We start from the raw sequence: 72,089 nt of genomic DNA, 5'->3' as shown, positions 1-72,089 counted from the left end.
ACAGCTGACAATACTCATGTTCAGCATGCAGCTTGGTTCATTGACTTTATGAATGACTGTGTGATATTGGGCAAATCCCAGTCAAGGACGATTTAGTTGCTTTTACTGGAAGTTAATAATCTGTAGAGACTGAGGTTTTTTGTCTGAATAAACTCATCTCACTCTGTAATCAAACATCCTATACCCCAATGAAGCGAGCACATGAGTCTCATCTCTGCCTTGCAATAGATGCATCAGTTTTATAAAGCAAATACTTTCAGCTCAAGATAGTAATTCTAAAACACAAACAAAAAAATGATAGTAGCAGCAGTAGTAATAGTAATTATAATAAAAATAATCTAAAATACTGTATTACTTTAAGCAAACAACACAAGCAATATTTTAAACCGAGACATTTTCATTGAACAAATGATTAGGAAGCCAGATCATAAGGGTCCATATTTCCTCCTGAGGTATAATGTTATTTATTTATTTATTGAGCCTAAAATTTTGAGATCTCAAAGTTTCGGTATGAAATCATAGTACAATGAAAGGGCATGCCTCGTGATATGACCCCTTTAAACTATCCAGTACTTGAGTGGAAATGGTATGAGAAGCTATAAAATGATGACCTTTTGAATGAAAGTAACTGGAATCAAATCAGTTCAGGTCTGGCTGAACCTGCTTTGACATAGACAAACCTTAGGCTTACAGAAGATAAACATTTCTCATGTATTTGTATCTGATCCTTTTTGGATAAATATGATTTCTGTACTGTGAACACAACTTTAATCAATAATGTTTAACAGGTTTTACCCTAATTAAATGACAATATCAACCTTCATTAATTAAGGTTGAATTAAATGAATAAAGTTAATTTAGTAAATTAATAAATAAGTAAATTTAATTCAATTATATTTAAAATAATTATAATATTATACATATTATTTTTATATATATATGTGTGTGTGTGTGTGTGATGATATAATAAAATTATACAAATGACATAATTTTACTTAAATTACATTAAATAATTTCATTAAATTAAATTACTTTTTATTTTTATTTTAAATGTTTCTTTTTTCTTTTCTTTTTTTATACGGTGAAGTCCAACCACTAGTGAAAATGCTTCTTTTTTTTTTTTTTTGGTTTGTTTTTTTTTTTCATAATGAATTGTATTATTAGCATCAACCGTTTAAGTAAAAAGTTGAATTGAAAAATCAACATTGTATTTGGCATGCCTCCCTTTTCCTTTAATGACAGCATGTACTCGAGCTGGCATGGAAATTTGTGCAAAACCTGATAATTCATGTTATCCAGCTTGTGCTTCAATGGAAGCAATGAATACGAACAAGCCTTGCATTGATTGACAACATACAATATTCATGATCTGCAAAGTCGAGACAGTTATGATTTTAACATGTCATTGTAGTAATCTGAGTAGGGAAACGTGTGGTTAAGCATGTAGAACGTGAAAATCAGATGATGGCACGATGCCTGGCACTTCTAGCTAGCAGAAGTACAAGAACGAGTATTTCATAATGCCATGTTAGTGTCAATGATCCGCTGTATTGTTTGAGTTGAAACCTTATCTCTTCTCTTTCTTTGAGAGTTATCTCTGTTCAGTTAAAATGTCACCAATCTATTCTGCTACAACATGGACTGCCAACGTCAGCCTTTATGCAGTCCAACTATACTGCCAATAACCACAAAACCCACAGAATAAAGAGCAGTTCAATGAGTCATTGTCAATGTTTATGAAGCCTTGCCAGTTTCAGTGGGAATAGGAGGTAGGAAATGTGACGTCTAACCGCTGAATGATGATAGAGAGCAGGGACGGACTGGCCAACAGGAGAACCGGGACTTTTCCCGAAGGGACGGCCGCGAAATAGGATGAATGGGTCGCGATAAGCTGAAATGTGCCGCCGCGTTATGCAAAAGGGGGCAGCGATATGCTGATAAGGGCATGCGCGCCATTAGCTGGGTTTCCATTTAAATGTTTCGCTTTTATTAGCCCCTTTTTCTCCCCAATTTGGAGTGCCCAATTCCCACTACTTAGTAGGTCATCGTGGTGGCACGGTTACTCACCTCAATCCGGGTGGCGGAGGACAAGTCTCAGTTTCCTCTGCTTCTAAGAGAGTCAATCCACGCATCTTATCACGTGGCTCACTGTGCATGACACCGCAGAGACTCACAGCATGTGGAGGCTCATGCTACTCTCCGCGATCCACGCTCAACTTACCATGTGCCCCATTGAGAGCGAGAACCACTAATCACGACCACAAGGAGGTTACCCCATGTGACTCTACCCTCCCTAGCAACCGGGCCAATTTGATTGCTTAGGAGACCTGGCTGGAGTCACTCAGCACACTCTGGATTTGAACTTGCGACTCCAGGGGTGGAGTTTCCAATTTTTTAAGTGCATTTCTTAAAATTAGACTAAAGAAAATACAAATCGTTGCGCATTTCCATCCACTACGTCATGCGCATCATCTTGAGGGAGCCTTGTCTTGATGGAGCAGCTGAATGACCTCCTTTGTTCGGGGAGAGTTTTATTTGCAGGATTGGAGCAATTGTACCTCGTTTTATTAAATGCTGCCAGGAGATGCCACAGAATAAGTGTAATATCTGATATAACGAGGGCTGAAATGGATGCGATGCACATATGCCGCCAGCCTCAGCATACATGGGAGCGCCCACGCTCAAAACTGTTCTGCTGGATTTTGAGGACTCTGATTTCTTTGGATTCTGGTTTAAAGACCAGCTGTGGGTTAAACACTACTGAATGCCAAGGGCTATGCACAAAGAATTGTGTGCCAACATTGGACCTTTTTTTGGACCAGTCGCATCAAGATATTGCACACTCATAACATGTGTACAAATGGTCAAAACAGGTTATCGTTTTGCGAATAAATGTTTCCATCACCTTAATGTGTATTTTAACTAATGCAAAACTCTTGAAAATTAACCAACTCCTAGCACGTTAAATTTTACGTGAATTTTGAGAGATTATTCATATTTCAAGCATTTCCATTTAGGATTTCTTATGTACAATTTGAAAATTAGCTTAAAAATTGTTTAATGGAAACCCAGCTATTGTTTATGTGAACACAATTACTTTCTGGTTTCCGTTAGACCAGAACCCATGTCTTTGAGGTTGTGCCACAGGAAAAGGTTAACAAATCTGAATTGAAGCAAATATGTCCCATGGGGGATGACGCTTGTCAGTAATTTGGCAGAAGGAAGTTGATTTCAGGATACATGAACTTCTGTGTGATCATGTTGTATGCTAACCAAGCAAACCCATACCCCATGATTACAATATTTTTGATTGAGCTGAAGTAATTGAGCTTGTCCAATTTCCTAAATGACAAATAAGGATGTCTGAGATGCAGTGCCGTTAACATTAACTAAGATTAATAAATGCTGTGAAGAATATATTGTTCATTGTTTGTTCATGATACCTAATGCATTAACTAATGTTAACAAATGGAACCTTATTGTAAAGTGTTACCAAGTTTATTCTATTTTATTATTATTATACTATATATATGGTTTCTGCTATTCAAGAAAAATATGTGCAACTACAACCACATTAGAATAATTAACCTGTATGGATGAGGATGCAGTTTGATTTAAACTTTAAAGAGCAGGGGAAATTATAATTTGACGTAATCATGGACAGCTAACACCCAGTTCTTTCTAAGCAGATACAGTAAATGTTTGCATGTTGTTCTTAAAGATAACACATGAAGGCCATTTGATTTGATTTTCAAAGGGTCGTCAGAGGTGGTGTTGACTTCCTGTCATTTAATCTACCCAACAGATCTCTTGATGTACAGCATTATGCAAACATATTTACAAACATATCTGTCTGTGCCTCTCTGCCCAACCTACCATAAGCCAACAGGATGTTATACTCCCTGGGGGAATGCAATGGTGAAAGAGGACACTTTTGCAAGCCGTTCTTTTGGCTTTGAATTGTCAAAGTGAAATGGAAATTTGTAGGTGTAAAAATCTGTCTAACGGATGGTAAACTTTTCCTCAGAGTACTAAATTTGAATGAAAACATGGGCACGCTGGTATTTAAAGACACACAGTGTAAACGCGGGAGCCAGGCTGCCCATGCGGGAATATTGTGGAGACATGTTCAGAACCTTGGACAGCGCACAGTAGTTTGACTGCTGAAAGATACACTAGAGCTGTCTGTCAAAAGTTTGACTGTTTCCATGGGAATAATAGAATGGGCAACATGCCAAAATATTTTACACTAGCAGATCAGGCTAGTTTGATCCTTGGAAAGACCCAATAGTGTCAGTGTTTATGGTATTTAAACATCTTGATGAAAACTTTACAATATTTTACATATTACAATATTCAAATACAGCACAATGGATCGGAGATATCATGTCATGTTACAAATTTAACTATAGTCTGTATTTTATTAATTTGTACTTTTATTGGATTAAGCTCTAAGATACATTTTGTACTGTTCATACACTACCACTCAAAAGTTTGGACACATTTAACTGAATTGATGTTTTTCATGATCTTTAAAACCTTTTGATTTAAAGGCTTAAAATTTGCTTGAAATTTGTTTTGAAACTGTGCATACAAATACATTTTAAAGTGTGCAGAGATGTAATCTAGACAAAGGGTGAAGACTTTGAAGAAGCTCAAATATAAGAGAGTTTTGATTTGTTTAAAGAAATAGTTCACTCAAAAGTGGCAATTCTATCATAGTTTGCTCTGTTTTATATAATTTTGAAACCCATAGAAATGTATTTTTCTGTGGGAAAAGAGTATTTATAATAATAATAATAATAATAATAATGTTTGACTTTCTTCTGCTGATCACAAACAAAGATTTGTTTATTTTAAGTCTGTAGTTCCTCCCAGTGCAAGTAAATGGGTACCAGAATTGTGAAACTCAAAAAGCACATAAAGGCAGTATAAAAGTATTCCAAATGACTTGAATGGTTAAATCCATATCTTCAAAAGTGATATGATAAGTGTGGGTGAGAAACAGATCAATATTATAGTCCTTTTTTACAGCCAGTCTCTAATTTCACTTTCACATTCTTCTTTTGTTTTTCAAGATTTGCATTCTTCATGCATATCGCCACCTACTGGGCAGGGAGGAGAATATACAGGAAAAAAGGATGTAAATATTGATTTGTTTCTCATCCACACCTATCATATCACTTCTGAAGACATAGATTAAACCACTAGAGTCTTATGTTTTACTTTTATGCTGCATTTATTTGCTTTTGGAGCTTCAAATTTCTGGCCATCATTCACTTCCTATGGACCAACAAAGAGATATTATTCTAAAAATCTTCATTTATGGCCAGAAGAAGAAAGAAAGCCATACACTTTCGTAAATGATGAGAGAATTTTCATTTTTGGTTGTAAAAACATTTAACATTTAATTTGATCCTACAATAATTGATATATATATATATATATATATATATATATATATATATATATATATATATATATATATATATATATATATTTGTTTTTTTGTTTTTTTTTTTTCCTCCCCTTTTCTCCCCAATTTGGAACGCCCAATTCCCAATGCTCTCTAAGTCCTTGTGGTGGTGTAGTGTCTCAACTCAATCCGGGCAGCGGAGGATGAATCTCATTTGCCTCCGTGTCTGAGACCGTCAGTATGTACATCTTATCATGTAGCTTGTTGAGCGTGTTACCGCGGAGACATAGCGCGTGTGGAGGCCTCATGCTATTCTCCGCGGCATACACGCACAACTCGCCATGTGCCCCATCGAGAGCAAGAACCACATTATAGTGACCACGAGGAGGTTAACCCAACATGACTCTACCCACCCTAGCAACCGGGCCAATTGGTTGCTTAGGAAGCCCGACTGGAGTCACTCAGCACACCCTGGATTCGAACTTGCAACTCCAGGTGTGGTAGTCAGCATCTTTACTTGCTGAGCTACCCAGGCCCCTAATTTATATTATTTGATAGTTTTAACGCCTTTTCTATTTTTCTACAATGTGGAAAACAGTAATTATGAACAATGAAAAGCTGGATCCAAATTTTTGAATGGCAGTGTATACCAAAAAAAGTTTTTGTATCTGGAGAATACAAACATTTGAGAGGCTGGGGCAAGGAGCAATGAGTGAGTGGGTCAAATTTCTATGAAAATCATTGAAAAGGGGGTTCCTGAGGTCATGTGATCATTAAAAAAAAAAAAAAAATTGTATAATCAACTCAACAGTCTTTATCTTAAAGATGCATTCAGTTATTTTTTCACTCCTAAAGAAATTAATAGTAATTTTAGAACATATATATAAAATCATGAGCACTCACATGAAATGAAAACTTTATAAAAGCTGGTTTATTGTACATGGAGAGGGTCCCCTCATGGGGGACCATGTTATGATCACATTGATATTTGACACTTTCACTCATGGATTAATCATAGCACACTATGAACTGTATTTCTACAATGGAATCAATAACTAAAAACTAATGCATTTGATGCCACATTCATGTCCCTAGGTATCAGTGTAAGTCAAAGATGACGTATTAAAAACATTACAGAGTGCACCTTTAAGGTTACATGGTAGGTAGCATTTTGTGAAAAGTCCACTGACCTCGAGGCAAATGTTCCTATCTTTTACATGTTATTTTCATGAAAGATACAAGCTGTAAATTTGAAAATAAAATCATTTTTATTTTATTCTTTACATGAAAATGTATTATTTGGCCTCTAGTGTGTTGGAAAATAGCAATGAAATAGTTTTTCGAGGTATCTTTATATTCTTGCTCTTTTAGGGGTTAAAGTAGGACAGGGCTAAAAGATTTTGGAGTTTAGGATAGTGGGTAATGAAGAAAAATGATGTTACTTAAGTGTACTTGACTGTTTGAAAGTAAGTGAAAGCAGGGAACGGAAACAAACAGTAAAGTGTGAGGGAACACAGAACAGAGGCGTGCTGACATTTGACTTACATCCTCCTCTGCCGGGCCATCACATTATTCCTTAAACTTTCATGTTCCATCCACATTGACAGACAGGTCAAGGTGAAACAGGACTGGTGTTTGATAAAACAGTCACACTGAACTCTAATCCAACATTTGCTTATAATGATATCACATTTTAATGTTCAGCCAAACTTTGACGTTTTTCATTCTGACTTATTAGGTGAATTTGTAAGCTTTATTATAATATAAATATAAATATAATTATTTATTATAAAATATATAATACAGTTTTAAGCATGGTGCATGTTGTTTTAATACATACCATTTTAATTGCATCAGATTTCAGTACCTTGTGATTTGTTGAACTTTTCATACTACACAACTTTCCAAAAAGCGCCCACTCTGAACTTTGGCACACTAACATTTAGGCTGGACTAAATTAAACCAGCTCAAAAGGAAATGAAAGTGCTTGCTAATGTTTTAAGAGGGGGAGATTTCTGTTGCACAACTTGGAGAAAGAACCAGTCTGTGGACCTTATTTTTATTTAATTTGACTTTGACTTAATTTCTAATACTCAGGGCTAGGGATTTGAACTAAACTTTGGCACATGCAGGCATAAAAGTTACCTCAAATCAAGTGAGCTTGTTTGATTTGACTTGGCAAGTAAGCCAACATGATCACACAGGAAATTGACACTTTCTTCTGAAAGTTCATTTATCCTAAAATCAACCGCATTCAGCTGAATTACTGACAAACAGCATCGGCCATCAGACATTTTTGCATCAATTGAAGCATGAACACATTTCCCTCCAATGCAAATTTTGCTACTGACTTCCAAGATTTGGGTTCTGATCTCGTAGGAACAAGGAAGTAATCGCATTCACGTAAAAAATGGTGAACGTGATTCAGAGGTTGCATTTTATCTTTAAAATTACAGTTTTACTCAACTGACGGTTAGGTTTAGGGGTGGGGTTTGGGTTAGGAGGTAGGATTAGTAAAAATATGCATTCTTGTTGACTGTATTACATAATTTACAATTAAAAATACTACTCACTTTTGGCCCACCCTAGAGCTAGAGCTCTAATGTGCCCATATGTTCAACAACATTTCCAGTTTTGGCCACTGGGGGCAGTGATTCGAATTTCAGTAAGCACAGACCGATTTCAACAGCAGAATTTTCGAACAACTGTCGCCAAATTTACAGTGATCAGTAGGCAAAACCCAAACACCAGAGTTTTCTGATCAGATTTGTACATTAGAAAATGTAAAAATCTAGTTAACATTTAAAATCAGATTTTTTTTCATCCATGAAATTAAATAAATACCATCCATTTTCAAATAAATACATTTGTAAATAAACCTAAACCTACTTTCATGTTGTCTACTAAATTTCACTCAAAGCAAAACTCTTAGATTGAACTTGATTCAATCATGGACAGTGGTTCCACATGTTTGAAATTTGTTTTCTTATATTAAAATGACCATGTAATTTCAATTTAAATACTTAAAGTAGAGGAAACCTAACTGAATCAAGTAAACCCCCAAAAATATAACATGTCAAAGTAACTTAAATTAAACTCTTTTAATGATATGCTAGCTAGTTACAGGAAATGTTTGCACGCTAAACACATGCTGCTGGGAAGCACTACTGAGTGCAGCTTGGTCACTATGTTGGTTAGCAAAAAAAAAACTACAATAAAAAAACATTAAATGCTAACAAGTCTGCCCATTTATATTCATCTTGCTCAAAGACACATAAAATAACCCTTAATTTTAACATTTACTCTCCCTGTCGAGTCTCATGCAAAAAATGCTAGGAACTAGAAATCCGCTGCCCAGTTTCAGTTAACCGAACAAAAATATGAATGTTGTCCCAATGTAAGTGGATTAAGTTAAGCTGACAAGACACTTTTTTATTAAGTAAACTCGGTTAATTCGAGTTTACTTGGTTATGTGATTTCTTTTAGTAATATAAACATGAGAGCATTGAATAAAATTGATAATAGTGAAAGTTTGTTTTTTGAGTATGTTGATTGTAGATCTCTTTCTATAAAAATATTTGCTGTAATCTCATTCTAATTAGTAATTTCTGAGACCAGCTCATCTGAGAATTTGAATAGGAGTGACAATTTGAATATTCAACCCCAGCATTGAAATGTTGTCCCTTTATTAGTGGTATTTGCTAAGGTAAGTATCACTACTACTATTGAGAAAACTTGGGGTCTGGGATTTGGACAAACCCTTAACCCTAAGTATCAAACTATTGAACTTGTCACCAGGTTTGTGCTACAGAATCATACCTCAAATAATGCCGCTTGTTGAGGAGGTGTGCTATTATTTTTCTAAGTCAGTAGACATGGTTTTTGGGTGATAAAATGGGTGTAAACATTTCATAGACTTACACTGAAGGAGGGACCAGAATATCATAAATACTTGAGGGTGGGCTCTTTTGACTTGGGTCAGAAAGCAACCACCCAGCAACCACTCAGAACACCTAAGCAGCCAACTAGCAATGCCATGGTAACTACCCACAACACCCTAAAGTCTTAGTGGAGAGTTTAGCACCAGCAAGCATGACACATTTTCTTCATAAAATGTAGCAATCTAGTATCATTAATTATCTCGATTTTATTCCACTCACCAACAAAGGACAAAACTAAATAAATACAGGTATGTGGCATTACTTCAAGATGTACCTTCATTATATCATATATTTAATGCCTCCCTAGTATGAAACTCAAATTTGAACAGTAGTTCCTCATGTTTTAGATGACTGCATGACACAGGCACCTAATGAAACCTCACAGGTGGCACTTCTCCAGATATAAATAAAACTGCACCTTGTACCGGTTGGGCGAGCACAATTTACTAATTTCATTCAACTCGGTTCATAGTGGAGGGCACTTTGTATCTCTTTGTGTGTGCATGGTGAGTAGAGAACAGCTTTGGATTCATTACAGCCGAACATCTGCACTCAATAATATGTTGACTGCTGAATGAATTATGACAGTGTTGCAGAACTGAATGACATGTCAGCGTTCAAGTTTATTAGCTCAGAAGACCATGATGATATGCCACATGTCAACACGGCTTCTATAACATCAGAGCCACACTGTGGATCAAAACACAAGGGTCTCTGTAACAGCGATCCCAATGGGATCCTCTTTCTGGATCCACAATCTTAAGTGCCTTTGACTCTCTGATAATTACAAAATAAATGAACTTATCACAAACTATTAACAGTCTTTCGGGAAATGCTTTCAAGACACCTTCTGTTGGCGTTCTTTTTCTTTTTTCTTTTTCTTTTTCTTTTTTTCTTATTTTCCAGTAAAATATCACTAAATTGCAAATAAATGCACTAAATTCAAGCTACATTCACTGAAAACATCCTATTATCTAACACAATTTTGCTTCTCAAGTACATTTATTTTGTTTTTAGGATTTTTCCATATTTTACAGGGAAAATAGACAAAAACACAGTGCACAGCTAAATCTAACAAATCTAACAGCATAAATCTTTTGTGAGGTTTATGCTTAAAATAATTAAGACAAATACACTAACTTCAAGACATATTGACTGAAAATTTCTTTTAATTTACTAATTAATTTACAGTAAATGTAACTTTTTTCATAATTTTTCAGTATTTTACTGTGAAAACAGACAAAAATGCTAGCAAATAGTACTTTTTTTCTTGTTTTAAGCATAAATCTAACAAATCTAACAGCATAAATCTTTTGTGAGGTTAATGCTTAAAACAATTAAGAAAAAGACACAAAATTCAAGATATATGCACTGAAAACATATTGTTATTTTACAGTAAATGTATCTTATTTTAAGGGTGTTTCTATACTTTACAAGGAAAACAAGACAAAAAGGCTGCCAGTAATTTTTTTAAGCATAAATCTAACAATTTAGTTAGGTTTATGCTTAAAACAATTAAGAGAAATACATAAAATTCAGTATATATTCACTGAAAACGTATATTATTTTTACAGTAAATTTATCTTGTTTTAAGGATTCTTTTATATTTTACTAGGAAAACAAGAAAACATGCTGGCAATACATTTTTAAGCATAAATCTAAGAGAATTCAGTGTGGTTTATGCTTAAAACACTTAAGTAAAATACACAAAATTCAAGATATATTCACTGAAAATGTCTTATTATTTTACACAATTTAGCTTCTAAAGTAATTTTTTTTAATTTTTTTTATTTACTGTAGTTATTATTTATGTTAAGTGAAGCATAGTGCAAAATTCTTGCATTTCTCACACCTGGAAATATTGACCAACAGTGTATGCTTACACATGTCTTAACTTGTAGAGCCAAATAATGTGTACTTGACCAACAAAGCAGGCCCTAAAACTGTATTTGAATTCTTTAGTGCAGCCAAACATGTCCGTTTACCCTGCCTAGAAAGAGCCACAATGCAGTCTGTCACGTTTACAACAGAAAAATGTGAGAACAATGGGGAGCGTTCCAGAAGGATGCTGGGAAGTGACCCTAATGCCTAGCCAAGACGTTCAAACAAAGTGAAAAAGAGAGAACTTTACCCATTTCACTCCTGATAAGCTTGGTTTAGGCCCCTGTGATCTGGTGTTTACACTGTGGCAAACACTCTAACCATTTCCGTCCAATTTCCCCTTTCTCTGCCCTCTGGAGGGAGAGAGAAAACATTCTATCATGTTTCCAACTCCAGCTGTGGTAGGATAACATACCCGGGAAGAGTGATGTAATTTCATGTAAAACAAAAATGAGGTTACTTATGTGTAAAAGCATTTAATGATGTCACCTGGCAAAGGTACATGGTTCGTAGGGTCATATAACCTTCAAAGAGGACACAAATTGAAGTGTACCTCGTAAATCACCAGAAAAAAACACTTGAATAATAGGAAAACTATTTATAATGGCATGCAACTCAAAAACAACATCATATGATGAGTTTTAATGGAATCCCTGTGTGACTACATGAAAACTCAATTTCCTCTGAACAACCACATGAACAAAGAGATTTATTACCATTCATAAACTATGGTTTGTATTCCTCAACTAAAACATCAAAGGCTTGGCTTATACTAAAAACAGTATTTTTATTTTTCATTCAATTAACTCCTGGATAGCTTCCTGATCATGTCCAAAATTGGACTGATGACTAGAGACACAAGACTTAAATGAATAGTTAATGCAAAAATGAATGTTGCTCCAAACCTGTAGAACTTTCTTTAATGGAACACAAAACGAGTGAGTAAATGATGATAGAATTTTCATTTTTGGGTGAACTATCCCTTTAATGCTTTTTTGTTTAAATCTGCACCACCATGATGTATAAATACTTATAATGTGATGATAACATTAAATAATAATATATAATGTTTTTCACATTACAGTAATGAGAATGAGATTTTTTACATAATGGTAATGAGAACTGGGGGAGAAATATTTAATTCCGCTGTGCGAAAACCGTTAAGTCCAGTCAGTTAGAAAAGTCATAGCACACTATTACAGTCTGAAGGCCTGTACCAGGTTTGGTGGATGTCGCTTGAAAGCTGTAAGAGGAGTTAAGGCCCTGACATTAAAATGTGTTATCAATTACTTTAGGCATCATTCTATGAGTAGTATTCACATGAGGTCAGTAAAAGAAGTTGTTTTAACCTGTCGATAATGATTTAAAAGTAAAATATGCAGAAGAAAATATTAAATTTGTCTTGTTTACATTGTGAATTCCTGACGCTACTGCGTTAATGTGCTATACGTGGCCATAATATGCGCCGATTACACTCTGTTATTGTAATTTATGATGACACTGTTACTACTGCAAAGATGGGTGTATAAAAGTGTGTTAATGTTCATAATACAGACAAAAGAATGGTGAGAGGCAGATCTTACTTTGGGCAGATGTGTGAATGCTTTTGCTGCAGATGGCACATGAGCTGTTGGGCACTTGAGAGTATTTGAATAGATTTGATTCCCTTTGTAGACTAATTAAACAAAAACAAAATTGCATGACATGGTCTTGGAAAATGTCTCTATGTGAACAATCGTACAGATGTTGGTAAATTTGCACTAGCTCGCTAATAACTCTGAACGCTGGTGTGCTGTTGAATACTGACTGAAAAACATAAACAAAGAATTAGGTGGAGTCACACCTACCGATGAAGTGGACCAATGGCATCAAGAAGGTATTTAGCAGCCAGTTAGAAGTTTTCCTAAAAGTTCGCCTAGGCGAGCTGTTACGAACCACCGAAACGAATGCAAAAACACCTTCTTTTTGGGCAGATTTTGTTCTAAATGACATCATACACATTCGTTCTTTGATTTCGTATTATATCAGGGCCTTTAGTGTTACAGATTTTCGTCTCGGTGTTGGGATTTTGAAAAAACCCTAAACCAAGTTTGTAGAATAACAGTATGTTGGCTTGATGAATAAAAATGTCATGTGAAAACCTCCCACCATCTCCTAAGAAAGGGGAAAGATCCTAAGCCCAGTCTAAGAGAAAGAAGCCCAGGACTAAAGACAGGATTACTAGTCTTTGCTCTGTTCTCATGTTTTGTGTTTTTCTGCATTTTTCCCTTTCCTCCTGCCTTTGTCTCCTTTTAGCCGCCTGCCTTGTGTGTCAGACAATGAAACAAGAGAGAAAAAAGCAGTCAAAGGTCACTTATTTAAGAAACTCAAGTCTTCAAAGCATGCCTTCCCATTTAAAGGGGAAAATAAGAGATTTGGAGAGCCCACCATCGATTTTGTCCTCTCTGATGCAGACTGCCTGATGTCATAGGTCACATTCCAGCGGAGAACTAGGCCAGCCCCCTGTTTGATAGCAGGTTGCTGACTCATCATTGAAACCAGGGTTGGTAGGGGGAGGGGAGAGGGTTTAAATGCAGAATAGAGCCACTTTATATCATTACTTCATTATTTTCACCATGCAGTTCTTGTTTCTTTTATTGGGCCAAAAGAATGTTCAATCGATCCTTTTTTTTTTTTTTTAATCTCTACTCTTGATTTGGAGTGGCACAGAGCTGTCTTTGTTGGGTGAAATATCCGAGCCCTGGCATGCTTGCCAAGAGGTAAAACTGGCAAGGTTGTGCAATAACAATCCAAATGAATTGCGACTTCTTAACAGGGGTAATGGGGCTTCGGTTGTCGGCACAGGGGTTAGAAGGTTTACTGACAAGATCAGGCTGCATGTAACATCGCTGGAATAATAGAGCGGAGAGACAAAATTCCAATGTCACTTTAGGGGAACTTTATCGAAAAATATTTTTAAAAAACATAATGAGTCAGTAGTTCACCCAAAAATGAAAATTCAGATTTTCTCACCTTCAAGCCATACCAAATCAGTAAGACTGTATTTCTTCTGTGGAACACAAAAAGTTTAGTGGAATGTTCCTCTGTGCCATACAATGGAAGTGAATGGTTACGGACGCTTTTAAGCAAATGGTTGGTCAACACATTACAAACATGTGATCCTGCTGTACATATTTGACATGAATTCTTGCATTAGACGGTGTATCTCAATGCTAAGAACGCATTCTTGTTCTTGTGGAAATCAGTCTTGTCTAACTACCATGAAAGAGGGAACTCTGAAGACTTGAGGATGTAAAACGCATCTATTTGAGTTTTGAGATGTTCTGTAATATGTAGATTCAACAAGCTCTTAACTATTTTCTTTTTTTGGAAGTGGGTGATGATGTCAAAACAAGTCCACAAGAATATAAGAGCACAAAAAGTATGGACGCTGAGAAACTAATTTGGAACAGGGGGCAGAAGTTCTGCTGTTTCTGTACTTATCAAAATTTGAACCACTGCCTCCAGTGACCAAAGCTGGAAGTGTTTTCGAGGTGAAATGTCCATAGGGTGGTGCCAAAAGTGAATTGTATTTTTAGGTGTAGATGATGAAATAAAGTCAACAGGACTGCATATTTTATTAACCCCCAAACCCTAACCCTAAACCATATGTTCAGTGGAATAAAAATGAAATGTTATATTAAAAATAAAAACCTCTGAACCATGTTTACGATTATGTATGTGTATAAAATTCTGTTTCAGAGATTGCTCGCACATGAATTGATTCAAAAGCATCTAATGGTGGGTGGCGCTTGTCAGTAATTAGTCAAAATGTGGTCGATATCAGGGTAAATGAATATTTGGAAGCTACTTTGGCAGTAACAAACCTTTATACTCAAGGGGGCGACTGAGTTACCTTATCGTCTGTAACATTAAAATCAATGTCTTATTATTCAGGTACAGTAGAGATAGAAATTAAAATACAAGGAATAAAAATTATGAAACAAGCAAGCCTAGTTAAAATCATTTATATACTAAATTGTTGTCACATGACCTCACTATGTTGCATCATTAATTTGGCAAGTGCATCCAGATATCCTAGAAAATGTTAAAGCAACCTCCAGATTTAAAGATTTTTATCAAATTTTGGTATGAAGGTTAGTTGTAATCCAGCATTTGCTGCATAATATTAATTACCACAAAAATAAATTTAGACCCATCCCTCCTTTTCATTAAAATAAGCAAAACTGGAGGTTACAGTGAGGCACTTACAATGGAACTGAATGGGGCCAATTTTCAGAAGGTTTAAAGGCAGAAATGTGAAGCTTAGAATTTTATAAAAGCACTTACATTAATTCTTCTGTTAAAACTCATGTATTATTTGAGCTGAAAAGTTGTTTAAATTGTCTTTTTTTTTTAAAGTCATTTTAGGGTTTGTTGACTAAGTCGTCATGGCAACAAAGTTGTAAAATTGGCTATAACTTTACACAGAAAAGTTTGGCAAGCGATTTTATCACACTAAAATCATGTTAACACGCATATTGTTTGTCTTGTGGCTATACTTTTGAAAAAGTGAGTATTTTAACATTCAAAAATTGCCCCCCATTCACGTCTGTTATAAGTGCCTCACTGTAACCCAGATTTTTGCCTTTTTTTAAAAGGGCAAATCAAAATAAAATAAAAATGTGGTCATTAATATTATACCATAAATGCTGTCGATTGATCTTAACTTGTATTGAATGCGGAATATTCCTTTAAATTAAGTGAGAGCTCAGAGAGCTCAGGGGACGTGGTGGTGCACATGTAGGCAATGCCAGGCAATGCCAACAGAGGTAGAGAGCGTCTGCTGCAACAAATGGAATGCTGCCATGCCATCGCTGGAAAGACCGCATGACCTCAGCCCTCTCATGAATGCACATACTGCTGCTTACCAGACGTGATGATTTATAGTTAAAAAGTACTTAAATATTTATCTTTTTTACACCAAAAGCAGTTTCACTTTATAAGACATTCATTTAACCACTGAAGTCGTATGGATGATGTTAATGCTGATTGTCTGTGCTTGTTGGAGCATCAAAAATCGTGTTACCATCCACTTGCATTATAAGGACCTACTGAGCTGAGATATTTTTCTATTTTTCTTCAAATGTGTCCTGCTGATGAAAGTCACGTACATCTGAGATGGCATGAGGGTGAGTAAATGATGAGAGAATTTTCATTTTTGGGTGAACTATAAGACCATTGCATAAAAGATCACCACTTAAGTCTCACAAATCAAGCAATACAAGATACCTTTTGAGAAAAGCAACTACTAATAAAGAAAAGCTAAACCATGTCTAAGAAAGAAAGTATGCATTTGGCCTGCATGGTGCCATAGACCTTTAGGCCATCTGAAATAGCTTTCCCCATTTAAACGGCATGTATGACTAGCAACTAAGCAACTCTTGTTTAAAAGGAAACTGAAGAAACCTCAAATACTTACTTTAAGCTTTTGATAACATGCAAACATTTATTCTAAAGAGTGCTATATGAGTGATTATAGAATGTGCCTAATGAATAGTATAAAATCCTAAAACTGACATTAAAGGCCGTGTTTGTGCCAGTTAGAGATATACTACAGCGGTCTAGATTTCATCTACTCCACCCATGGCCTTAACATGTTTTGTCTTGGCACCTGTTGTACCCAAAACCTTTGCCATTTATGAACAACACACTATTAATAAAATGAGACAACAGAATTCTCCACATATTTTCTTCAATTCTCCATGCTCCAGTTGCTTTCCCCTCATGTTGTTCTTTAATTGTCGGAATCTGCAAGGGATCATGGATGATGTTTCCGAATTCCAGATTTCGAAATGGTGCCTAAAGCTGGCATTGTTGAAACTTCTGGCCACTCAGGAATGTGGAGCTGAATGTTTCGAGAAAGCGATGTGCAAAAGCAAGTCACCCTTATCCATGAGCTCTTGGAAAGGAAAACTCTGAAAACTGATAGCACTCTTGAGAATGTGAGTATATTTGCTGAGTAATATGTTTTTCTCCTTGGCTACCACTGATTGTTTTCACAGAAGGGCCAACATTTTTTCAACATAGCTGATGGTTTTTATTATATTGGCTAAATTTCAAATTAAATGTTATTATAGAAATATTTGCAAATTATAGAAAGCTTCCTCTTGTTTTTAACATAATAGTGTGTGTGTGGGGGGGGGAGTTGGGTTAAACTTTCTCAAGGCACATTTAATTCTTCATTCTTTTTTCCCTGGAACTGGAATCCACAATTGCTAACTTCTTGAATTTTTTAAAGAAGACAACTTTTGAATAAAACAAATAGAAATTACATTAATTCTTTACATAGAAACCCAGAGAATTGCCTTTTCTTTTGCAGTAGTCTCATAACCTTGTGCTAATGGTTTTTAAAGGTCCACTTTATAATGACTAAAACAGCACCACATGCACACCATGGTTTGGATTCAAGTTGTGAATACTGACAGGGCCACCATAGAAATATTTGGAAGTAATGCTACTTTTGAGGTTATACGTCATTGTAAAACCAGTAACGACCTGTCAAGTTAAGTATTTATGGAATACCCTTTTAAAAACATATGGCCTCATTTACACATACTAGTTAAATGTTAACTGTATGTGTAGATGGGGTGTGATATATAAATATGTAAATACTGAATCCAGATGTAAATTTGTGCAATGTGACCAGATGTTATTGGATCAAGCTGATAAGGCTCTGAGCTGCTAAATAAAAGATTGGGGGTTCAATCCAAAAGTGCTTTTAATCGAGCAAGTGTGCTACCACTGTGCCATGGCACCAACCACTATTTGTTTGTTTAACCTTTATTCTACTGATCTTCTGCTTTTACTATTATAAGCTCTTATTGTTATACCGTCAAACCATTTTACATCATAAATTAAAGTAGATCTTTCATAGCATTTAGGATGGAATAAGTAAAATATGATATCCATATTTGATCAATAGAGATGAAATATCACAGATTGAACTTAAAATGTTTTAAAAATTGAGCAATACCACAGCACAAAACCACATGCTTCGCAAAAAAAAAAAAAAAAAAAAAATGTAGGAAATGAACACTATGATTCATAGTCTTTCTGTCCTTTGTCTCTTTGTGTGAAACTGACAACAGACTGATGTATAAGATTTAACAGCTTTTGACTGTCTGGGTTTCATTCACATCTATTACCATCTATGACAGTACTAGCTGACCCACTCCAACATAAATAACACAGCGTAGGTTTGGTGGAGACGAGTAAACGTTCACTTAAGGCCCAAAATTATATGCCACATGAACTGCACAAATGCACAGTCTGTCTGCTACGCAGGAAATAATGCATGTTTACCTGCCCTGAAAAGCCAGTCACATCTTAGATTGATTCGCTTACCAAAATAATAACTGCCTTTGGGTACTGAAAGCTCAATGATCTCTCTAAATCTCTCTTTATACAATCAATGGGGGAAAAGTAGTTTTTGTGACATTTTAGAGCAGGGGTACTCAATTAAAGTTCCAAGAGGTCTGGTCTCTACATTTACTTCCCAGCAAAGGTACGGATAATAATGTGTAGCTTACATAGTGTTATATGTCTATGAAATTATATAATACATATTTTTGAATAGTTTTTATAACTTGCTACATTGGCAGCAATGAGCGTTAACTAATTGTAAGCTTGACTAATGTGACCAGCCTGAACGAATGCTATGCTTGATTTCAGTCAGGACAACTTCTGTCAATTGAATAAACTTGAATGAATGCTTTATTGACAATTGAAACATCTGTTGGTGTTGGAGGTATGGTTATGTTCTGGGCACAACCCCCACCCATCCACGCAGCCATGCATGGATTAAGCAGGGAGAGCAGCAATAACATGAAGTCATTTGAGAGTCTGGTGTTGGCCCACCTGTAGGAGACCACTGGACCCTTTCTGGACCCCCTTCAATTTGCTCATCGAACAAACAGGTCTGTGGATGATGCAGTCAACATGGGATTGCATCATATCCTGCAACATCTGGACAGACCAGGGACATATGCAAGGATCCTTTTTGTGGACTTCAGTTCGGCTTTCAACACCATTATATCTGCTATTCTCCAGACTAAATTAAACCAACTCTCTGTTCCCACCTCTATCTGTCAGTGGATCACCAGCCTTCTGACAGACAGGCAGTAGCTAGTGAGAATGGGGAAATTCACTTCCAGCACCTGTACGATCAGCACTGGTGCCCCCCAGGGATGTGTGCTCTTCCCACTACTCTTCTCCCTGTACACCAATGACTGCACTGCCAAGGACCCCCAAGCTCCTGAAGTCAAGCTCCTCATCCAAGATGCCCCCCCCCCCACCATTTTAAACAGCACTGTGGCAGCAGTGGATTCATTCAGGTTCCTGGGCTCCACCATCTCACAGGACCTGAAGTGGGAGACCCACATTGACTCCATTGTGAGAAAGGCCCAGCAGAGGCTCAAGTTCAACCTTCCACAGGCGCTGCACTTCAATAACTGTCTAGTTTGGTTCAGCTACCAAATCGGACATCAGAAGACTACAAAGGAGAGTTCGGACTGCTGATCAGATTATTGGTTCTCCCCTTCCCACCCTCCATGAACTGTACACATCCAGAGTGAGGAGAAGAGCTGGAAAAATCACCTTGGACCCCACTCACCCAGCCCACTACCTCTTTCAACTGTTGCCTTCTGGCCAGCGCTACAGAGCACTGAGCACCAAAACAGCCAGGCACAAGAAAAGCTTTTTCCCTCAGGCCATCCATATAATGAACAATTAAAACTGCCCCACTGAGCAATAATTATGTGCAATAGCAAGCTTGGTCAGTTATATTTAACATATCCTACCTCTTGTGCACATTACATTCTCTTGCCCAATCTGTATATAACAGATTGTATTTGTATATATGTATACTTTTGTGTCTTGTGTATTTTTATATAAACTATGTTCTATTCACTTTATTATTTATTCTATTTTTTATTATCTGTCTTGCTATATTGTTTGTGCACGAGAGTGCGATAAGGAGCCTATTGCCTAATTTGTTGATGCAGTGTACGCACAGACATTAGATGCCAAAAATGCTGTAGATGGATGAAAATAAGCATCTAAAGAACTGAATGCCTGAACTTGACTTATGGAGACTGTATTATATGAGGTGACAAGGCTTAATACATACATATAAAATTAGGATCTACTATAGCAATTAAAATTACAAAGCAAAACAGCAAAGAAGTGGAGCCAAATAAGTCTTACACTTAACAGCAATTTAGCTAAAGTCACTGACTCGAGAAAGACAAAAAACATTTTTTTTTTCGAGAATTTGCCTTTGGAAAAGATTATGATGCATCAACTATTAATGAAATAACTGAATAGCTCTTATTTATAATATGAACAGCACTTCAAATTGCACTATACTGAAATGTAGCTGGAGTCTGTAACCACATAAATGCTGGCTATTCTAGAATAGATTTATTTTACAGATATTCTAGCAGAGCCATCTATAGAAAATTAGAGGGAAGATATTGCCAAATAGTTGAGAATCGTTCAACTCAAATGAGGTAGCAGTATTGGTAAGACAAATTAGCAATAAGACAAAATTTCACATAAAAGTTATTTAAAATGAGACTGCATCTCGTCTCCGCAATAACCTTCCTGGTTTCATCCTCCTCTTAGCTGGAAGTTGGAAGAATGGCTTATAGAGAGGGACTATGTGAAAAACCACGGTGAGCAGCACAAGCACGGTGAACAGAAAAACTGATGGATGTATGCCAGATCAATGCAATGCCAATTCTATAAATATATGAACATACATAGCAGCCTTGGCAGAAACACTTGTGACACTAATGAAGCATAGTGCCGTAGGCAATGCCAGGTCTGATCAATTCGGCTATTCGGCACACAAATAACATCCCTGTACACGCCAAGCAATTAGCAGTATATGTAATGTTGCAGAGAGCAAGGACATGGATCCAAGTGCAGATTTATTAAACAAAAGGAAAAATACAATGCAAAAGCAAAGGACAAGAACCGACAAAGACAGAGAGCACATGAAGGCAATATATACACAGGGACTAACAAGGCTAACCAGACACACCTGGGATAAATCAAGGGGAGCACAGATAACAGAGACAAGCACCAGGAACTAAAACAATTTCCAAATAAGAGTTCCTAAACAGAAAAGACTGCATATACATTACAGTATAGAGCACAATGGTATTCTTAACCAAACTGACATTACCTGAGGCTCTTAGCATATATATATATATATATATATATATATATTTTATCTGAAGTGCCGGAACACCATTCTGGACCATTCCACCCAAATTTACCCACTGGTTATAGAGTGATGACATAGTTTCCAACGAGTGTGACACACAAATTGTGTGACAGAAAATAGTTTATTTTTTATTTTTATATGCAGGATAGAATAGAATCTTTTTACAAATGTCTTAATCACAAAATAGGTATATCTGAAGTGAAATTCCAATCTATTTTCACATTTCCTTTTTTGTGTATTGTGTGATGTATTGTATATATAAACATATTTAATGTATTTATACATTTATTAAATGCATGGTAGCAAAATATGAACGATCATTATTCTGTTTAATATTTCAATACAAATGTAAACATACAATGACACACTTTAATGCAGTCCTTGAGGCAGACCATTATATCTACTGTGATTGGTTGACTCCTCTCTCTCTCTTTGTTAAAAGCCTTTCTTGTGGTTGGCTGCTGATTGCCCCATTCTAATAATGCCAATCTCTCTGGAACACACACACACCGGCTGCCACTCATCATTAGTCACAGTGTCTTGTGTGTGGCTCACAAACAGAAAAGTTGTTGTCATCTGTGATGTGCAAGTGCACTGGCCAGCCCTGCACAGAAGTATTTCTGAATGATGTCCCAACTGCATTAGTGGAGCATTTAAATATAATGGACAGTTTTTAGAGAAATAGATAGTGCAAGAAAAACCAATAGACCCATAGTGCCCAGTCAGCTTGACCAGGTTTCCATCCAAATATTTATATGTAAATGGGGTACCACATAAAAAAATATACTGTATGGAAACACCAAGATGCAAATACATTTCCAAAATATACACAAATATTTACACGCTTGCCTGAGTTGGACACATTTTTTATTCGGAAAGAAGACGTGCATAAACTACAATGGAAACACATTTACCACATTTCTAGATACACAACAAAATGCATGTGACTTAATAATTCGCTCATCCTGAATAACCAGAGGACCAATGTCGTTGCATAGCATCTGAAATAATGGCGCCTAAAAGTGCTGATCGACAGCAAACATGAAGTTCGACAGACCGTTTTGTCTGCACTCTAAACCGCAAGTCACTTATCACATTTAATAAAAGAGGCACAGTGGCTTCCCCAGTGACTACAATTTCCAGTTCTGTTTTGCACCAATTTACCCAGAAGTGACAAATTTGTTCTCTGGAACTCATGGGATGAAAACGCTGCTTTAATTTGATTTTTCACATAAATTAAATTTGCCACTTTGATGAAAACCTGACTATTGGCACCATAGTATTACAAATACTCTTGACCACAAATAGCATTGTTTTTGTCTGCTTGTGGGTGTGTGTAACAGTAAGAAAGCCATTTTCAAGTGCGTATGAAGTGGTTGCATCCACTTATTTGCATCAAATTATTTTCTGTAGTGTCTGTTTGTTTTTTACTTTTGTTTTTTGCATCTACAATGATCTGCAAGCAACATGGCTATATACTCTATACTATATAGAATTACACTGAATTATACTACTTAATTCAAAAACTCATAATCCATATGGATTTTATATTCCATACTGAAATTCCATAAATCTTGAAATGGTTATTAAAATAGGTTTGAATGTCAAGAGAGACATACAAAGAGATGAAAAGAGAACCACAGACATGGCTATGTAAAAAATATATACTATGCATGTGAAGTCTAGGTCTTGGTATATATTTATGTATATTATTAATAACTTGCCCATATGACCATGTAAAAAGGGCTAAAATCTTAAAACGCAATTGTATAACTCTTTTGTTTAAGGAATATCCTGGGTTTAATACAGTTAAAGGTGCACTCAGGGATTCCTGAGAAACACTGTTGATATTCGAACTTAACTGCCAAAACAAACACACCCCTCCCTTCAGTGCTCCTTTGGAAGCTCCGCCCCCCAAATTCATTCACGCAAATTCATTCCTTTTACCTCTTGGAGGTCTCTCCACCACTGAAAAGCCTCGCCAATGTTGATGCGGCTCCTAGTCCTCGACTTATCATAATCCTTCTTTTTTAGTTTATATTCATCTGACCTTTTTCTCTTGGTTTGTTTCTCAGCCATTTGTCCTCCTTGGAGTTTAGAAAGTTCGCATCAGCCAGATTTGCCATTGCTCTTCTAATGAATTTCCCTCTCGCTCTGCCCCCACCCCCCATCCTGTGCATGCACAAGAACCACCCACTGTTGCTGATTGGCTGGAGTAGTATTGTGCGGATCAGTCTGATCCACTTTGTTTTTGTCCCATTTACAGAGCCAGGGCTGTGTACAAATACTAGATTTTGTTTCAGCCCACCCACAGAACGGACAGCTAGCAGACTGTAAGGAGATATTTGCAGAAAGTATATTGGATTAGAATTACTGAGTGCACCTTTAAGCTCAATTAACAGCATTTATGGAATAATGTTGATAACCCCAAAAATAAATTTCAAGATGTCCATCCTTTTCTTAAAAAAAATAAATAAAAAAAAAAGCAAAAATCTAGGTTACAGTGAGGCACTTACAATGGAAGTGAATGGGGCCAATTTCTGGAAGGTATAAAGGCAGAAATGTGAAGCTTATTATTTGATTAAAGCATTCTGTAAAGTTGTTTAAATCATCATTTTTTACATTTATTTAGTATCTGTATTTTAATTGAAGTTGGAATTTGGAACTGAAGGATGAACAATTGCATTTAAAATTTGGATTCTCTGAGGTCCTGTACAGTAATAATAGTTTAACTACCTTATCAGTGTTATTTTGTCTACTCAATGAGTCGGTTTATTGCCATCTGGCTGAGGTTATTATCCCCATCTCTATGGTACCCTTTCATCCGTCAAGAGGCATGTGTTATTCAATCCAATTTAATCTAGATTCATTTCAAATTTGTGCACTAAAATACAAAGCTTGGAGAAGCAATCCCAGGGCATAATAGTAGACTCTATTACTATTACAACACTAGACTGTTTGTTCAACTTGAACAACATTCAATTGAATGCCTTATAAACAGGGCTCCCACACCCTTGGACCAGATCTTGACAGGGGGTATAGCTCCAACTCCTGCTGACAGCGGCCAAAGAATTTTTGAATAACAAACACATAATTTCATTTGCACATTCTGTAGTTTAACACAATAACTCTATAATTAAATCTGCACCTTCTCTCGCCCATTTATCTCACCTGTTTATCGGGCTAATGGTTATATTATACTGTGTACCAGTCAATGAGGTCTCTGGAATTGCACTTGCTGTTCTGTGACCATTTAGTCCTCTTGGCATTAAGCCAATGAAAGTACAAAGCAACTGCATGACTTTCAGTAGTTGCAGCTGAGTGGACTCGTAAACACGCTCCCACATATACAGTAGCTGGCTGTCACTCATACTATATGCCAGTGCCCAGTGGTTCTCAAAAGGTGGGTTGCAACCCAAAAATGAGTCCCAGGTCTGATCTGAGTTGAAAACAATGTTAAATACAAATAATATAATGAATCAGAACATACACTCACTGAGCACTTTATTAGGTACACCTGTACATCTTATCACTGCGATTATCTAATCAGCCAATCGTGTGGCAGCAGTGCAATCCATAAAATCATGCAGACACAGGTCAGGAGCTTCAGTTAATGTTTACATCAACCATCAGAATGGGGAAAAAGAGTGATCTCAGTGATTTGGACCGTGGCATGATTGTTAATGCCAGACGGGCTGGTTTGAGTATTTCTGTAACTGCTATACTCCTTGAATTTTCACACACAACAGTTTCTAGAGTTTAGTCAGAATGGTGCCAAAAACTAAAAACATCTAGTGAGCAGCAGTTCTGCGGATGGAAACATTTTGTTGATAAGAGAGAGATCAACGGAGAATGGCCAGACTGGTTCGAGCTGACAGAAAGGCTACGGTAACTCAGATAACCACTCACACAATTGTAGTGAGCAGAATAGCATCTCAGAATGCACAACATGTCGAACCTTGAGGCAGATGGGCTATAACAGCAGAAGACCACATCGGGCATTTTATTAGGACCATAGGTTTTCTTATAAAGTGCTCAGTGAGTGTATAATCATGCAACATAAATTAAATTTAAAGGCTTTTATTTAAAAAATGTTAAAGGGAGGAAAAAAACGCTTCCTATGTCTTTTGTTGCTGACGTCTAAGGTCAAGTGTCCAATCAAACTGGTAAATCATATTTTTTACAATGATCTCAAGGTTGCTTGACATGCCCTCTAAACCAAGGAGAAAGAAAAAAAAAGACCAAGACATTAAAATACAAGTTTATGTGCTTTGAGGATAAACATGGTTTGTGTCAACTATAACTTGTATTCTGCTGTGAAGTATTGGCTACCTAACCATTGAAATTCACTGCACAAAGTGATTGTATGGTTTAAGAAGACTTTGAAACTAGTGCACAAGGTAACTACTTTTATTTTTAAGTTTTAGTTTTGACAGGTAGGCCAATCCCCAATCTTGAAGTGGTTGAATTTCAGGTTAACACAACCTCAGCATGTTCCATTTTGGTTGCACCTCACAGCACATTTAGATTCAAAACTGCTGATTAGGTTACTAGCAGTGTTGCACACCTGTTTATCACAGGTGCATACAACGCTCACAGTACCTGTGAAAGTGACGTCCTCAGAAGTCCTTGTGGCCTTAACTCTCTTTTGTTCATAGTAGTTGGAAAGTTGCTTTTTTATATGGGTCATTTCTGTTATGCAATGCATTTCCATGTCCCCATCATATACAGTATGCCTTAATATATTGGATAAAATATATATTTATAAAATAATGTGGCTGATGACACATGCGTTCCACCCCATGCTTTCGTCATTGTGGGCATATAAGCCAGAGCCTAGCGCCACAGAGTAGACATCTCTTGTGCTCTGGAACCCTAAACCCAATGCTTAGCTGTTCATTTTGCACCCAGTCAGTGAGAACGAGTTCAGTTCGTCTTGCTGCATGAAGAATACACTGCACTCCAAAAAGAGTATATTGAAGAAAACTAAGAGTCACTTGCTGAAGCACGTCTTTGTAAAGAGCTTTGTAAAGGTGTTCCACCTTGTGAGTGATACATCCCTCTGTCTGAAGGGCATGAGCGCTGTTTTTTAACAGTTCTCATTGAGACTAATTGATTTCACTGTGAACTCATGATGTTTGGCTGTAGTAGCTCGCTATTGTTCTGAAAGCTGAAGGGTCAACTGGACAAAGAGTGTGCTGGGGGCCAAGTCAGCAAGTTTCCTTTCTAGAATGTAACGCGACTCAGTTGCCATGTCGGCACACATAACCGACTAATGTGTTTAGTCCATTCTCTTACACTGGCAAGGTTCAAGCTGGGGAGAACCCTGCCTATAAAAGTGTTGGTGCGTCTTTGAGCTTCGCCGCTGGTGCTGCCTTTTCCAGAGTTACACATTATGACTTGACGTTCTCCCTATTCAGTGAGACTTTAGGTCTCTGGTGCAGCTGCCTTTGAGGTGCTTGTTAAAAGTGCCATGCCACGAATTAACACTCCAGCCACCAAGATCTCTTCCCAGGAATTTGGAAGGTCTATGGCGTCCTGGTGCCAGAATTCACCTCTTGCTTTCCCCACCATTGTGAGTCGGAAGCGAGAGTGTGGCATCTCCCCTGTAACACAGGACAATTTTGGTCTGTTTTACTGTTGTTGACATCATGTCAGAAGACGGCCATGTTGCAAAATGTAGATTTTAGGCATCTGCAAGTCACCTAAGCAGCCCAACTTGGTTTCCCTGCTGTTATGAGCCGGGAACGAGTTTGTGCCATGACACAGGTCACTTCGATGTATGTTTTCACTGTTGTTGGTGACATGCCAGAAGACTGCCATGTCACAACATGAACTTAAGACCTCATTGCAAGGCATGCATGCTGGATGGACCCTGTGGAAGCAGTTTCATCTGCGTTCCCAGGACAGCGCTCTCGCTATCCCCGCCGTTGCATGCCTGGAACAAAAATAACATTTCAGTCTTTGCTATTGGCATGCAGTGTGCCAGAAGTCTACCATGCCCCAGCAGGACTGACAGATCTCATAGCATCTACACGAGGCACAAACATGTTCACAAAACTGAGCAAAGATCCAGCTTAACTGATTCAGTTGTGCTCACCGACTCCCCCTTGATGGGGGCCAAACACGAGTCCCTGGGTCATTTGACAGGCTGCACGCATTCATGACTCGGTCTCCCGGGGATCTCCAGGTACTGTGGGTACTGTGTGGAATGCACTGATTTTACGCTCAGAGGTACAATACCTCCTCACCAAAGATGCGATAGATAGACCGGCATGTGAGGCACAAAACGGCTGCTAAATTTCTGGTCGCAATGTAGGACGGTGGGCTTATAAGTCTTATAAGACAGATATTTACTCTTTGTTGATTGGTGCTCCTCCAGGAGTTAGGACCCAAAGCACTGCCCTGTGCGGACGATATTTTCCTTACTGAAAGAGTGTTTGAATGCAGGACTCACTCCGACCATGCACAAGGTTGATGTCACTACCATAGCGACCACTTGTGACCACTGAGGACTTGTCTTTAGGCAAACATCCTCTGGTCAGCAGATTTCCGTATGGTCCAAGGGGTTAAGACCCTTTTTTGCCCCACTACCTTCCCAGTCTGGGATTTATTGTGGTGTTAAATGTGTTTATGGGCTCCCCATTTGAGCCACTAGAGGTGTTAGCATTCATATACTCTCTTTGAAGACTCTCTTTGAATACTCTGCAACTCGCTTTGTTATCAGTCAAACATGTTGGGGAACTTCAGGCCCTTTCAGTCAGCAACTCTTTCTTAGAGTAACTGGGAAGTTGTGTTAAGACATTAGACCACTACCAAGGATGGCTAGTGTGTCTGTCTTGGCATTGAGCAGGTGGTTGTTTGTTCCAACCACACTCCTTCCAATTTTTCAATATGAAGAGGTGGTTATAGCAATGCCTATTTGGGTAGTGGCATTACCCATCAGTGCAACAGTGTTGGGTATATTTGGCTCCCATAGCATCAGCTTCTGATGCAGTGTTGAAGTTACTTTCTTTAAAGGGAACATCTTGGTTACTCTCCTAACCTTGGTTCCCTGAAAGGAGGAGACAAGACGCTGCATAGCTTTGCCACAGCTACTGATTTTTCATTGTTATGGATCAAAGAGATATGCTCTCCTTCCCTTCAGTCAGAAAATCCTGAGCTGTGCTGGGCTCTGGCTTATATGCCCATAATTAAGTAAGCATGGGGTGGAATGCCAAGCATCACCATCCAGTTAATTTGCTGTGATGGTATAGGCAGGCCCATCCCTAGATATTTGCCGCTCTAGGCAAGACACTTTTTTGCCACCCATCCTCTACGCTGCTTCCATCAGATTTAGGCCTATCTTTTCACCTTCACATGAAATGCCACTAAAAAACAAAAAACACTTCATCAACATACATTTTTGCCAGCCATTTCGCTGACAAGATTTACACTGGTTCTTACCGGCTTATCCAATGTGAGAAAGTGTTGTGCACATGACTGTTGATGTCTGACATCAAAAGCAGAGAATAATCGAATTATTTCAAATCTCACTTAAACGCTGATTTCATATGTTGTCTTTTTTTTTTTTTTTTTTTTTAATAAGCTAATTTGTGATAGTTAGCAGCAAATTGGTGTGCATGTAAACCAACTAACTGTTTCCAAAATAGTTTTCCCGAACACTCTTCCTGTCTTCAATTGGTTGACCAAACAGGTGGTCCTGCCCCGAACTCACGCCATTGGTTGACCCAATGTTGCGGTGTCGGGTTGGTGTTGGGTTTTGATAGTGCTACAGTGTGCACATTTTCAATTAACTTACAAATGGCTTACTTAAGTTCAGTCATGACAACTAAAGATTTAGCATGTGAATGTGGGTATGACATATTGTTAGGATATTGGTCTTGGCTGACTAGATCTGCTAATGCTGCTGCTGCTGCTGCAGAACAATTACAAAGACTTGCTACTGCTAGAAAACATACATGCATACTAAGTTAGCATGTGGACCTGCTGGTGTTTCTGCACAATTAGACAAAAACACAAGACATGCTGCATCAAGCATGTATTACATGCTGCTGCACAAAAGATAACAAACAGTCACAATGTTGCAGATCTAGGCAGGTGGAAGCTGCAGTGGATTTGAGGTTCAAAGAAAACTCGAAATGTTCTGCAGAGAAACCAGCTTATCTGTAAAATGGAGCAATTGAAATGTTAGACATAGAGAGAGATGCAAGTTGATTAGCTACCCGATAACAAGTCAGAGGACCAATCAGAATACACCATGCGAGCCAACTGGCTTAACATGTAACAGATAGCAAGTTAAAGAACCTATCAGCTTGCACCACATAGAGTTGCATGGCTGATATTTGGTCATTTGTCTCTGCATATTAAGCTAAGATATGAGAAAGTATTTTAACATGGAAAAACACAGGCTCAAAATGCACTGTGCACTGTATAAAAGGAATGACCCCTAGAGAGGTTGGACCAGTTCCCTGTATTGGAAACAAACCAAAATAACAGAACCAGTTGCTAATGAATACATGTGGGCAGGCTCAACCCTCATGATTTCTGTGAGCTGGAGGCTGGGGCATAGAGGTCCTGCTCGCTGATAAGACTTGGCCAAAGTGCACGCTCTCAGAAGCGTTACTTGTGGCTGATCGGACGCACGGGATGTATTGGAGCTCTGGCCAACTATTGAAAGTGGATTGGCAGTGGCTGACAGATTTTGGCCTGGCCAGAAAAGCTAACGCCAGTTTTCTTGGGTAGAGTGTGGCCAGGAATTCCTCTCTAAGTTCCTCTAATTGCTCTAGTGTCCAAAGAAGCAAAAGGGGGTCACTTCAGAGTTAGCTGAGCAAACTCTTCAAACGGCCATGATATTTTTTGATTTTTGCTCTTTGTTTGAAGATTAAAACTAACGAAATTTGTGGTAGTTTTTACTTTTCTTTTTTCCAAAGGGCCTGATTTCATATTGAAACCTATTTCACTTCACATACCAGCCAAAAGCTGTGTATGTTATAGCAGGAGGACCACATAAAGGCGAGATTGTATTTCTTCACTGCTCCACAAAGTGATCTAATTGTCAGTTCATAATCAACCAGTATTGTGAGGAGGGCTTCCTAATTATGTAACCATAGTTTCTGACTTGTAAACAATAGAATGACACTCTGTATTATGGAGCAAAATTATGGTTGAGAGCTATAGGGAGTGACATATGCTGGCAGAGGTGGGTATGATGTTACTCACTATAAGATCACACAATTGCTCACATTAAGGGCTAGTGGCTTGTTGAAAAGAGGTGTGCTATTATTACCTTTCTAAGTGATCAGATTTACAATTTTCACTTACATTAGAAGGGGGGACCCAAGTCATATCTAAAAAACATAATATCATAGACTTGGGGGTAGGCTCTTTTGACCAGTAAACAACTACCCACAACACCCTATCAACCTTAATTAATGTGCAAAATACACTCAAACCATTTTGTCAGCTGTATAGCAACACCCTGGTAACTGCCCACAACATCCTTGCAACCACTAAAGAACAGCCTAGCAAGGACATAAACACACGCTAAAAGCTAAAAACTATAATACTAAAAACACTAAGCAACTGCAGAGCAACGCCATGGCAACTGCACACATCACCCCAGCTACCACGTAGTAACACCCTAACAACCACATACCAACATGAGAAAAACAATCTGAATACCTTAGCAACCGCAAAACAACATGCTAAAAATCCCCTAGAATATCTTAGCAGCGGCATAGCAACACCATAACATTGTGACGCGACTATTGGATGGGCAAGCACCACTCACGTTTTTTTTTTTTAAAGTGTAAAAAGTTGCTAGAACGATAACGCACTTCACTTTCAGTCGTTAGCTTGGTAGAACATGGAGCTATGTCTTCTGTCTTTCTTTCTGTTTTATTATGCACCCTGTACAATGGAGAATTATATTTTTTTAGTGACTTGCAACGCCCTGGCAACTGCCCCCAACATTCTAGAAACCACTTAGTAACCCCCTTGCAACCGAATAACAACATGCTTAAACACTTAAAACACCTTAGCAACCGTATAGCAATGCTCTGGCAACCACCTACAACACTCTAGCAACCACTTAGTAACACCCTATCAACCGCATAACAACATGCTGAAAACACTCTGAATATTTTAGCATCCGCATAGCAATGCCCTGGCAACCGCAAACTTCACACCAGCAACCACCTATTAACACCACAGCAACTGCATAACAACATGCTAAAAACATTCAGAATACCTTAGCATCTGCATAGCACAGCCCTGGCAACCACACACTTCACATCAGAAACCACCTATTAACACCCTAGCAACCACATGCCAACATGCAAGAAACACTCAGAATACCTTAACAACTGCATAGCAATGCCTTGTAAACAGCCCACAACACTTTAGTAACCACTTTGTAACAACCTAGCAACCACATAACAACATGTAAAAACACTCAGAATGCCTTAGCAATGCATAGCAATGCCCTGGCATCCACAAACATCACCCCAACAACCACCTATTAACATGTTAAAAACACTCAAAATTTCCTTTGTCACCGCATAGCAACACTATAGCAACTGTGCACACATCACCCCAGCCACTACCTAGTAACACCCTAGCAACTGCATGCCAGCATGCTAAAAACTCAGAATACCTTAGCAACTGCAAAGCAATGCCCTGGCAACTGCCAACAATACCGTAGCATGACGGTGACTGTTGCACAGGCAAGAACCACTCACGTTTTCTTAAGAAAGTGTAAAAAACGAGTTGTTACATCGATAACGATCTTCACTTTCAGTCATTAGCCTGGTAGAACATGGAACTATGTCATCAGTTTTCCTTTCTGTTTTAGTATGTGTCCTGAGAACTGGAGAATTAAAGGAAATACAGTATATTTTCAGTGACTCACACAGGTTCACTGAGTACATGGCCCTTGAATGACAGTTTACATTTTGAAATATTCATCCATGTTGTAAAGACACTGGTCTCTAATAGAATTTTATTTAACTATTGCAGGGAAATGGAATTTTTTAGAAACGCTTGTTAATATTTAAACCGCCACACTGCACTTAATTAAACAAGCAGGTCAGCATCTTGCAACATTTAACATTTTCTATCGCCATGTAATGCTATTCCAGTGTCTTCAGAGACTATATCGAATGCTTCCATCATTACAGCATGTTACAAACACACGTACATAAACATGCCAGGTTGCCTGCCGCCATGGTTCACTAGTTGATCTGTCAAACACTTGTGCTCTATGGGTTAATGTGCAGGCTTCTGCTCTGACAGCTAAAAGGAATCTAAAAGGCTTCAAGTAAGTACTCCTTATTCAGCTGTTCAGGACAGTTTTTCGCTTTTCATGTGTAGGTTAAATCAACGCTGGACGCTGGCATTGATGCCCAGTCTAGAATCATGAATGCAGCTTCACGATTGCTCTAAGAAAGCTTCCGTTGAAGCCATCCATCTGCGTTATCTCAACTTCATTGTTTAAAATAGTTTTTGATAGCGGAATTAATGTAAACAAATACATCACCCATGGTACAGCAGTGAAAATCCACCAATCAGAGAACCGCAGCCAACAAAACCAGCAAAATGTGTCTCTGTTCGACCATGCGCTCCCATGACGCACTGTGAATGATGTAATCGAGTCATTCTCCCTTCACCCTTAAACTATTTATATATTTGTATATATCAGAATATTTTGCAATAATCATAAAATATATTGTTTCTATACTTATAATCAATAACCTAAAATCAATAGTTTTATATATTCCCATCGTTTTTTATTCAATGACATAATTTGCAATGGTTCATGGGATTGTAGTATGTGCCCTCATGGAAGACGCTAAGTACACAGCCTTGTACCTTTGCCTTTATGTCCGATTTTCAAATATTTTTGGCCTCAAAACAAAGTTTGTGGTGTTGTGATTCACTTTAGAGCTGGTTGGTTTAGTTCATGGCTCACAACTCTTTGATAAAGGATTTTATTAAAAGTCTATGGAGGAAATGAATGGGGAAAATACAGTACTTCCGGAACCCAAATGGCTGAAAAAGTGGGCGGGCACTGTTGCGCTCTATTGCAATGAATATGCAACCTTTGGAGAGACTAGTTCTTTCAATTATTCAAACTCCCACTTAGACTTTGGGAAACGTTTAATGTTACTTGATTTGGTGCTATTTTGTGCATTTCTATCTTTATTCTGTGGAAGGCTTTATTTGGGAAATTATAACATAACTTTGTTACATACTGTTTTCTTTTTTTAAGAAGGAAATACACTGCGTGCCCAATTATTAGGCAAATTGTATTCCTCAGGATTAATTTTATTGTTGAACAAACACAATGCTCTCAGTCAATCCAAAATGTTATTGAACCTCAAACCTGAATGCTTAACAAAGAAAAAGTGAATTTCTCCCAACTCAATTGTTTATTCTATATTTTTAGAGTAGGTGCAACAAATAAGTAACACAAAATGACAATTAAATAACATTTTTGGCCTTTCAAAAATATTCAGTGACCAATATAGCCACCCTTCTTTTCAATAACTGCCATGAGCCTTCCATCCATGGAGTCTGTCAGTTTCTTGATCTGTTCACGATCAACATTCGCTGAAGCAGCAACCACAGCCTCCCAAATGCTGTTCAAAGAGGTGTATTGTCTTCCCTCACTGTAAATCTCACATTTGAGAAGGGCCCACAAGTTCTCAGTAGGATTTAAGTCAGGTAAGGAAGGGGGCCAAGTCATTATTTGGCCATCTTTGAGGCCCTTGCTGGCTAGCCAAGCAGTGGAGTACTTGGATGCATGTGATGGAGCATTGTCCTGCATAAAGATCATGGCCTTCTTGAATGCTGAGGACTTCTTCCTGTACCACTGCTTGAAGAAAGTACTTTCCAGAAACTGGCAGTAGGTTTGAGAGTTGAGTTTCAGTCCATCTTCAACTCGAAAAGGTCCAACTACCTCATCCTTAATGATAGCAGCCCACACCAGTACCCCTCCTCCACCTTGCTGGCACCTGACTCGAAGTGGTGCCCTGTGTCTATTAGTGATCCAGCCACGGGCCCATCCATCTGGTCCATCAAGAGTCACTCTCATTTCATCTGTCCATAAAACCTTTGAAAAATCTGTCTTTATGTATTTCTTTGCCCAATCTTGACGCTTCAACTTGTGAATATATTCAGTGGTGGTCGTGTTTCAGCCTTCTTGACCTTGGCCATGTCACTGAGCACTTGGCAGCTTGTACATCTGGACACTCCAGGTAGGTTGCAATTCTGGAATATGGTAGCATTGGAGGATAATGGGTTACTGGTAGAGTCACATTTAATTCCCCTCAAGTCTTTTGCAGTTAATTTGCACCTTTTCTTCTTCATGCATTTTTTTGCACCCCAGTTGACTGTTCACAACAAAACGTTTGATTGTCCGGTGGTCACGCCTCAATAGTTTAGCTATTTCAAGAGTGTTGCATCTGTCTGAAAGGCATTTTACAATTTTTGACTTTTCAGTGTTAGTTAAATCTCTTTTTTGTCCCGTTTTCCCTGAGGTAATGAAGCTGCCTAATAATTATGCACACCTTGATATAAGTTGTTAGTCACTTTCACCACACCCTCCCTCATTACACAAATACATATCACCTGAAAATGATTGCATCCAATAAGCATTCAAGTTTATATAGTTTGGAGTTGGAAAATGTGCATGGAAATAATGCTAAGATCAGAATACTCACTTGCCTAATAATTGGGCATGCAGTGTAAATGCAATCTGACAGGAAAAATTTCAGCATTTTCAAAATCTGAAGAAAATAAAAACAAAAAAAAATTATGCAATTAATCGCAATTATTTTATTTGAAATGCTGCCATGTACACCCAAATTCTTGAGGAAAATCTGTGGCCTTCTGATCAACAACTGAAGATGGGCAGGTGGTTCACCTTTCAGTACAACAAAGAACCTAAATACACTACCAAAAAAACAATGCAGTGGCTTAAGGATAGGAAGCCCTAACTTAAATCCAATAGAAAACTTGTGGATGGACTTGAAGAGAGCAGTCCATCACCGCCCACCCCGCAATTTGACTAAAATCGAACAATTCTGCAAGGAAGAATGGGCAAATATTCCCCAATCTAGGTGCGCGAAGCTAGTAGAGACATACTGTATCCAAACAGACTGATGGCTTTCATTAAAGCAAAAGGTAGCTCTACGAAGTATTAAATCCAGGGGTATGTTTTATTTATTTTACATTGTCGTGTTATTTTGCATGAGATTTTTTTGGGTAGTGTGAGAGTGTGAGACAGAGCTTGAAAGTGTGCGCGTGAAAGTTGGCAATCCTGAAATGATGACAGAATTTTCATTTTTAGGTGAACAAACACTTTAAATGTCACAAAGAGAAAAGTTTGACATTGGAGTTACTGCATGTTTAATTGACAATGTTTTGCCTAAGTTTTGATAAGAGTTTGCTTGACTTGATTTCAGAGTTGAACTCTAGCGTGCAGAGCAAACTGCCTGCCGTGCATCTACTCCCATGTCAGTTACTCACAGTTTAGTCAAATTTTAGTGCATTTTGTTTCGTTAGCACACTTTTACCTTCCGCAGATCAGCCAGTGAGGAAAAGACGCTAAAAGCATCAAGAAAATTCTTTGCAGACCTTAAAAATGTAATAAATCATTTATGGTGCACATCAGCAAAACAAACACACACACTTACACACGATTGAAACATGTTTGATAAAATGGTTTTTATTGATATTAAAAATGAAAGTACATGAATTGTGCATTTCGGACGTTCTAGCGTGCAGAGGTTAAATCAATTAAAATACACACAGGCTGCGTGGGCTATCGATATTAAATTGTTGCCGGTAAAAGGCAAAGGATCCCTTTATTTTTAGCGCATGTTTGAAAGTTGCAAAACCGGTCTGAAAGAAAACAACAGTGAATGCAGTCCGTGCAGGAATAACATAATAAGAAATTGCAATTTTCTCCAGAAATATGAGATGTTCGGATAATAAAAAATAATGAAAGTAATAATTACGATAATTGCACTGCTTCGTTGTAACTGATATGAATAATCAGATAAATATTGGAATATCAAGGCAGAGGGGTTACACTGCAGGCATTTAGACCTCCAAGGAACTAAGTATCATTTTCAAGACCTTAAGTTGGGGCACATACAACAAACAATGTCTGATGGTTGTCCTTAGTTCTTGGTTGAGATAATCAAATAATATACCAACCATGGTTGGCAAATGGTCTTAATTCTTGACAATCAGTAGAGTCAACTTTAACCCAAGGTCTTTTCACTCAAATCTACTGATATTTCCTGAGAATTAGGGTAAATATTTGAAGTATGGTTTAGTACAGTAGCCCTTCAACAACTGAGATGGAGATATATGGAGGACTTGAAAAAACACCCCTACGGAAAGGAAATAATTTTTGGATTTAGGGCATATTGTTGAAAGATGACATCATAATTGATCTCTGTGACATCATAATGGATTAGTTTCTCAATTACTCAGCAATAAGAGGAAACAATGAACCAAGGACAACACGATCAAGCTCCTCTCAACCCACCATACTTCTGAGAAGCCAAAAATAATAGAAAATGGCTTAAACTGTAGTGGCTTGTGTACAATCATAGTATATAAAGACCAACTGTATCCAGATACTCTTTTTTAAACAGAAATCCATTTGGCAGATTAAAAAAAAAAAAAAAACATGCGAGAGGGAGCGAGAGTCTTCTGAGTATGTGCCTATTTTTGTTTTACAACATGCCTAAGCGATCCAGGCTACAGCTGCTGTTAAAATATTGATTTTAAAATAGCTGTGGCAAACCAAATGAAAAAAATATATATATTTTTTGGGTGGGTACAAAGCATCTACAATAAAAGCATTTATATGTAAAATGGGGGAAAAAAGAGAGCATATATAAAATAAAATCCATCAGTTGAGCATCAGTGCTATGTATATTACTGTATTTGGATTAATTTTAATATATATATATATATATATATATATATATATATATATATATATATATATATATATATATAATTTTATAACAAAATAAATAATGCCTTTATACAGTGCCCATATTTGTACTTAAACAAACAAACAAAAAGAAGCTTGGCGGCTCATTACGCAAGATACAGCTCAGACTAAAAGAATATTACATGATGTCCCTGGAAACTAATTATAATATATATATATACATATTTATTTCATTTAATATATATATATATATATATATATATATATATATATATATATATATATATATATATATATATACACACACACACACACACAGTATATATATATATATTCAAGTATTTGTTTTCAGGCAAAAGCATGTGGATACTACTGATAAACGTTAAAAATATATGTTAGTTGACATTATTGCGTTTTTTCCCTTTTAATTGATATTTGTGCCTTTCTTTCAGAACTGTAAAATAACGTTACAAAAACACAAAGCCTATTTTGCAACAAAGAGAATGTCACGGTACCAGAAACTGAACTTTTTTTCGTTTTTTCCTTAACGCATTTTCACAAAATAGAACATAGAAAATACAAACATCCCACTTTTTAAAGGTCATAATGTCCCTCTTCCTGCAGTGCAAAGCAGGGGTTCTGTGCAGCCACAGTAGATGTCCAGGCATTTGAACATGCTCCCTTCAGCAACCCCACACTGCTCCTTCATTGAATCGCAAATGCCGGGACCAAAGGCATACGTTGTGTCATACGTCTCAACAAATGACACATCTGCATGCAGTGATATCCCCTACAGTCAATATGCTCCTGCTTTCTTTTTCAAAAGTCACACTTTCCTTAAAACTGAAAGTTAAATAATTTTTCATAAGAAAAAAAAAAAAAACATGCTTTGCAACCTCTTTTCCTTTGAGTCCATTCCCAAAGCTTGCACCATGACATTTTTTGAGCTACACGTTCATAGTCCATAAAAAAATAGTGCCTTTTTTATTTACTCAACAAGAACTTTGACGTAATCCGTGGCGATGTGCAATTCGCAGACTCTTTTCTGCGTTTCGTTTGTGATTACAAGGTGCTGGAAAAGGAATCTAATTTTACAACAATTCCTTACAGTGTGGATGTCCCTTTATAGTTAGAGGTGCAAACTAATACGTAAAAGGACTAAAAGAGCAATACTTTAGTCTCAGGAGATTGCAGTGGAATGGTTTCTTTCGTGCTAGCTGTTCCCCATGTTCCAATGTCCTCCAAACTGGCGAAACGTTCCACAGCGTCATTGTCGCATACTTTTTTCCTCTCATTTACATTGTGCCTTTTTGTTGGTGAGTGAAACAGCGAGAATTGAAACTGGAAGAGCATGTGAGCACGTCTGGTAGGGAAGGAAGGAGGGTTGTAGAAGACTGACACAGAAATGACGTCAGAGACAAAAAGCTTTCATCCCCAAGTCTTTTTTTATCAACTCTGTGCAAATGACCCCAGGTTCACTTGTGGCTGACGTAGTTTTCTGTCGGAAGGAGGATGGGCGGCAGTTTGCTGGACAGCGTAATAAGAGGCCTATGGTGGTGGAGTTGCTCCTGGGCATTGATCCTCTCCGCCTGTCGCCTAAACTTCTTTGCTCGCAGGATGGCTGGGACGCCCCTCCGTAGCCTCTGGGCGGCCTTTCGCTGCCACACATCGTATTTGGAATATTTCACAGTCACGTGTTTTCTTGGGACCTCCTATTGCAATGACAAAAATAACATTAGAAGATGTCTACAGAGACAAGTAGAATTTTTCTGTTGCGTAATCAAATACATTGACGCTTGTTTCCTTGGATTATCTTTAAGTAGGGTCAACTCAAGTTCAACATTTGAACAAGATTGGTAAACCAAGACTAAAGAATTTGAGGTAAGCAATTTTGCCAAAAGTCCATTCATTTAGAGGATGATGGCTGATCTTAAACCACTATGGCAACACAGAGAACCACTTTAAACTCTCTTATCCTGATCTCAACTATAACAGATCCAGTTTTATTGGCTATCGACACAACGTTTTAATTGACAAAACAATGAAACTCAACAAGAACTACAAGGACCTCAGAATGGAGAACGACCAAGAAGGACATAAAGACATAGTCCTCTTTGTACCCAATGTCCAATCACCCAGGCCTTTTTTGGGAGACTTTGTTCACAAATCCAATTTCGTGATGGAAAATGACAGTAAAAATTTCAACCTATAGATTACCTCTCACTTGAATCATATAATTTTCCACTTGGGCAACAGTTTTGTGCCAAATCTTGCTTACAAGATCCAGTGTCCTTACACTTGTTCACTATTTTCTTTTAGCCCACATGCCAGGTTGCATGCGTTCAGCAGAAACTGCACAAAATGTTCAAGATGGTGAGTTGTGATAAGCCACTAGAGAGATGTTTTGTTATCCCACAGTCAACATACCTGTTTTAATGCTGGCATCACAGGGATCACCTGTAGAGAAGTTGCAGACACGTCCCTCTCTGACTTGCCAGGTTTAGCGCAGTATTGTTCTAGCAGATCTAGGTTACAACCGCTAAAACAACACTCCTCCACAATCCCACGCTTTTTGGGGGGTTGTTTACTGTTCGACCTGGTTGGTTGAACTGCAGGCATAGAAATAAACATAATCAGTTCATGGACAACATTGAAAAAGGCAGTTTAAACCATAGTTTGCTGGTCTCCAGCTGGTTAGCTGGTTTTGAAGGGGTTTTGATACTTTTTACCCAGATAGCACATGTACATCTCCGAGATGTCTGTTGAAGAGTGTAACATCTTCCAAACATCTTAAAAAGTTCGGATTTACAAACATTCTAAATCATAAACGTCTCAAAGTCATATGCTGAAAGTCTTTTTGACATCCTAGAGGAAATGTCTTGTAGACATATTGCAGAAGAGCAAACAATCTAAAAAATACATCTTCTAGATGTAAACACACACATCAAACAGACAGCTGTTCAGGCTGGGAGAACAGCTGGCTGTCCAGCTAAAACAGCTGAGCACCAGTTTGGCCTGGCTGGGCGACTGCCTTAAACCAGCTAAAACCAGCATGGCCAGCATGGGTAGTAGGGCTGAAACGATTAGTCAACGTTATCGACAACGTCGACAATAAAAACTGTCGAAAACATTTTTGATTGTCGAATAGTCGTTTGATCTCATTTAACGTAACATGAGATCACATTAAACTCTAATGATGACCCGCGAGAGCAGCACTGCAGTTCATGCCTGACTGAGAAGAAGAATTACACAGCTCACTGTCCAGATGCACTCTAAACTTTCAAAACAGCTTAAGGTGATGTAGACTGCAAAGTATGAGGGAATTATAATGCAGAAATACAAAATAAGTAAATACAGAAGCACTCTCGTTGTGAAATAAGTGGAGCTGCTGCTTGCGTGTCAAGCGTATTTAAAGGAAACACCCCGCCGTTACATCTTAAATTGAATAAAGTTCAAATAATACAGAAACTGGTCATGTAAATAACTACAAACTCCGAAACTAGCATTTCTCTGTACAGTCAGCACCGCTTCTATGAGTTGTGTGAAGTGACACGATCTAAAGGGGGAGAGATTGAAACTGCATCCGGCTGATGAACAATCTGGCGCGGGGACGCTCATCCCTCGAGCGCGCACTTGCGGCAGCTAGATTATAACATGATGGCTCGCAACTTGCTGAATCATAATATATGTGTCACTGTGCATTTCTTACTTTGAAGAAAATTGGCAATACGCAGCTTTATTAATAAGAGAGAGTTTGTTTTTTTGTGAGTTAAAGTTGGATTGAAGTGAACAGAAAGGTGAGAGAGGGTAGTCTTCACCCCATTATACACTGCAACAAAATATGTTTTAGTTTTGGCTTGTTTTCCAATATAAATATCTAAAACTCCTTTAAAACAACGTACATTTACTTTAGCAGCTATACTGCAGAATAATTTTTTTTATCAGAGAATGTTGAATATAATATTAAAAATACAAATATTTTTACATATCTAAAAAAAGATGCATCCACCTGAGAAGCAGCATATATGATATTTAGACTTGCTTTTAGAGAATTGAATGTAAGTGTATTTTGTCTTTACTGCACTCGCAGAAGTATAACCAAGTGAAAAAATACACTTATATACAAAATACACTTATATTTAAGATACAATCTCTTAAAGCAGGTCAACATATCTTATATGTTGCTTCTCAAGTAAATGTATCTTGTTTTAAGGATTTCTAGACCATTTTAAATGGAAAACAAAACAAAAACACTTCATAACAATAGGATTTTTTTGCAGTGACTTTCTTTACTGAATTAAACATAATAAAAAGTATTTTTTTCTCTTTAATTCAGTGAATGTCGTTTAGAGGTATTTTTAAAGATGATTTTGTCCTCTTTATTGTTAGTAAGCACAGTTAATACAACCTTTTAAGTCGGGGCACAAGCTGAATAATAGGTTAAGAGCTAATGATTAATCGTTGCAGTAATAGCTGAATAGTCGAATAATCATTCTAATAATAGTTAGATTAATCGATTATCAATATAATCGTTAGTTGCAACCCTAACGGGTAGTACAAGAAACAAATTTTTTCTCTGGTCACATGTCAGACTAAACAAGAGGAAGATCAAACTAGACTCAAACTGTTAGTTCAAAGAGTTGCCATCAAATATGAAAACAGGACCCTAGAAACAAGCCAATGTAAATCAAGCTACACTGCCCTGATTCAATTGTCAAAGTAGATTTGATTGTTGATTAATTGTTTTTTGGACCGGAACACATCTGCGGTGTATAAAGCTGAAATCTGTGGCAAAAAAAAAGTTTGTCTGTTTATTTGTTTTCTTGTTCAAACTTATCTCATTATGTTGTCTAATTGGGCTGTGCAAAATAAGTTTTGAAGAATTCACCGGCAACTCTGCATTATGTTCTCAGGCACAGAAAATAAAAAAATAGAAACAGCCAAAGTGTGGAAGGGCAAAAGTCTTTGCTTCTATTTGGATGAGTAAATGATAAAAATGGTGGCTATTCTTTGACCTTGTCCTTTGCCAGCTCAGCAAAGATAAAGAGAGCATGAACAGTGGCAAGAGGGAGGGGTGGAAATACAGACTTGGCATGAATGATGGAAGATACAGGACACAGCAATGGGGAGGGGGGGGGGGCGCTGGAAAAAAGGAAGGAACAATTGATTTTCAGTCAAATATTCTATGAAAGGTTGGCACTTCTCACAGTTACAATGGTCTGACAAGAAATTTCTTAATAGTAGGATGGGAAACATGGAAAAACAGTGGAATTGGTGGATGGAGGTGGGGGGGGGGGGGTATCTGTGCTGGCCCAAATTGGATAATGATCTTTCTAGGCAGTTAGGCTTCTGCGGCCAAAAGAACACAAAGGCCTTGTCTGTTTGTCAGAGCTGGCGGGAGGAAGACGACAAATATTTAAAAAGTTGTGTTTTTGACCCCCTCTGTGTATGCAAGCTGTGTACAATCGATCAGCAGTCGTATCAACATGCAATACTATAATCTTGGTTGTACAATATGTAACCATTGCATTGAAATAGTATGAAAATATTGGTAAGTATCTAGTAATGAAGCTGTCTCAATCTATTCAGCTGTGTAAGAGGAAAAAACAACTTTTTTTCAAATGAATGTAGCCTGGGAACATTTTTGGAGAGGTGAATGGAATGCCACTTGGGTACTATTACTTTCCCTGGCGGAATGTGCAAGTAAACAACCAGGCCATTGTGGCTCATTTAGCTTCCCTTTCATATGCAATCACAGATATCGCAAGAGAATGCACCCAGTCAGCACATTTTGCCAAGACATTGCGCGTACAGCTGACCATTCACGACATCTTGCGTGCATCAAAGCAATGGGCAGTGAACATCGCAGTAGAGCTGTTCAGCTGTGGCATCAATTTGTAGGCAAACCCGGAAGGCTAACTCCCCATGGGCTGTCTCGGGAATTTCTTATTGGTGTTTATGATGGGGTTTTTCAATTTATGAGTAAAATAAGATGTATGGTAAACATTCCTTGAAGATACTTGGATGTTTTGTTCTAGAACATAAATTACACACAATAATACCTCAAACGTAAATTTTGAAGCCGCTGTGTTTAAAAAAATAAAAATGAAAGTATGTTGCGAACGAGTTGCTAGAAAAGGAAATACCACAAGCATGTAAGTGAACATCCCTGATGAAATTGGAAAACCGTTGTAGTTCTTATCTAGCTGCTTGTTAGCAACATACTTTTTTTATGAGCTGGCGACTTCAAAATTCACGTTTGGGGTATGATTGTGTGTAATTTATGTTGTATAACAAAACATCCAAGTATCTTAAAGTAATGTTAACCATAGACCTTATTTTACTCATAAACCCATTATAAAAACCCATAGGCAAATTCTGAGGGAACCCATACCTCGAAAAAGCTATTTAACTTATGGGTTTTTGGACTACAACCTGAACAGCTCTATAGACCTTTCTCAGAGTGGTGCCATATTTGATTTTTGAAGGGAGTGAAAACGAGGCTGCGAGGGATATTCTTACAGTTCAACGTACAGTATAGTCAGGTGAACGATCAACACCACTTTAAACAACTACCACCCGAGACAGTAAGTCTATCGCTCACAGCCTCGTTTTCATTCCCGTCAAAAATCAAACATGGCGCTACTCTGAATAAGGTCTGAATAAGCTCTGTGTTAATATACGTACCAAAATAGAAGCCTTTTCCGTCGCACACGAACTGTAGCGCGTCCACAAGCTCTCCGCCACATAACGTTTCGGCTGAAGCGACCTCGAAGGCGTATAGTGTCAAAAACAGTAAGCATATGGGCATCCTTATGGACCAGTACATCTGTACGACCTGGGGAGATAACATACATTTTAGTTAATAAGAGAGAGAAAAAAAACCCTCTTCAAACACTCTGGGACTGACATGTCCATGGTCATCGACTTTTAATTATCTGCTCAAAAACAGTATACACATGCAGTATATACAGTAGGATGACTTAATGACATGTGTACATAACGTGCATTTTAGTTCATTTGATATTACTCAAATACGCTATGTTAAATTATGCCTCTTGTTTTAACCAAAATATATGGTGTAAACATCTGCTGATCTGTTCTCCTGAGCATTTTCCTTGGTTTCTTAAATGCACTGAATTCACCAATTCGATACTTCAAACACTGAGGAAGTATGCATACATATATCGACTTTTTAATTATCTGCTGAACGCTAAAGGAAGAATTGCTTAAACAAGACAAAATGAGCTTTTTTCTCCTCCTTCCTCCTCTTACACAACGTCCAACAAGTTGCATGACTTCTCAGTATGCTCCGCTATCTCATTCCTCACAACTCAGCATATTATTTTCCTGAAAGCCCGCTCGTTTAAAGTGCTGTCGCCCCCTCGCGCAAATTCTCTTCTGCGCGCGGATCAAGAATGAAGTGTCAAATGTGAAAAACAGACAAACAAACAAAACTTTTCCGTTGCATTACTGAAGTGTATCTGGTCGTGCAAGAGAAGACTGCATGATGTATAAAAATCGCTCCGTTTTCCATTCATGTCCATTTCTGATTGTTTTTTTTATTTTTTCTACTTAAAGATAACTTCTGCATTGCTTAACTAATGCATTAAATCATGTCCAGATTTGTCCAAGTTTTGCGAAAGATTGTTAAAGCATTCCAAGAGAGTGTTTTTTTTTTTCTTTCTTTTTTTCGTTTACCTTATTTATGAAACTGTCTGTTCTCAAGCAGGTGTGGCAAACATAATGATGTTTTAGTTGGTCCTCCATGACAGTTGCTGTAATGTTAAAAATGCTGCGCTGTTGTATTTGGTTGAGAAATTGCAGGTCGGTTTAGTTTTCCCAGTTGGTGTTAGGACGTTGTGTGGAGCTGTCCCAAAAATCAGGCGACAGGCAAAAGTTCTCTGAGAGAAGTATTTTATACCCAAACCCGCCCCTTAGCACCCCCTCCCGCTGCCCCCTCTAGTGCGCATGTCAATAAGGAGAGGTAAGCCTGTTAGAAGGGGTCATTGAATCACCAGCATTAACCTGGCCGAGGGCCCTGCTGGTGTGTGATACACAACTTTATTCAAAGCTGAAAATATTTTTTCAAGATCACAACATGATCAAAAGATCAGCACAAAAAAAAAAAAATCCTCTGTGAGCTTTATTGTTTTGTCTTGAACTTTTTATCATTTTGTGATCTTTATAGGCAAATTTATAGGCAAATTTAAATATTTTAACTAAAAAATATTGATATATTTTAGGAAAACAACGTTCTTGTTTCATGTGTGTGTGTGTGTGTGTATGTGTGTGTGTGAAACAAGAACGTTGTTTTCCTAAAATATATTAATATTTTTAGTTAAAATATTTAAATTTGCCTATTACATTTTTATTATTTATTGTTAATTCAAAATTATTTGAACAACATTCCAGTCAATAAAAAGAAAATAAATAAACAAGTCAGAGTTTATTGTTACAGAAATACAGACATCATCTACATCCATTTATTTAGCTACCATCCATATGACAGGACACCAGGGTCGTCGCTATAGTGCAAAACATTTGGGACTTGAGCCCGAATGATAGTCTAGCCACAATATTTTTTGTTTGAAACTTTTCTGAGTGGAATTGAAGCGGGAGTCATCGAGTAAATATTGGTTATTGTTACTCAGTAAGTCGTTATCGTTAGACTTATTGTTGACTAGCTAGGATATTTTTACAATATGTTCTCTTGCTTGTCTAGAATCAGCTATGCCCTATTTGCAAATTAATCAATCATTTGAGTCAGTTCCAAGATAACACAAGTACATCTCCAAGATGTCTGTTTTAGATCTTTTCATCTGGAAAGCATCACATCATCTACTTAACATCTGCTAAACATCTTTAAAAAAATTCTGATTTACAATCACTGTAAATCATAAACGTCTCAAAGACATCTGCTGAATCTCTTATTGATATCCGAGAGGAAATGTCTTATAGATGTATTGCAGACAAGCAAACTACCCAGATGGAAGACATATTTTTTAGGTTGTTTGCTCATCTGCAATACATAAGGCGTTTTCTCTCGGATGTCAATAAGACATTCGGCAGATGTTTTTGAGACATTTCTAAAATGTCTGTTTTAGATCTTTTCATCTGGAAAGCATCACAATCTACTTAACATCTGCTAAACATTTTAAAAAGATCAGATTTACAAAATTCTAAATCATAACCCTGATAGCACACGTACAGCACCCAAACGTCTATTTTGTGTGTGTGTAAACATCTGGAAGATGTATTTTTAACGTTGTTTGTCTATAAGACGTATGTCAATTAGTGTGTCTCAGATGTCAGTAAGACATTCATCAGATGTCTTTGAGACGTTTATGATTTAGAATGTTTGTAAATCTGATCTTTTTAAGATGTTTATCAGATGTTAAGTAGATTGTGATGCTTTCCAGATGAAAAGATCTAAAACAGACATTTTAGAAATGTCTCAAAAACATCTGCCGAATGTCTTATTGGCATCTGAGAGGAAACGTCTTATAATAGCCTTCATCTTATGTTTTGCAGATGAGCAAACAACCTAAAAAATACGTATTCCAGATGTAAGCACACACATGAAATAGACATCTGGGTGATGTACTTGTGCTATCAGGGTTCTTTTCAATGAAGTACTCAAACAGGTTAGCAAAACGATCTGAATCAGTTTGCAGTTGACTCAGAATCATTCGGACTCCTCATGCACGGACTAAATCAATTAGATCTTTCTCACATACATAAAACAGTAATGGGATATGTTAGAAAATTAAATACCTGTACCCTTATAGTACACGTACACATACCCAGATGTCTATTTGATGTGTGTTTACATCTGGAAAATGTATTTCTTAAATTGTTTGCTCATTTGCCATTCGTCTATATGACGTTTCCTCTCGGATGTCAGTAAGACATTCAGCAGATGTTTTTGAGATGTTTATGATTTAGAATGTTTGTAAATCTGATCTTTTTAAGACCTTTAGTAGGTGTTAATTAGATTGTGATAATTTCCAGATGAAACCCAAATAGCACACGTACATCTCCAAGATATCTGTTTTAGATCTTTTCATCTTGAAAGCATCACAATCTAAATAACATCTGCTAAACATCTTAAAAAGATCAGATTTACAAACATTCTTAATCATAAACGTCTCAAAGACATCTGATGAATGTCTTATTGACATCCGAGAGGAAATTTCTTTTAAACGTATTGCAGATGAACAAACATCCTAAAAAATACATCTTCCAGATGTAAACGCACACATCAAATAGACATCTAGGTGATGTGCGTGTGCTGTCAGGGAACACTCTTGAACAGACATCTGGTGTTTTCCAATCTAAAAACACAGCTGTCAGGACAGCTGTTTTCCTAAAATATTGCAATTTTCTTTATTTAAAATTAGTTACTTGTTTTAATTGTTACATTTTACTGATTTATTATTAATCCCAAATCATTTTAACAACATAAAAGTAAGTAAATAAATAAGTCAGAATGAATCGTTACAGAAACACAGGCATCATCAAAATAAGCATATTTAGTTACTGATGCCAGGAGAGTTGATGTGTAGAATTTTACAATGGAGTGAACATGAAACACTCGATGCCGTCATTTCCTCTGATATCCACCTGCCTTATCGATCCTCACGCGAATGGTGTCTGTAATGATGGTAATTCACTTTGCAGGCTGACCCATTCAGAGCACTGAGAGGATATTGAGAAATTAGCTGGACCTGAATTGAACTTAAATTGCTTTGATTGAATTACTTGGAAATGTCATCCATCACCTGGCAAAGCAAAAAGGGCCATTATTTGATGCAGATGTTATTCTTCATGGGCACTTGTCTCCATCTAATCTGAATTGCAGGGCCAAAAAGTCTATCACTCGTATATTACTAGAAACACCTTTTAAAATAGTTGTATATCAACTTGATCATGTGAAGTTAACACCAAGGAATGTCCTATAGATTCTTGTATATTCCTTTAATACGACATTCCATTAAGATCAATGTATTACTTATGATACAATATTGTGACTGGACTACAGTGACATAGATCAAGCCAATTCAAATGTAATGAAAGGAGAGTGGAAATCGAATTAAATTGTCTTTAATTGAAAAATCAACATCTTAAATTGTGGTAGCCAATTGGGATGTTTTAACAATAAGTCAAACCCAAGAATAACGGGCACAATTTAAATATCAGAATTTAAAAATGGTGCATTATGAAGTAAACATTTCATTATGACATGTCAACATGATTTCTGCTCAGCAAAGTCGTTGTAATATGTAAAACAATGATAAATAAGCACAAAGTCTTGGAGAGAAGCAGGGATCCTGTTTAATCTAGTGGGGAAATGGCACGCCTGCTGGTACGACGAAGAATGGCGCCAAATGAAACAACAAAAAAAAAAAGGTGTGGGGGGGGTGGGTCTGCTGGCATGAATTATCAATGCACTCTGTTACTGGAAGCACCATTATAAAGACATTAAACCTCTCTTCTTCTGTCTCCTATTATCCATCAGATGAGGGAAGCAGGAAACCCAAAAGATCTGTAGGGCCCTGCGATAAATCATTCACTCCATTCAGTAAGGAGCATTTTCATCTTAGTCACATAGCCATGCACTATAATGGATAGAACTGCACAAATCATTATCCACTTTAAGAGGCATTGTACAGGTCGGTCTCTGCCATTGGCATAAAAAAAAAAAAAACATTAAATTAAATGCTGTCATCATTTATTCACCCTTATGTTGTACCAAACCTGTTGTTCTTTCTTCCATGGATCCCAATAGGGATATACAGAATGTGCGTTTAACTTTCATTGTGTGGAAACATTGCCTAACTGTTTGTGTTCCACGGAATAAGAAAACAAAAAAGTGTTTAGGTTTGGAACACAGGCAGGGTGAATAAATGATGACAGAATTTCAGACACTATTGTTTTTTCCTACTTTCGCAGGATGTATTTTGTGGTTGGTTGAGTATTCAAATGGCTGATCTTTCCCACCAACTGTGCATAAAATCCTAAAATCCTAACCTAACCCTAATCCTAACCTCTAAGCTCATGACCTGACCCCATCATTGTACTGTCAATAACCATATAATGTACATGCGCTCACCCAAGAATTGCTGGTGTGGAAAAGCCTCACCCACATTTATACTTAGACTACCATCTGGTGGTGGTTTTATTTAAATAAAAACTGTCTAGCTGTTCTTGAAAGGTTCAGTCAGGCAGATGCACTTCAAAATAACATTTTCAGTCATCTATTTGTTTTGTAAAACCATTAAACATCTACAGAAGTGTCATTTGAACACATCATCAGACAGAAAAACACAAGGTGTTTAAATATGTTGCTCTCAATTTGATGTCTTTCTAATAACACATAATATTCAGTTTGCACTACACAGTCTTTGTATATTTTAACTTTATTTACAGAGATTTTAACATTCATATTTTTCTTTTTTTGGAGAAACAAACATAAACAGGCTTCAATCAGTAGACCAGTGTTATTTTATAAATAATGGCATTTTCAATATTAATAAAATATTTAGAGAATACATCAGATCAATGTATTTTAGGATTATATTTGGAATACTACTACATTCAGATTTTATATTGTTAAAGGTGCTGTAAGTGATTTTTTTCATGGAAAGGTACGCAAAAAAATTTCTTTCACCCTGAAAGATATTAATGAAATAAGTGTAATGAGATATCTCATCGGTCTTTGTGACAGCTCTAGACTCTGTAAACAGCAAACCAAAATGTGTCCACTGGCCACGGTCTCTGACACTTTCTGCCTGTCAATCATTTTTTACATTCTCATGTTATTGTAGTTGCAGCGAATTATTGAGGCTTAATGCCATTTTTAAGCCATGTTGCTCATAACAGTTGTCAGTTGAGGGCGCTATTTTGCTGCTGTTGTTTTTGACAACTGCTCCTGCTCAATGTCGGTCTCAAAAAGCTCATTTGGTATCTTTGGAGGGTGGGGTTTTAGAAAGAGGGGGTGTGGTTATTCTAGAACAGCCAAAATAGCTTACAACACCTTTAATATAGATTTGATGATATACTGTACATATTTTATTAATTTAATATAGTAACTACTTTACCCAGAGATACTTCTTAAACTTTTGTCTTCATTATCTTTAACAACTTTGATTTACACTTCATATGTGCTATTTAAAAAAAAAATCACAATTTCTGTTTTTTCACAGAGTGATCCATTACGGTTTTTGGAATCAAGTTCCAATGTGAGGATTTGTGGTTCGCACTCGGCTTTTTAAAAGCAACAACATCTGAAACAGCAGATGTGAATGTAGACACAAAAGATAAAGACGAAACTGTCAAATATGAAGCACAAAGGAAACGAGACAGCTGATTCACTCCTCGCGGTGCAAAATCAAGCCAGCACATTCAGGGCATCTGTTAGTATCTTGAGTTCATCTTTAATGGACTCCAGCCCTAACTTGACTTTCAACGGGTTGTCCAGCACTTCTATGCTGTTTGTGTATGGGTCAAACCTCACGGAAAATGGTCTCTTGATGCGGGTCACATATGCTCTGATAAAAAAAATAAAATAAAACAAATACACACATACAGTACTTGTAATTAGTTTTATATAAATAATTGTAATTGCACACAGTTAAGAATAAATTAAGTAAATTTAAATAAATGTAAATTTAAAGATTAAATAAATGTAATAAATATCCTTCCCTATCTGTCACTCACTTGACGTTGTGTCGATGTAGTGACACTAGGGGTCACTCTTGGGAGCCTCAAACACCTCTGTTTTTTTTAAAAAAGGCCAATGAGAATTGGCGAGTGGAAAGGAGCTGGTATGCAACCACTCATTCAGATTTTCTCTTCGGAGCCGAGCGGTTGTATTCAGTGCACTGAATTCAATTCCCTCCAAAGATGCACCTCAAAACTGCTGGATTTACGGTGCATTTCAGCAGCTTCTCCCCCTCTGCACCCGTGGAGAGCAGAGAACACCCCTGGGCGCTTCGGCAGAGCGAAAATAAGAGAGTATATTCTAAAAGAGTATATTTTCATTCACAAAAAGAGCGGCGCACACACGGAACGTCTTTTTAAAGATGCCTTTCCGTTTGTGTGTTATTCCTGGTTGCGGTCGTTATCTCTCCGCTTCTGACGGCCACGATCGCTGTCTTACGTGTCTGGGCACTGCGTTCGTGGATGAGTCATGTCCTCATTGCGAGAACATGACTATGGCAACGTTGCGGGCTTTCCCGGGTGGCCGCGAGCTTTGGGCTAGAGTGGAACCCTCCACTCTCCCCTGAACCCTTGCGGCTCGACAATTGGTTCCTGGGCTCGGGGCGCCCCCGCCCCCGTTCCTTTCTTCCTGGAAGTGCATGAGGAGCTGACAAGATCGTGGGAGGCACCTTTTACTACCCGGTCCCGGTCTTTCAGCTCCCCTGCTCTCGCTACCCTCGATGGTGGAATGGCCAGGGGATATTTGTTGATCCCCCAGGTGGATAAGGCGAAGCTCCAGTCCAGTGCCTATAGGTTTACATCATTCCTGACGACTGTGGCCTGCGGTGCCGCTGGACAAGCCGTCTCCGCCCTACATGCCATGGCTTTCCTGCAAGATCACCAAGCCAAGGCACTAAAAGAACTGCACAAGGGTAGTTCTGACCTGGGATTGATGCAGGATCTGCACTCGGCAACCGACCTCGCTCTCCGGACGATGAAGGTCATGACACGGTCTCTCGGGCAGTCCGACTCGGCTACGTGATTCAGTTCGCCAGGCGCCCGCCCAGGTTCGGTGGCGTCCGCTTCACCTCGGTGAAGGGCGAGAATGCCGCTACTTTGCGTGCAGAAATCGCTACCCTTCTGCGCAAGGGCGCAATAGAGCCTGTCCCTCCAGCTAAGATGAAGAAAGGGTTCTACAGCCCTTACTTCATCGTACCGAAGAAAGGCGGTGGGTTGCGACAAATCCTGGACCTGCGATTACTGAACCGGGCTTTATCAGACTCCCGTCCAAGATGCTGATGCAAAAACGCACTCTAACGAGCATCTGGCATCAAGATTGGTTCACGGTGGTAGACCTGGAGGTACTGCCACATCTTGGTCTTACCTCGACACAGACCCTCCCTGCGGTTTGCCTTCGAAGGCCAGGCGTACCAGTACAAGGTCCTCCCCTTCAGCCTGTCCTTGTCCCCTCACATCTTCATGAAGGTCGCAGAGGCAGCCCTTGCCCCGCTAAGGGAAGTGGGCATCCGCATCCTCAACTATATCGATGACTGGCTAATCCTAGCTCACTCTCGAGAGTTGCTGTGCGCACAAAGGGACCTCGTGCTCTGGCACCTCAGCTGACTGGGGCTTCAGGTCAACTGGAAAAAGAGCAAGCTCTCCCCGGTCCAGAGCATCTCTTTTCTCGGTTTGGAGTTGGACTCAGTCTTGATGACAGCGCGCCTCATGAACGAGAGCACGCAGTCGGTGCTGAACTGTCTGAAGGTGTTCAGACAGAGGACAGCGGTTCCACTGAAACATTTTCAGAGGCTCCTGGGTCATATGGCATCCTCAGCGGTGGCCAAACCACTTGGGTTGATGCATATGAGACCGCTTCAGCACTGGCTTCAGACTTGAGTCCCAAGATGGGCATGGCACCGCGGGACATATTGCGTGACCATCACGCCGATCTGTCGCCGCCTCTTCAGCCCTTGGACCGACCTTGCATTTCTACGAGCAGGGGTTCCCCTAGAGACGGGCTGGGGCGCCAATTGCAACGGGCACACAGCCGCCGGCTCCTGGACTGCCCATCAACTGCGTTGGCACATCAAATGCCTAGAGTTGTTGGCAGTACTGCTCGCCCTGCAGAGGTTCCGGCCGTTGATCCAGGGCAAGCATGTGTTGGTCAGGACGGACAACACAGCGACGGTAGCACACATCAACCGTCAAGGTGGTCTACGCTCTCGTTGCATGTCACAACTCGCCTGCCATCTCCTCCTCTGGAGTCAGCAGTGCCTCAAGTCCCTACGAGCCACTCACATCCCAGGCGACCTCAACTCCGCAGCAGACACACTGTCACATCAGGTTACACTCAGGGGAGAGTGGAGACTCCACCCTCAAGTGGTCCAGCTGATTTGGAGTCGATTCGGTCGAGCACAGGTAGACCTGTTTGCTTCCCGGGAATCCTCCCACTGCCCCCTTTGGTACGCCCTGACCGAGGCACCCATTGGTATAGTTGTGCTGGCACACAGCTGGCCCCCTGGACTACGCAAATATGCGTTTCCCCCAGTGAGCCTACTTGCACAGACCCTGTGCAAGGTCAGGGAGGACGAGGAGCAGGTCATCTTAGTAGTAACCTACTGGCCCACCCAGATGTGGTTCTCGGATCTCATGCTCCTTGCGACAGCCCAACCTGACGAATTCCTCTGAGGAAGGACCTTCTTTCTCAGGGACGGGGCACCATCTGGCACACGTGACCAGACCTCTGGAATCTCCACGTCTGGCCCCTGGACAGGACGTGGAAGTCCTAAGTGGCCTACCACCCGCAGTGGTAGACACGATCACTCAGGCTAGGGCTCCCTCTACAAGGCGCCTGTATGCCTTGAAGTGGCGTCTATTCGCTAAGTGGTGTTCTTCCCGAGGCGAAGACCCCCAGAGATGCACAGTCGGATCGGTGCTTTCCTTCCTGCAGGAGAGGCTGGAGGGGTGGCTGTCCCCCTCCACCTTGAAGGTGTATGTAGCTGCTATTTCGGCTCATCACGATGCAGTAGATGGTAAGTTCTTGGGGAAGCACGACTTGATCATCAGGTTCCTGAGAGGCACTAGGAGGATGAATCCCTTCTGACCGCACCTCGTCCCTTCGTGGGACCTCTCTGTAGTCCTTCAGGGTCTACAGGGAGCTCCCTTTGAGCCCTTGGAGTCAGCTGAGCTTAAGGCACTCTCTTTGAAGACTGCCCTCCTGACTGCGCTCACTTCCATCAAAAGGGTAGGGGACCTGCAGGCGTTCTCTGTCAGCGAATTGTGCCTGGATTTCAGTCCAGGTTACTCTCACGTGATCCAATGTGATGTGCCCAAGGTTCCCACGACCCCTTTTAGGGATCAGGTGGTGAACCTGCAAGTGCTGCCACAGGAGGAGGCAGACCCAGCCTTGGCATTGCTGTGTCTGGTGCAAGCTTTACACATCTATTTGGATCGCACGCAGAGCCTTAGAAGCTCCAAGCAGCTCTTTGTCTGCTTTGGTGGACAGTGGAAAGGAACGCTGTCTCCAAACAGAGGATCACCCACTGGGTCATTGACGCCATCGTGATGGCATATCAGGCTCAGGATATGCCACCCCCTGTGGGGTTACAAGCCCACTCTACCAGGAGTGTGGCGGCCTCCTGGGCCCTGGCCTAGTGGCGCTTCTTTGGCAGACATCTGCAGAGCAGTGGGCTGGGCAACACCCATCACCTTTGCAAAGTTCTACAATCTCCAAGTTGAGCCAGTTTCGTTGCGTGTATTGGCTGGCATGAGCAGGTAAGTTCCCAGGACAGCTAGCCGGGTATACCACTTGCGCATAGCGCCTTTCCCCTCCCTTGAGGTGAAGACGTGTGCTCTTTACTCCCAGTTCACTTAACACAGTTCAGATAGTTGTGGCATTTTGTATAGGGACCCCTAGTGTCACTACATCGACACAACATCGAGTGAGTGACAGATAGGGAACGTCCTAGTTACTTTCGTAACCTCTGTTCCCTGATGGTTTAGTTAGTCAGCATTTTCTTTGTTTATGGAGTGTTTTAATCATCGCAAATAAATGTTGCATTTTTTTTGTAATGCAATTTAAATTCATTTATTCATTTATTAATTCAGTTTTTCATTAATTCCTAAATAATTATATCAACCTGATCTCATAAAAATGATGTAACTGTGGCGAAATTTCAGCAAAATGACTTTACGCTATTCATTACACGTATTGCGGTAGTTCAATGGTGAAATGTCCTCTGTGTGAAGCTCTACTGAGTTTTCCATCCATCCATCTTCTAAAGCCATTTGTCCTATGTAGGGTCACAGGTAGTGCTGGAGCCTATCCCAGCTGTCTTGTGCCAAAGGCAAGGAAACTGTCCATACACATAAACACTCTAAATCTCACCTACAGGCAATTTAGAATTTCCAGTTCACTGAAGCTGCATGTTTTTGGACTGTGGGGGAAACCCACATGTTTTTTATGCCACCCCTCTACTGAGTTTTAAATCAACAAAACCAAATTTAACAATTGGCTGCTGGCAATGACGATGACAAAGATGATGATGATAAGAACCCAAGTGCAATTTATTAATAAACATGAAATCCAATAAACCCTAACATAAACATGAAACAAAAACAAAACATGAACTTGACTTTTACATGGCGTGACTATGAACCAATCTACATCAACAATACTTGACAAAGGACAATGGAAAACATGAGGGCTTAAATACATGGACATGGGAGAACAAGGACCAAGGACTGAGGACCAAGGTGGAGCCGGAGGGAAGGAGGTCCCCGGTGGAGCTGACGGATCGGAGGGACGAGGCGCAGCCAGAGGATCGGAGAGCCAAGGTGGAGCCAGGTGACCGACAGACCAAGGAGGAGCCGGAGGGACAAGGGACCCTGGCAAAGCCGACAGGCTGAAGGACCGCAGTGGAGCCAAGAGAACGCAGAGCTGAGGCAATGTCGAAGGACCGACAGGCCAAGGTGGAGTCCAGGGCTTGGAGGGTCTAGGCGGGGTCAGAGGGTTGAAAGGTCCCCTTGCCTGCTCAGGAGAACTAAGGGTGGGCACAAGGGCGGGAACCATCTCCAGGTCTAACTGCTCAGATGTGGCCATGACATGGCATGGAACAGACTCAGGCGTGGCTGTGACGTGGCATGGAGCAGGCTCAGGCGTGGCTGTGACGTGGCATGGAGCATGCTCAGGCATGGCTGTGACCTGGCATGGAGCAGGCTCAGGCATGGCTGTGACGTGGCATGGAGCAGGCTCAGACGTGGCTGTGACGTGGCATGGAGCAGGCTCAGGAATGGCTGTGACGTGGCATGGAGCAGGCTTAGGCGTTGCTGTGACATGGCATGGAGCAGGCTGAGGTGTTGCCGTGACATGGCATGGAGCAGGCTGACATGTTGCTGTGACATGGCATGGAGCAGGCTGAGGCATTACTGTGACAAAGATGGCACTAGCTCAGCGGCCATGACGTGGAACGCTGGCTCGGCGGCCATGTCGTGGAACGCTGGCTCGGCGGCCATGTCGTGGAACGCTGGCTCGGAGGCCATGTCGTGGAACGCTGGCTCGGCGGCCATGTCGTGGAACGCTGGCTCGGAGGCCATGTCGTGGAACTCTGGCTCGGCGGCCATATCATGGAACTCTGACTCGGCATCTGCCTCCCCCACAGTGAATGTAGAACCAGTGATCTGCAGGGCAAGGTTGATATACTGAGCGAGGCTGAGGGAACTGCGACCGCCAGGCATCAAAGTGGAGACAGGCTCATTTAGTCCAAATCGGAAACAGACTTTGAGGGCAACCTTACTGAAGTCCACCCGGCAGGCCAGAGCGCAGAAGTCCTCCACATAGTCCTCCAGGGGATGATTCCCCTGACGAAGGTGGAGGAGCTGGATTGCTGGGTTCATTGTTTGGTCAAGTATTTCTGTAACAATTGGCTGCTGACAATGACGATGACGAAGACGATGATGATAAGAACCCAAGTGCAATTTATTAATAAATGTGAAATCCAATAAACCCTAACATAAACATGAAACAAAAACAAAACATGAACTTGACTTTTACATGGCATGACTATGAACCAACCTACATCAACAATACTTGAAAAAGGACGATGGAAAATATGAGGGTTTAAATACATGGACATGGGAGAACAAACCAATGAACAAACAGATCTCTGAAAAAGATAATTAAACAATAAACCAATGAAAACAAGACACATGAACATAGAGGGAAAACAGGAATCACATGACTAGGGAACCACATGACATGAACCAGGAACTAGAATTTTCAAAATAAAAGACATGAAATACAAGAATCAACAAAATACACATGACATCAACCTCCCTACCTTAAACCTTAAACCTAACCGATAGTGTCTTAAAAAGCAAATGTAAGACAGACAACTATTTGCTGAAACAAATACATCATTTTAGGGGGGCTTCTATGACACTTTCGGTTAACTTTATTACCTCTAATGTTCATTTCACCAGGAAACTGTCACAATACGTACAACGAGCCATGTAAAAATCATTTTGCAAAAATTTAGGCATAGTAACATGATTCTATGAGACCGGGTTGAATTTTATAAGATGGCCACACCTACAGCACTCTCAGCAATGGAGTATTTGTGATGCAACTGACCTCAGTTTATCTGTGGCATCGGAGAAGCTTTCGGACACAAAATAGACGGGTTGGTAATTCTGGTCTTGGTATGACTGAACAGCTACAGTGTCCGGGTCAAACTCTCGTCTCTCTGGCTCATCTGAAAGTGAATGCTGAGGAAATGGAAAAATGTCTAATGCTAATGACATACGACAAGAATTCAAGGCTGAAATCTACTTAAATTACTGACTGCCACCTACCACCAGCTCGCCGTAAGAAGACAACAGTCCTGCACCATACGCTTTGATTGTCCCTGCCTGTTTACACAATCCAAACTCCACTGTGAACCAATAAAGCTTCAAAACACACAGGAAGAATCACATTCAATGCTATTTAGCTCATACATGGAGATTGCATGATAAGATATGAGATGCTTTATACTCACTGTCGACAATTTCTCAATGTCTTCATCAGAGGCTCCAAGAGAGGCCAGGCCAATACTCTGAGATGGGAAAAAGAGATTTTAGCATTTAGTACTAAACACTGCTTAAGTCAAGGACTGATTATGTTAGTAAAAATTAGGTCTTTTACCTGGGAAAACTGTGCAAACGTTCTATCAGCCAGTATAGGTACATGACCAAGAAGTTCATGGACACAGTCCCTGGAAAGAAAAGCATATGGATGATATGTGATGTGCTGTATGTATCATAACACATCATCATCTTCACAATGTTAATTTAATACATTTGCATATGCTTAAAGTTTCAGTCAGTATTTTTTTCCTTATAAAACTTTACAAAAGAAATGAATAGTACAAATGTGTTTAAAATGATGTTCCTGTACACTCACATGAGATCCAGTCATATAAGTAGACTAGAAAAAAATGATTTTATTTTACATGGAGTGTGTCATAGCATGGTAAACATATTAAGATTGCCAGCAGAATACCACTTTACAAATTACTTAGAAAGACATAGATTTTTGCTGATAACCGATAGTTCCAAAAAGCAACTATCTGCACTGATTAATCAGTAAAACTGATATATCGATCTACCTCTACTTTCTAATGCTTCTAAATTAATCATGGCTGAAAGTTAGTTGTGCATTTCTACAACTGAATCACTAACTGAAAACTTATGCATTTACTTGATGATGCATCCACACCACTAGGTGTCAGTATAAGTCTGTATAAGTCCAAGACGGCTGCCATATCAGCCAGCGAAACATAAACAAAAAAAATGACAAAGTACTGTGTACATAATTGTACAAATTAGTTAGCTATAGGTGTGCATCTCAATTTTATTCATAATTTTTGTATGATAATAAATAACTAGATATGTATATTTTCTAAAAATATGTGAGTGGTGCTTGCCGTGGCAAAACTCGACACCACAATGTCTCACCAATGTTCTCAGTACACCACCCCAAGAGCCCACCCCATGTCTCTGTGATGTTCTGTAGTTGGTAGGCTGTTACTAGGGTGTTCTGGGTGGTTGCTAGGGCATTGCTAAGTTGGTGCTAGGGTGTTCTGAGTGGTCGATAGGGCATTGCAAGGTGGTTGCAAGGTAGTTGCTTAAGTGTTCTGGGTGGTTGCTAAGGCATGGCTAAGTGGTTGCAAGGTGGTTCAAGGCAGTTGCTTAAGTGTTCTGGGTGGTTGCTAAGGCATGGCTAAGTGGTTGCTAGGTGGTTGCTAGGTGGTTGCTAGGCAGTTGCTAGGGTGTTGCTAATGTGTGCTTTGGCATCTCTTACGGTTCAGGGGAGTGCATGGGAGAGGATGCGTGCCGTATGTATTGCGTGCACTGGAACACACGGAAAGCCAGACTGGCCAAAAAGTCTCGTGCCGAGAGGAGACCTGCCACCGGCCTCAGCTGAAATCCAGTGTGCTCTTTATGAAGAGAGAGAGAGATTGTTTAAATGGTTAGGAGAGAGTGGGATTTTGGTAGAAATGTGAGAAAAGCTTCATAGAAAAAGTGATCACAGAAAAGTTTTTGTTTTTCTGCTCTACTAATTCAAAATGTCTATTTTCTCCTAACCCTAACACTGACCCCTTAGGTGGGGCCCTTCTGATATCACAGAAATGTAAACAGACATACTACATATTAAATATGTAGTAAATTACATATTAACGTAATTAATTTTTTTAATGTATTCCACATAAATAATATTAGTCTGGAAATATAATGTACCTAAAAGTGATTAATTAATTGAAAGTCAGTAACTGTAATCTGATTACGTAAAAATGTAATGCGTCACACTATTTTATTTTACTTAGGAATTAGGTTACAGTAACCAGGGTTGGGAGTAAATGAATTCATGTTATGGGATTACATATTTAAAATACACAATATTAGTAACTGTATTCCACTACAGTTACAATTTAAATTGTTGGTAATCAGCATACAGTTACATTCAAAAAGTATTTTGATTATTGACAAGATTGCTTTGCATTTTATAGTAATTTCTTTCATTTAACGTTTAGTATATTTAGTTGAAAAACATTTATTCATATACACTCACTGAGCACTTTATTAGGAACACCTGTACACCTACTTATTCATGAGATTACCTAAACTGCCAATCATGTGGTAGCAGTGCAATGCATAAAATAATGTAGATATGGGTCAGGAGCTTCAGGTAATGTTCACATCAACCATCAGAATGGGGAAAAATGTGATCTGATCATTGATTTCGACCGTGGTGTGATTGTTGGTGCCAGATGGGCTGGTTTGAGTATTTCAGTAACTGCTGATTTCCTGGGATTTTCACGCACAGCAGTCTCTAGCGTTTACCCAGAATGGTGCCAAAAACAAAAAACATCCAGTGAGCGGCAGTTCTGTGGACGGAAACACCTTGTTGATGAGAAAGGTCAATTCAGAATGGCCAGACTGGTTCGAGCTGACAGAAAGGCTACGGTAACTCAGATAACCACTCTGTACAATTGTAGTGAGCAGAATAGCATCTTAGAATGTACAACACATTGAACCTTGAAGCGGATAGGCTACAACAGCAGAAGACCACATTGGGCACTTTATTAGGACCATAGTGTTCCTAATAAACTGCTCAGTGAGTGTAAATGATGTGATCCGAAGAGCGTTTGAATAGCGGTGAAACACTTTCTTATGATGTATTACATTCATACGAGCAGACAGAGCACTTTCACACTGGTATGAGTGAAAATGTGGATATGACGTCATTGAGGAATCCACATACGATCAGAAAAAGAAGTTGTTGTGTATCTGTTGGATTTCTAGTAAGACCTTTGATATTAAGGCAAAGATGTACTGCAAAAATCTTATTCTTGATGAGAATTTTTGCATTGTTTTTCTGACCTTACCTTACCGACCTTGAGTGATCTAAAATAATACTTCACAAATTACATTTTACAGCATGTACTCACAATATATATACCGGAAAGTATTCTCAGCGCTTCAATTTTTCCACATTTTGTTATGTTACAGCCTTATCCAAAATGGATTAAATTCATTATTTTCCTCAATTCTACAAACAATACCCCATAATGACAATGTGAAAGAAGTTTGTTTGAAATCTTTGCAAATTTATTAAAAATAAAAAACGAAACAAATTACATGTACATAAGTATTCACAGCCTTTGCTCAATACTTTGTTGAAGCACCTTTGGCACCAATTACAGCCTCAAATCTTTTTGAGTATGATGCTACAAGCTTGGCACACCTATTTTGGGGCAGTTTCTCCCATTCTTCTTTGCAGGACCTCGCAAGCTCCATCAGGTTGGATGGGGAGTGTCGGTGCACAGCCATTTTCAGATCTCTCCAGAGATGTTCAATCGGGTTCAAGTCTGGGCTCTGGCTGGGCCACTCAAGGACATTCACAGAGTTGTCCCGGAGCCACTCCTTTGTTATCTTGGCTGTGTGCTTAGGGTCATTGTCCTGTTGGAAGATGAACCTTCGCCCCAGTCTGAGGTCCAGAGTGCTCTGGAACAGGTTTTCATCAAGGATGTCTCTGTACATTGCTGCATTCATCTTTCCCTCGATCCTGACTAGTCTCCCAGTTCCTGCCGCTGAAAAACATCCCCACAGCATGATGCTGCCACCACCATGCTTCACTGTAGGGATGGTATTGGCCAGGTGATGAGCGGTGCCTGGTTTCCTCCAGACATGACGCTTGCCATTCAGGCCAAAGAGTTCAATCTTTGTTTCTCATGGTCTGAGAGTCCTTCAGGTGCCTTTTGGCAAACTCCAGGCAGACTGTCATGTGCTTTTTACTGAGGAGTGGCTTCCGTCTGGCCACTCTACCATACAGGCCTGATTGGTGGAGTGCTGCAGAGATGGTTGTTCTTCTGGAAGGTTCTCCTCTCTCCACAGAGAAATGCTGGAGCTCTGTTAGAGTGACCATCGGGTTCTTGGTCACCTCCCTGACTAAGGCCCTTCTCCCCCGATCGCTCAGTTTGGCCAGGCGGCCAGCTCTAGGAAGAGTCCTGGTGGTTCCAAACTTCTTCCATTTACGGATGATGGAGGCCACTATGCTCATTGGGACCTTCAGTGCTGCAGAAATTTTTCTGTACCCTTCCCCAGATCTGTGTCTCGATACAATCCTGTCTCGAGGTCTACAGACAATTCCTTGGACTTCATGGCTTGGTTTGTGCTCTGACATGCACTGTTAACTGTGGGACCTTATATAGACAGGTGTGTGCCTTTGCAAATCATGTCCAATCAACTGAATTTACCACAGGTGCGCTCCAATCAAATTGTAGAAACACCTCAAGGATGATCAGTGGAAACAAGATGCACCTGAGCTCAATTTTGATTGTCATGGCAAAGGCTGTGAATACTTATGTACATGTGATTTTTTTCGTTTTTTATTTTTAATAAATTTGCAAAGATTTCAAAGAAACTTCTTTCACATTGTCATTATGGGGTATTGTTCGTAGAATTTTGAGGAAAATAATGAATTTAATCCATTTTGGAATAAGGCTGTAACATAACAAAATGTGGAAAAAGTGAAGCGCTGTAAATACTTTCCGGATGCACTGTATTCTGTAATCTGTAGTGGAATACATTTCAGAAGTAACCTTCACAACCCTGACAGTAACTAATTACTTTGTAATCCGACAACATGATCACACGGCAAGTCGGCATGTTGTTTCCAAAAGTCCCGGTACCCTAGGATCGGCCACATTATGCCGACTCACTGACAAGTGCCGTCTCCTATTAGACGTTTTTGCATCGGCTCCTGCACTTTGCATCTGCTGCTTAGGAGACTCAGGTTCGGATCCCACTTCAAAACCAGGAATGAATCGTGTTTGCATAATCGTGACGAGCGCAATTCAGAGGTTGTATTTTTCCATCTAACATTACATTTTTACTCCACTGATGGTTTGGTTTAGGTTTGGGGTTTGGGTTTGGGGGTTTAGTTTATAAAATATGTATTCCTCTTCACTGTATTACAGCCTGTACAGCTGAGAACAACTCACATTACAACTCGCTTTTGGCACCCCTCTGTGGACATTATACTCGTAAAATGGAGCACGAACGTGCCCATAAGCCAAACATCACTTTCCGCTTTGGCCACTGGGGGGCAGTGTTTGAATTTCGGTAAGCACAGACCAATTTAACTAAAGAAAAGTCAATCTACAGTTTCTGATTTCACCTTGAGATCAGTCTGAATCAGATTACACCCAACACTGTCTATAGTCATAAAATAATTATGTTATCTCCTTATTTTTCTGCCTATATGAAGAGAATTTACGGCAGCAAAACAACTGTGATTAATAACAAGTTGCATGGGGCCTGGGTAGCTCAGTGGTAAAGACGCTGGCTACCACCCCTGGAGTTTGCTAGTTCGAATCCAGGGTGTGCTGAGTGACTCCAGCCGGGTCTCCTAAGCAACCAAATTCGCCCGGTTGCTAGGGAGGGTAGAGTCACATGGGGTAACCTCCTTGTGATCACTATAATGTGGTTCGCTCTCAGTGGGGCGCGTGGTGAGTTGTGTGTGGATGCCGCGATGGATGGTGTGAAGCTTCCACATGTGCTATATCTCTGTGGTAACGTGCTCAACAAGCCATGTGATAAGATGCGTGGGTTGATGGTCTCAGACGCGGAGGCAGCTGAGATTTGTCCTCTGCCACCTGGATTGAGGCGAGTCACTATGCCACCACGAGGATTTAGAGCACATTGGGAATTGGACATTCCAAAAGGGGAGAAAATAAAAAAAAATAACTTAAAAAAATAACAAGTTGCATGACAATTGTATTGTTGCCATTTTTACCTGCCTCTGAGATGCTCAGAAAATAATGTTCTTGGACATAAAATCATGGATGTCCTTTAAATGAAAATAAAACAGAGATTATTATGTTTGGTCCCACTCCTACCCGTGATTTTAATTTAGGACATCTTGCTTATCACACTAAACCGTGTGTAAAGAATTTGGGCTTTTTATTTGACAGTGATCTTAAATTAGATAAACTCGGTTGTCAGGTTTAGTTTTTTCATTTAAGACTTTTAGCTAAAGTAAAGCCCTTTCTCTCAAATAGATTTTGAAAGCGTGATCCACGCTTTTATCTCGTCATGTTTAGACTACTGTAATTCCCTGTATTATGGAATTAACATCTCCGGTCTGTCTTCAAATGGTCCAGAATGCTGCTGCGATACTGCTCAACAGCTGTTGTATAAACTGTGCTCTATAAATACATTTGACATTGACACTGACTTATGCTCTATGCTGGTTATTGTACCTTTTAGGAAGCGGGATACGTCCTCTAGTTGAGGGATGTTATCGGGGCTGTAGCCACAGTGCTTCTCCAGTAATTGGAATGCCTCTAAATGTTCACTACAGGCGTGAGTCGTGTACAGATCTCTCAGGGTTGAGTAAACCTCACGCCTGCTTGCACACAACAAACACAAATACAAACTGAGAACTTAGATCTTATATAGTTGCAAAAAGGGATAGGACATGTATCTGGAAAAAAATTGAATTATAGTGGAGGAAAACCATGATGCACTACAGTTATTCTGCTCTGAAGTGACTGAGTTTGTCAGGAGCATGGAGCAGAGTCATGTATCCATCCATGGTGAAGGGTTTATTCTTAAAAGTGTAGTTTACTCAAAGACAATAATTATGTCATCATTTACTCCGTCATGTTGTTCCAAATCCACATGAATTTCTTTCTTAAGTGTTTGTATCAGAACTGGGGAAAAGAAATCATCTCACCATGTTCCTATCTCCTCTTCTGTGTACTCCACTCGAGGAATGGTCTCACCGCTGGATAGAGACAGGAGTCAATAAAAAAAAAATCAGTGAAGTGCCAATATTTCCAGAAAAACAAAGGTAAATATTATTGTTAGAACATACTGTTTGTATTTAAAGGCAATGTCTCCAATCATCTTCCTTCGCTTTCGGTAAACAGGGTCAGTGAAGCCCTGCAAAAAAAAAAAAAAAAAAAAAAAAAGGTTCTAAAACATTTGGATTAGCTTACCACCGTCAATAAAATTGTATTAGCCGACTCTCTTCTGACTGTCTGTCATCTTGGACAAGATGTGAGAATTTGAAAGAGGTCTGAAGCTAAATAGATTTTGAACTTTAAAAATGTTGTGACATTAGAGTCTAGTTAAATAAGAAATACATGCTTCTATAAAAGATTGCTATTAGTCAGATTAGGGAGAAACTAATGCATTACTTACTGGATGATCGGGATCCAGATCGGGATCATATTTGGTGACAAGATGATGGCACTTATCCAGTTCAGCTATTTTTATGGGAAACCAATGAACTAAATAAAGACATAGATACAAAAACAAAGCTTAACTTACTGTCAAATAAAGAAAAGAAAAGCAGTTACACAGCATTTTCACTGACTTACATTTAACCTCTTTTGTGGTTTTGACGTCCTCTGCACTTCTCCTTAGGGAGCTGATCAGTGTGTTTACATCTGACAGATGCACCTCACACTGAACATAATATTCCAGATCTTCCAAACCATCCTTGGGCTTTCGAGTGGGTCTGGTCTCAAGATGATGGATCTTGGCTTCAAATGTCTGTGGTGTTTAATAGGTGAACATCAGTTGTTCAGAATCACATTCAGGGAAATAAAAATGCTTTAAAATAACAAGTCAAAAGTTTTATGTAGCAACTTTCAATACTTTTCGCCATATTTATTTTTCTATATGTACACTAATAACTGACTTTTTACTGATATATTAGATTTCAAACCAAAGACTACACTGAAAAAATGATAACAACCTGCAATTGTCACCTCAAGGATCTATTTTACTTGATGTAACCCATAAAAATTACTTTCATTGGTATAAAAAAACTAATTTGTCAGGTTTAGTCAGAATAACCTCTTTAATGCATAACTCGGGTCTTTAGTGACCCGGGACCTCGTTCCACCCCCTGTACCTCATCCATTTTTTGGAGTTGCCTGCACATTTTTAGTATTCCTCAACCTTGCTCTTTTGAATAATGTAAAAAATATATAATAATAATAATAATAATAATAATATTATAATAATAATTAAAAAATAAATAAATTACAACTGCTTAATTACCAAGTGTATTGGGTCATTAAAGACCAGAGATATTTAATTGTGTCTGTAGGGTTTTTGCGCTTCCATAAATAATTGTTTTAGGATAAAAAAAATATAATCACATACATATTGTGTAATGTGTACACATTGTGCACATACATATTATTAAGGCTGTCAAAGTTAACGCGTTAATGCATGCAATTAATTTTAAAAGTTTAATACGTTAATTATTCTTAATTGTGATTAACGCATGTACCGTTAATAAAGCATAAACCAGCATATAGACCTACAGGGGCCGGAGAAGGGCGGAACCTTTGCGATGTGTACTTCCGGAGTCATTACACCGACGCACACACCACAAACACACACAACAGCCGTGTCAGTCATCAAATGATGTGGAATGACCTGTTAACGCTATTTGTTGTACAAAACAAGCACAAATGGGAAAAATCAAGTACTTTGCAGCCTCTATAAGGCACAATTTAATTGCCACAGAAGCACATCAAGTCTTAACTATCACAAAAATGCAGAACGAGACATTTGCAAATGCTTTTCATGTGGAGTTCAAAGAGGTATTTGAAGCTGGCGTTGACACCCTGATGCAAATCATGAATGCGGCTTCACGACTGATGTAACAAATCAGATAGTCATAGTCTGCTGGCTGATTAATATTGTGGAGGATGAGAGTTTCAGAAATGTAATGCGCATTGCAATGAATATGCAACCAATGGGGAGACTAGTTCTTTCAATTAGTCAAACTCCCACTTAGACTTTGTAAAACGTTTAAAGGAGCTGTAAGCGGTTTCAGCGGTTCTATTTCCTCGAGACTGAGCTGTTGGACTAGCCACGCCCCCTTTTAAAAAAAAACAAAAAACAAAAAAAACTAACTCCAAAGATACCATATCTTTAATGGGAGCAGAAATGGTTGTTATAAACAACAGCTGCAAAATAGCTCTCTCAACTGACAACTGTTATGAACAACATGGCATAAAAACACATTATGCCTCAATAATTCACTGCAACTACAATACTATGAAAACATGCAAAATGATTTTTGTTTGCTGTTTACAAAATCTAAATCTGTCACAGAGACCGGTGAGATATCTCAGGACACTTATTTCATTAATATCTTTCAGAGAGTAGGAACATTTTTTTGCATACCTTTCCATGAAAAAATAGCTTACAGCATCTTTAATGTTACATGGATTGGAGCATTTCAGTCTTTATACTGTGGAAGGATTTGTTTGGAAAATGTTAATAAAGCATTATATTGTCACATATTGTTTTGTTTTCTTTCCTAAGAAGGAAATAAGTGCAGTTTGACAGGAATATATATATAAATTTCAGTACTTTCAAAATCTGCGATTAATCACAATTAACTTTGAAAATTTATGCGATTAATCGCGATTAAAAATTTTAATGTACTGACAGCAATACAAATTATACATGCTATTTCTTACTCTAGGTGGCACTAATGTTTCAGTGATTGACTTGATTTACATTTGACATTGCTATTTGATGAAGAAGCAACTTGGAAGTAAACTATAGCAAGTGTAACACATGAACAGTATAATATGACTATTGTCATTTGGGTGTCCTACTGAACATCTATGCCCTACATGTGCATCTATTTAGACTCAATATGTAGCTTATGTGTAGATTATGTGTTATGTTTATCTTAGTATGTGTTTGACAGCCAGTTGCATCTCATGAAATTTCAGTGAATCTGAATCCTGTTCTATATTTGTTACATCATCTCTTTGATATAGGAAAAATAAACATCAAAATACATCAGAATATATTATTACACAATCTGGGTATGCAATAATGTTTGGCATAACACCCCTGAATGTAAGGGCTAAATAAAATGTTTGACTTGAATAATTACCTCATGAAGCACACTGTTTATACTGAAAATTTTTTTTGATTAATGTAAAAATGTTTCATGTCAATCTAAATAACTGGTTTGATTGAAGAAAATAAGATTATTTACCATCCCTGACTGAATCAGCATGAATAAATTAGGTTACAAGAACAAAGCTAATTTTAAGATTTAGATCAGGTAGAAATTAACCCTTAAGGTAACAATTGCGAACATTTTTTTCAGTGTAAGCATTACCAATAAAGTACAAAAAAATGAATACAAATGGATAGCTATTTTTATCATAATTTGCTATCCTAAAGGACTAGGATTGAGTAAGAATCCAAATATGGAAAAAAAAAAAAAATCTTGTTTGTAAGTTTTTGTGTGTTTTTTTTTTTTTTTTCAGAATGTCAGTTTATGAAGTGGAGTCTTCTTAGAGTATTATTTGAATCCATAAGCTCATTTATGATTGGTCCCACATATTTTGAAATCAGGAGTATCCATTATCAATCATTTAGCATTTGTTTGAGATTTTTAAAGCAAAAAATAAATAAATAAATAAATAAATAAATAAATAAATAAATAAATACTAAAAGTGCTCTTAAGTTTTAAAATAAATAAATAAATAAATAAAAACATCAGGCTTACCTCAAAAACCTTGAGGGTGCGGGACAGCGCTGGGCTCTTTGAACTCCTCAGACAAAAGAACAGACTGAGCAACGCTTTTCCATCGCTCTCCTCGAACACGATCTGCTCGCTCAGTCCCGCAACCTCCGCCGCTGCGGCCGCCGCCTCGCGCTCTTTACGCGCGTCCTCGATCAAACTCTGCCGCCTCCCCACAAACTTCTGAGACTATTTAAAAGGACGAGCGGACATAGTCATTATGATGGCTTCGATTAGTATATGCATCTAGACTGAGGATAATAATGTAGCCCTCCTTACCCTGTGGACATCAGATGGAGGTGATTTACATCGCCAAAAGCGCTTAAGAACTTCAGTGCAATCTATGTAAACCTGTCGTATAGCTTAGACTTAATAATTTGCCCTTAAACTGTTGTTTCAGCTACTTCTAAAGTGATTTCCAAAGCGTTTGGGTCCACTCATCACCGCGTAATGCTGTGCGTAAATGGCGAGTCCTAATGTGGTTTCATTTTTACGCAATGCATCAACAAAGAAAGACAGGTGCGTCTCATATATAGGGTAAACATAATCAATAATATTCGAGAAGAAATAATTACGTCACAGTAAAAACAGTAGTTTTTGTTACTTGTTTTAATAGGCTATATATGAATGTTTTGGCCTTTCCGCGGATGCAGTAGGTTTAGTCAAAGTTCCTGAATGGTGTTTTAAATGAGTGCCAGCAAGTGGATGAATTATCACCTTTCAAATAATATTCCTGACTTAAAGAAAACCATTTAATTTAGATGTTGTCACATGAAGCACATTTTTGGCTAACATATGTCAGTGTATTGCATGTCATTGCATTAATAAATAAATAAATATATGCAAAATTTTGTGTATATATATATATATATATATATATATATATATATATATATATATATATATATATATATATATATATATATATACTCCATTCAGCTGATATATAAACAGTACTGTGCAAAAGTTTTAGGCACTTGTGAAAAATGTTGCATAGTGAGGATGTCTTCAAAAATAGTGACATAAATATTTTTCATTTATCACTTAATGTCATACAAAGTCCAGTAAACATAAAAAAGACTAAATCAATATTCAGTGTGACCACATCTGCCTTTAAAACAGCACCAATTCTCCTAGGTACACCTGGACACAGTTTTTCTTGGTTGTTGGCAGATAGGATGTTCCAAGCTTCTTGAAGAATTTGCCACAGTTCTTCTATCTATTTAGGCTGTCTCAATTGCTTCTGTCTCTTTATGTAATCTCAGACAGGCTCGATGTTCAGTGGGGGCTTTGTGAGGGCTATGACATCTGTTGCAGGGCTCCCTGTTCTTCTATTCTAATCTTTTCTATTTGCAAAAGAAATGTTTGGGAGTCTAACATTTATATTTCCTATTGACACACTAAAGATGAAAATATAAATAACCATCTTAAGACAAATGCTTATGTGAAACATCTTATGTGCCTAAGACTTTTGCACAGTACTGTGTGTGTGTGTATATATATATATATATATATATATATATAAATTATACTAGTAATTTTCTTAGGACTAACTTTTTTTAAACTTTTAACTGACTGGTCCTTAAATCAGATTCCCCCAGATGCCCACCAAACCAGCCTATCCAAATTCCCTTTGTCTTTATTTTCAACAGTACTTTAACTTTTTTAACTAAATGCCACTTGATTATATATTTTGCTTTCTAAAGTTGTTAAATGACATTCATTTATAAGAGTGGCTCAATTATCCAACTACTTTTTGAAGCAACTGTATTTAGGCTATGCATCTGTATTTATTAGCCTAATTAATCTCTCTCTCTCTTTTCGGAAGATAGATAGTTATAAGAAGTGAATAATGTAGATTTAAAAAAAAACTATTCTTACCGTAATAGAATCGGAGCGCTCGAGTTCAGACGCGGCTCTTCTGATGCTCTTTGTGGAAGATGTGGAGCTGTTTGAATTCGGCATATTCAAGTTATTAGCCCGCGAAACAGTATAATATTGTGCTCTCGTGGGACTGCTGGACACTTTCTTCAACCTGTAGCCTTCTTTTTCGCTTATTTATAGAGGTATATTCTTCCTTACTGACGTCAAACTGACCCCCTCCTTCTCCGTCGTTGAACATCTTGAAGCCTCTTGCGCCGCATTCTTCATAATTTGATACTTCACATCACTGTACGTAACTGTCTGTTTACATGTTTACATTATTTTTTCATTTTCCACTTATTGATGTATGAGCGTTACACAACCTGCTTTAGCCTTACAAATAATCTAATTTTTTATTAATTTAATTTGAATATCACTGATTCACATAACTTAAAATGTAACTGTTAGTTTGCTGCTTCATTAAATAGCCTAATGAAAAATAAACTACAATATAAATATTTTATTATACTTAAATGTGACTTTTATTTATTTATTTATTGTCTTTTTGGCAAAAAGAGACTTGCCAGCTAAAATCCACAGAAATCTAAGTTATTATTTTACTGTGTTTAAAATTCTGTAAAATAAATAATTATGTAGCTTTTAACAATTCAGTGAAATATATATATATATATATATATTAAGGCAAACTCATCCTTAAAAACCACTGATCTTCAATGAAAGCATTAGATGCTTGACATTTAGTGGAAGCTTTTTGATGTAAAGTCACATACACCAATTGCAATGACAGTGAGCAAAATGTGCTCAAGGGCACAATGATACCAGAACTGGATTATGTGTCACCCACTATTTAGGATTAAACCTTTAACCTTTGTTTTAGCAGCCAAGACCCTGAAACATCACCTGGCCACCCCTGATGGTCTCACCTTGATGTAATGTGACATGCTTAAGTAATCTGCCATGCTGAATACAAATTCTCTGCCATTTATAATACATAAACTGAACATAATTAGGCTGTATAATATTGTGGAGTTGGCTCTGTCACAGCTGGATTAATCTGTTGGATTTGTTTGAACAAAAACTTGACCTTTTAACAAAAGACTCACTATCCCAAAAAAAAAAATGGACAGATTCATTTTAATTGACACTCACGCCGGTCTTCATGTTCTTATTTTCCACACATGAATTTAAATGCGTATTGAGTGTAAAATGTATTTTATTCCAAATTATTACAGTGAATGTTGTAAATATAATTGTTTGGCTCGTACTGCTTTCATGATACACAGTTTACTTACACAGTTTGCTTTCCTTTCTGGTTCTTTGAATATGTTTTTGTTTTTTTGTGTGTGTGTGGGGGGGGGTTGTTGATGAGTTTTTCCAAATATTCAGTA

At 38.6% G+C, this 72,089-nt stretch overlaps 2 protein-coding genes across 2 annotated transcripts; both read right to left on the bottom strand.

Moving 5' to 3' along the window:
* Positions 1 to 36,216: 36,216 nt before the first annotated feature.
* LOC127435642 (insulin-like growth factor II) lies at positions 36,217 to 45,373 on the bottom strand. Its single transcript, XM_051689254.1, has 4 exons — positions 45,192 to 45,373; positions 44,178 to 44,328; positions 39,918 to 40,099; positions 36,217 to 39,202 (listed from the first exon to the last, which is right to left on the bottom strand). The coding sequence occupies exons 1-4, from the start codon at positions 45,258 to 45,260 to the stop codon at positions 38,966 to 38,968; spliced, it is 639 nt and encodes a 212-aa protein (XP_051545214.1). The 5' UTR covers positions 45,261 to 45,373; the 3' UTR covers positions 36,217 to 38,965.
* Positions 45,374 to 49,900: 4,527 nt separating this feature from the next.
* LOC127435640 (tyrosine 3-monooxygenase-like) lies at positions 49,901 to 70,822 on the bottom strand. The gene is made up of 13 exons (XM_051689251.1): positions 70,699 to 70,822; positions 68,803 to 69,006; positions 65,624 to 65,798; positions 65,445 to 65,533; positions 65,116 to 65,183; positions 64,975 to 65,025; positions 64,499 to 64,644; positions 59,536 to 59,671; positions 58,378 to 58,447; positions 58,232 to 58,288; positions 58,047 to 58,142; positions 57,826 to 57,959; positions 49,901 to 51,043 (listed from the first exon to the last, which is right to left on the bottom strand). Exons 1-13 carry the CDS (start codon positions 70,780 to 70,782, stop codon positions 50,884 to 50,886), a joined length of 1,470 nt encoding a protein of 489 aa, XP_051545211.1. The 5' UTR covers positions 70,783 to 70,822; the 3' UTR covers positions 49,901 to 50,883.
* Between the last annotated feature and the right edge of the window lie 1,267 nt (positions 70,823 to 72,089).

This window comes from Myxocyprinus asiaticus, chromosome 46 (genome assembly GCF_019703515.2).
Source record: "Myxocyprinus asiaticus isolate MX2 ecotype Aquarium Trade chromosome 46, UBuf_Myxa_2, whole genome shotgun sequence".
In the NCBI taxonomy this organism is placed as follows: Eukaryota; Metazoa; Chordata; class Actinopteri; order Cypriniformes; family Catostomidae; genus Myxocyprinus; species Myxocyprinus asiaticus.
This window is presented reverse-complemented; position numbering and strand designations above follow the sequence as displayed.

Excerpts from the sequence above, each read along its gene's own strand:
- LOC127435640 (XM_051689251.1), bottom strand. The coding sequence starts at position 70,782 with ATGCCGAATTCAAACAGCTCCACATCTTCCACAAAGAGCATCAGAAGA. Across the intron at positions 64,645-64,974 it reads GAAGAGGAGATAGGAACATG|GCGTGAGGTTTACTCAACCC; the intron begins GTGAGATGATTT and ends GTGTGCAAGCAG. Across the intron at positions 58,289-58,377 it reads CGTTTGCACAGTTTTCCCAG|AGTATTGGCCTGGCCTCTCT; the intron begins GTAAAAGACCTA and ends TTCCCATCTCAG.
- LOC127435642 (XM_051689254.1), bottom strand. The coding sequence starts at position 45,260 with ATGGAGGACCAACTAAAACATCATTATGTTTGCCACACCTGCTTGAGA. Across the intron at positions 44,329-45,191 it reads CAGACAGTTTCATAAATAAG|GTCGTACAGATGTACTGGTC; the intron begins GTAAACGAAAAA and ends TTATCTCCCCAG. Across the intron at positions 39,203-39,917 it reads TGATGCCAGCATTAAAACAG|GAGGTCCCAAGAAAACACGT; the intron begins GTATGTTGACTG and ends TCATTGCAATAG.